Raw genomic sequence first — 55,375 nt, forward strand, 5'->3', positions numbered from 1 at the left:
CCTTAAATTCAAATATTTGCTCAGACCTTGTATTATAGCATGTTTCAAAATTTGGTGTAGGAAATAGAGTCATTCTAATTATAGACCTTCCTTTTATCACCAAGACGTGTAGGTCTGTCTGGGACTTATCTGATTTCTGCTCTGAGAAAAAGAGGAAAAAGGTGTAATTACCTCTAAGACACAAGAAAGACACGTGGCCCCCTTCCAGTGGTAAGCGAGAGCAGCACGGGCCATATCCTGTTGAGTCAAAGGCTCTGAGAGAAGCAAGTCTTCGCTTGGGAGACAAACCCTAAGAGATTCGGAGTTACAGAGAGCACTGAGCTGCTGGGGTGGGGGTGAGGGGTGGGCATTACCGAGGCACTTGCAGGGATGAGCGCTGAGAGCTGTGTGTGGGTGATGAATATGTTAGCGGCCTAGAATTTAAATTAAAAAGGAAGAAGCAAGCCTTCTCTCGCACTTTCTTGGGGGTAGAGCAGAACTCCGCAGGAAGCAGGCTGGCTGCTCTTTGGCACCGAGATGAAGCCTCAGGATTTGTGGTAAATTCGGCATCGGCATCTATACAAAATCCTCAGCGAGAATCTCAGCGGCATTTCGAGACTCGAGCCCCTCATAACATCAAGGTTCATTTGAAAGGAATTTACCAAAGTACAAGAAGTAAGAGGACTTGCTGGCAGAAAACACAGAAAACCCGGAGAAAGAGAGACCAGTAGAATCAAATGAATACTGAGTCTTAATGTCATCTCTGCTGGCCCCACCGTTGCCTGGGAAACCCCATAAATTTCTCTGCTTCCAAACAAAGTCTGTGTTTTGATGTTTGTCTCTCCAGACCACAACCCTCCTCCCCCCTTTCTTTCTGCCCCCACCTCAGTACCCGCATCCCATACACACACCCAGGATCTCCAGCGTAGATTACCACCTACCAACTTTTTGGGTTATCCCCTCTTCTGTAGATTACTACCAGTTTTGCTGGGCTTATCACTCGTCCTTTCCACTTCGGTATGAGGGTGATCTGGGATTTAGAGCACCAACAAGGCACCCCTCCTTCCAGGTATGAAAGAGGATTTACAGTTGGGCTCAGGGCCCCTTCAAAACCTCAGCACCATCTGTGTCCTGGCAGAGGGTGGGCCTAGGACCTGCTAGGCGACCCACCGGAGCGTCTGCGGAGCGATGGCTAGCCTGGGCAAGCCAACACTGCCATCTGGTGGCCCCTGGGAGAGTGATCGCCGCTGCAGAACGAGGGTGGGATGTCTTCTAGACCACAGCTAACTGCTCTTCCAACTCCACAAGCTTCCGGCGGACTGCGGCTCTCCAGAAGCAGCTCACTGCAGAAGAGGCAGGAGTTCAGGTCTGCTTGACGACAAAGTGGTATGAGAGCACACTGTAGATCACCTGTGCTTCCTTAGTCAGCCCCGTGAACATCAATCCACACCCCACATTGTGTTTTGAACATTTATTTCAGTGAAAGAGAGAGCGAGCAGGCAGAAGGTAAGGGCGAAGAGAGAGAGAGAGAGACTCTCAAGCAGACTCCCCACTTAGTGCAGAGCCTGATGTGGGGCTCCATCTCAGGACCCTGAGATCAGACCTGAGCCGAAACCAGGAGTCAGACGCTTAGCCAACTGCGCCACCCAGGCGCCCACTCCCTCTCCCCATGTTGTGTTTTTGAGCGGAGATTTTCCCATTATAGAAAAATTAGTTTTCAAAGATGACTCCAGGCTCCAAGAAGTCACTCGGACCCAAGAACCACCTGGACACTAATCTTGTACCGCATGGCGGAGGCCAGCACCTGCCTGTGAATCACCTTCAGGACGGAGACGGGTGATCACGGCCCAGGCAGGCAGGGCCTCCCTTCGTTGGACATACCCAGAACGCACCACCCCCGGAATGCACACACATGCTGTGAGCCCTTCCCTGTCCACGACAGAAAACAAGCCCCAGCATGTTAATAGACAAACCCTAGTGATCCTGCGGGTGGGACTCCCCTATCCTCTGTCCTGGTGGAAAATGAGCTGCCTCGCGGAATGCAGGCATGAGGTTCCTGTTCCTCCGACTCACCTGGCCTTCAGACGCCTGCAGCAGCCCAGATCACGCATGGAACAAGCTGCCACCTTCTTGGTAGAAGCAACAACATGGGAAGGAACCTGAATCTCCTTCCCAAGTTCAGGTGTGGCCTGATGCTGGGAACCCTGGAGGGGGCCTGGCAGGTGAGGGAGGGGAAGCAGCAGCCGTCTTGCTCCGGTGCCCACCTGGAGGGGGCATGGGCAGTGCCTTGGCTCCCAGTGCCTTCAGCTCCTGCCTGACTCACTCTAGCTTTCCCTTGTCCCTGTCCTGTCCCTGAGGTGGGCTATCTGGAGGTAGTGAGGGTGACCCAAGTGTGCTCATGGCCCTGATTCACCAGTTCCAGTGTTCCCGCATCCTCAACGTCACACCTGCTCTCCCTCTCCAACGGCCTGAACTGTGGGTTTTGGGCTCCAGCACCACACACAGACCAGGTCCAGCTCCTCTTAATCACAGCAGGCCAAACCCTATAATAAATCCCTTGCTGGGTGTCTCCTACAAGTTCTCTGATTGAACATCTGAAGAGTTAAGGGAGTTTTTTAAATCGTGTATACTTCATCTGGGTATTTGATTTAAAATATTTTTAGGGCCCAGCTCAGAGACTAGGATAATATATCTGGGGTGCACCCAGGAATTAGTTTTTAACCAGTTTTCTTCCAATACAAGAGACTCTACCAGTCGCACTCTGGAAGTCAGAAATGAAGGAATGCAGACCTCAAGTCAGAAAGCAAGCTAGTAAATGCTGTTGGCCATGAAGGGCACTTCTAGGTGTTAGGTACAGAAAGGCAGGGGAAGACACTGTCAGGGTAATAGCCAAGGCATTTTGGTAATAAGGACACTGTCATACGAACTGGTCCATATTCCTCTTAAGCAGGCTTGAATTGGTCCCATAGCCTGTTTTTTCTTTCTGCAATGCCAGCAGTAAACGTGGTTGTGTATGAACCCTGGAAGCCTGAGTGGCACCTGCTGGCACAACCCCACTGGGGAGTTCCACTGAGCAGGCTTCAAAGAAGTGCTTCTACCCTTTCTGATTATTAGAGAACGAACAAACACATACACGGCACTTCAATTCCATGTGTGTAAATCAAGTCACAGTCAACACTGAGTAAGCACTATTTTCCTACAATTTCTAATAGTATCAGATTCTCAATCCCTTTCATTCTGTGCCGTGGGCAGAAACGCAAATCTGGCCTATGAAGGGAAGTCAACATAATGGCAGCTTTTCACCAAAAACCGAAGGCTAACTAGAAATTTAAACTCTCATCTACCCAAGTGCTAAGGGGCTGCCTTTTTCAGGAGAGGAACTGTGGTTAAATGGTTTATAAAAGCCACCCAAATAATTCGAGTTAGCTCTGAAAGGACCCACATGCCACCATGTCCTCAACACAAGGCTGTATTGACTCCAGCCTACTGCAAACACAGGCCTTCAGTGAGACCGCACGCAAGGTCTAGAGAAACACTAGGTCACAAGAATTCCTACCTGAAGCTGAGAAAAAGACATGAAATTTGTAAAACCTCCCTAGCAATCTTTGGAGGTGGGGACCTTATAGAAAATTCTAGACACACAAATTTTTATTTTTTAAACAGTGGAGAGTTGAATCCCAAAATCAATGGAAACTCCTTTGAAACAAAAAGCATACCTAGTTTGTAAAATTGTAATGACTAGTCTTAGGTGAACCTGCCCAGATCACAGGGTGCCCAGATCCCTAGCTAAGTACTACTTTCAGGTGTCTGTGGGGACTTCTGAGTGAGATTAGCATAGAAGTGCTGCACTGAGTGAAGCAGGTTGCCCCGCCCTGTGTGGGCGTCATCTGATCTGCCCGGGGGACGTGAACAGAAAAGGTACAAGGGAAAATGTGCTCTCCACCCAACTGTTGAGCTGGGACAGAAGTCTTTTGTCCTTGGAGACAGGGCCTTCCTCACATAGCACCTCTCCTGGGTCATCAGCTTTCAGGTGACGCATCAATGGACTTCTCACCAAATTTTAAAATTGATGTATTTCTTAGTTTTGATAATTTTAATTAAATTAACAGGAGGCCAACAAGAAAACCCCACTGTTGTTAATACACCACAAAACCAATCACAACCCCTAGGTCATACCGTACCATTTGACTTGCTCAACACCAAGAAAATGGCTCCTACATTTTATGTAGTAGACATGAAAATGTATTTAATTGTCCTAAATGGACACTACTTTAGCTCTACCAAAGTTTAGGTCTCGGTTTTTTTTTTTTTTTTAAAGTAAGCTCCACATCCAGCATGGAGCCCAAAGCGGGGCTTGATCTCATGATCCTGAGATCAAGACCTGAGCTGAGATCAAGAGTCAGACACTTAACCGACTAGGTCACCCAGGTGCCCTCGGATTTAATATTCTTTTTTAAAGACCCTCTGGCCTCTTTTTTTTTTTAATTTATTTGACAGAGAGAGATCACAAGCAGACGGAGAGGCAGGCAGAGAGAGAGGGAAGCAGGCTTCTTGCTGAGCAGAGAGCCCGATGTGGGACTCGATCCCAGGACCCTGAGATCATGACCTGAGCCGAAGGCAGCGGCTTAACCCACTGAGCCACCCAGGCGCCCCGGATTTAATATTCTTAAAGTGTTTACAAAAATTCTTCCCGCTGATGTCTGGCTAACGCTGATTTGAAGGGCTATTTGCTTTTGTAATTTTCTTCTATTCTGGTTGATTTGAACACTTTCCTCCCACGCAGCCATTTCAGACTGCTTAGCAACTCCACGGGTCGGGAATTTTAAGACATTCCATTCACATTCATTAATAAAACTGAGATGGCTTTAAAGTTAAAAATGGTAATACTCCACCCTTTAAGGTAAGCTGGGTGCACTAAATTCCAAAAACCCTCTTCATAAGATGAGCTTGTCATCATGCAGTGAACAGCCAACCAAAAGAATCATTTTTTCCAGAAAAATTTCTTGCTCATAAATATAACAAAAAGGGGCTCCTGAGTGGCTCAGTGGGTTCAACTCAGGTCATGATCTCAGGGTCCTGGGATCCAGCCCCGCGTCAGACTCCCTGCTCAGCGGGGAGTCTGCTTCTCTCTTCCCATGCTTGTCCTCTATTTGTGTCTCTCTCAAATAAAACCTTTGGAAAAATAAATAGAAGGGAAAAAATGACATGACCTGTTTTTTTTTTTTCATCTTTCAAATACAAAAACAGGGGTGCCTGGCTGGATCAGTCAGTGGAGTGTGTAACTCCTGATCTTGGGGTCATGAGTTTGAGCCCCACGCTGGATGTAGAGCTTGTTAAAAAAAATTTAAAAATTAAAAAAGGATTAAAATACAAAAATAGCTCTGGAAGACAGAAAAATATGAGAAGCAGAGAAAGAAAGGAAGGGGTGCCTGAGTGGCTCAGTTGATAGATGACTGCCTTTGGCTCAGGTCATGATCCCAGGGTCCTGGGATTGAGCCCCATATGGGGCTCCCTGCTCAGCGGGGAGTCTGCTTCTCTCCTTTCCCCTTGCTCATGCTGTCACTCACTCGCTCTCTTTCAAATAAACAAAATCTTTGAAAAAGGAAATGAAAGGAAAAAAGAAATTCTACTTTCTAGATCTGTCCTGCTTAGAGACCACAAGTTATAACAAACCGATTACTTCAGCCTTTATTTTTTAATAAAGCACATTAGTCCAACAGTTCCAAGATACAAAATTAACCAGTTCTGAAGTGATAATGGTAACAGCACAGAAATCAATCCTTCCTCAGGGGAACGGTCTCCTCCCTGATGCCCTCCTTGGTCACAATGCAGATTCTGAGTGCATCCCCAGTGTACACATCCCTCTCGGCTGCAGAAATGAAGACATCTTTCACGAGCCGCATGGCTCTGTCCAAAGACAGTGGGACATGCTCCACGTTCTGCATGTTCTTGAAACCAACCTGGTGGGACAGGAAAGTTGGATGAGTCATCACATGACAGTACAAATGCCTTCATGTGTCTGAGGATTCGCAATGAACAGATCACACAAATCCAGTATGTCTCCTAGCTGAAAGGCAATGACACCTGACACTCATTCACTAAGACAGAGCTCCTGCTCCTGAGGAGCACACGCAGTCTAGAGAGGACATACGAAAGCAGAGCTGCAGGCCACAGTGTGCTCCCAGTAAGAAGGAAAAAGAGCCAGGAGAGCCCAAGCAGCCGTAACTAGGTCACCTGAAGGGAAAGGCTTTGGCAGAAGACACGCTTGAGTGGAGGAGTGTGAAGGGTGAGCCACAGTCAGAGGGGAGTAACGCTGCAGACCGAAGGCCTGGTGACGGGGCAGGCACACCACACTGGAGGTCCCGGTGTAAAGGAGAGTGGCAGGAGATGAGGCAGATAAGCAATATACACAAGTGGCTACACATCTGTAATATATTTCAGAAACACAAGGAAGGAAGCTCCGAGGCAAAAGGATGCTGGGAAATGCAGGCCTCAATTTAGGCAACAGTAGCAGAAAAGGGGTAAATTAAAAATGTACTTTGAAGTCAGAATACAAAATTAGGTGACAGAAAAATGGTAAATATGGGGAAAAAGATATATATTTTTAATCTTTTTTAAAAAATTAACATGTAATTTATTATTTGTCCCAGGGGTACAGGTCTGTGAATCATCAGGCTAACACATTTCACAGCGCTCACCATACCACGTACCCGCCCCAATGTCCATCCCCCAGCCACCCCATCCTTACCCCCAACTCCCCTCCAGCAACCCTCAGTTTGTTTCCTGAGATTAAGAGTCTCTTATGGTTTGTCTCCCTCCCAATCCCACTTTGTTTCACTTTTTCCTTCCCTATCCCCACAACCCCCTGCCCTGCCTCTCAAATTCCTCAGATCAGGGAGATCATACGATACTTGTCTTTCTCTGACTTATTTTGCTAAGCATAATACTCTCTAGTTCCCTCCACGTCGTCCCAAATGGTAAGATTTCATTTCTTTTGCTGGCTGCATAGTATTCCATTGTAGATACACCACCTCTTCTGTATCCGTTCATCTGCTGATGGACATCTGGGCTCCTTCCATAGTTTGGCTATTGTGGACGTTGTTGCTATAAACATTCGGGTGCACGTGCCCCTTCAGATCACTACGTTTGTATCTTTAGGGTAAATACCCAGCGGTGCGATTGCTGGGTCGTAGGGTAGCTCTAGTTTCAACTTTTTGAGGAACCTCCGTGCTGTTTTCCAGAGTGGCTGCCCCAACTTGTGTTCCCACCAACGGTGTAGGAGGGCTCCGGGGAGAAAGGTTATTTTCAAGATCTTCAGGTAAAGGTGCCAGAGAACTGAAAACATGGAGCAACCACTAACCACTGTAGACACCAGAGCCCGGACTTCATGAGAACACAGAAGATGCTACCGCCATGGGGCAGGAAGGGGCCACAAGACAGCCAGCCAAACAGAGACAGGAAGACTGGGGTAGGGAAAATCAGCCAAATAAATTCAGCAGGGACACACGAGAAAGCCCTGATGTCCTCACGCTCCCCCGCTGGCAAACAGGAGAACTCAGAGGAAAGCACTTTGTGTCAAGGTCACAAGCAACATGGACGTAGTCTCTTACCTGATTGTCAAGCAGAGGCTGGAGCATGGCACTGGCTGAGCCTCCAGCCTTGAACGAGTCTCTCTGGTAGGACCCTACGGGGTCAAAGCTATACACAGCTCCCTTCCCTGAAAGAATAAAACAATCTCTAGAGGGGTCCATCCTGACCACAATCCCAGATCACAGCAAGACTAACCCTAGTCGAAGTGGGACACAACTGGACTACGTACTAACTAAAATTCCAGCCAAATTCAGTAAGAAGTGTATGTGCCGTTATACCCCGGGGTCTGCCCACCTCTTCCCAGAATGTGTTCAGAGGCACACCTGCCCATGCCTGCCTCCTCATGGTGTTTTTGCCACCTGGAGCTCCCTGCTCTCATCAGGGGGACATCATGGATCGCCCAGTGGCTCCCAGTACATATGTGGTCTCACAGCCACACTGGTTAGTCACAGCTCCTGCTCTGAGTTCTGCACCAAGCTCCTCACAACAGTCCTGAAAAATGAACTAGTGCACTTCTAGCATAGACTTAAAATTCTTCTGCTGAATGTGAACAATCACAAAGAAAATTCACTGTGTGTTTTTACTTTTTATTTATTTCTAAAGTTTTTATTTATTTGACACAGAGAGAGAGAGAGAGAGAGAGTGTGAGAGAGCATAAGCAGGGGGAGTGGCAGGCAGAGGCAGAGGGAGAAGGAGACGCATGCTCCCGCTGAACAGGGATCCCAGGCTTGATCCCAGGACCCTGGGATCATGACCTGAGCTGAGGGAATCCACTTACTCGACGGAGCCACCCAGGCGCCCCTCACTGCGTTTTTAAACTCAGCAGTAAGCACACTCTTTAGCATCAACACTATAAAAAAAACTGATTCTAATAAAAGAAAAATTTCAGAAAAACACGAACACCACAGGGAAAAGTTTCTGTCTAAAACGTCGTCACTCTGCTCTGTACTACCGGAGCAGACCACTATTGCAAAAACAAAACAGAACAAAACAAACTACCAAACCAGAATCCAGATGTACACATTTTCTTTTCCTTTTTTTTGGATATTTTATTTACTGGAGAAAGAGAAGAGAGTGCATGCACATGAGCAGGGGGAGGGGCAGAGGGAGACGCAGACTCGCTGCTGAGCAGGGAGCCGCTGCGGATCACCACCCGGACTAAAGGCGGCAACTTCACTGACTGAGCCACCCAGGCACCCCTGAATGCACCCACTCTTCACAGCAGTTACAGAGCTCTACAAGGGGAAGAAATATGGGCCTCTCGGGCTCTCCTGAAGGGTGCATAAATTGCTATGCCTTTTGAAACAGCAATCTGGCAGTAGCACCCATTTACATGTAAAGGTCCACACCCTATGACCCAGTACCAATCTCACCTGTGGATCAGATCTGCCTACAGGAAGGCGTATTTTCACCAGCACAAACTGGAATGAAGAGGGAGATGGGACGGCCCCATGGCCCACAACCACAAGACGATGTGAAATGAGCTCTATAATGCCTATAACACAGTCCTGTGTTGTTTAAAAGCACAGGAGAAACATATACATATTTGTACAATCACACAAAAAGTACGGTGAGATAAACTGCAAACTGTAGTTGGTTATCTCTGTGGGACTGGAGGCAAGAAAGGAAGGGAATCATCTTGTAGGCTTTGGTACTGAATCTGTTACAAAGCACACGTGCCACTGTAATTTTTTAAAAAACAATTGTGTTTTGGGTGTGAGAAATCATGGGTCATTTACGAGGTAGACTTAAAATTGATGTATCTGATCTTGAAAACACATTATACCAGAACTTAAACACCTTAGTAATTAACCTGAGAAATGTGAGAGGAGGACGGTTGTCTTCCTACCCATGGACCTCTGCTCCCCTTAGCGGTGTGTGCGTTTTCGGCTGCAGAATTACTTACAACTCTCTGCTGAGAAGGCAGCGTCGGAGGTGCTGAGGTCGCCCAAAAGAAGCCGGGGGGCGTTTTTGCTGGGATCAAGTGTGGGACAAGATGGAGATCCCAGTGGCCAGTTCACTAACTTCAACACACGAGAAAGGGACAGCAAGTACAAAGCCAAAGAGTAACTTTCTGTCTCAGCAGGTCAACAGGCCACAAGTAAAACGAGGCCCAAGTTTTAACCAAAGGCAGAACCAATCTCAGAAAAAGCTGCACACAACACATTGAAGGAAAAGAAGGGTGGGATAAGTTGAAGACCAGAGCTTCAAAGACCTTCCCCCCGCCTTGACAAAGGCAAGCACACATTTGTAACATCAGAGCAGAATGGCATGAATCTTTACTATAAATAGGGTGGTTTTTCCTCACCATAATGCTCAATCTTAAAAAAAAAGCACAACAGCTTCAATGTAAAAATAAAGTCAAAACAAGTCCTAGAAAGAAATAAAGATAAACCCTAGATGGGAGCGTCCTAACAAGGTAGGACACTCAATGTCATAAAAAAAAAAAAAAAAAAAAAGACCAGGGGCGCCTGGGTGGCTCAGTGGGTTAAGCCTCTGCTTTCAGCTCAGGTCACGATCTCAGGGTCCTGGGGTCGAGCCCCGCATCGGGCTCTCTGCTCAGCAGGGAGCCTGCTTCCTCCTCTCTCTCTCTGCCTGCCTCTCTGCCTGCTTGTGGTCTCTGTCGAATAAATAAATAAAATCTTAAAAAACAAAACAAAACCAAACCAAACCTGGGAGGCATCCACTCATACATTACAGAGCTGACACAGTTAGATGGCATTCTTATAAATTTTTAAAAAGACTAACGTGCAGATAAGGAAATGAGCAAAGGTTTCAGCATATAGGTCGGTCTCCAAAGAAATGAAAAGGTCGATAAACACAAAAAATGCCCAACTTGAATATACAAAAGCTATATATAAATAAACCATAAACTATTACTTAACTGCGTAAAGATCTTTAAAATGGGGCGCCTGAGTGGCTCAGTTGTTGAGCATCTGCCTTTGGCTCAGGTCATGATCCCAGGGTCCCGGGACTGAGCCCCGCATCAGGTTCCCTGCTTGGCGGGAAGCCTGCTTCTCCCTTCCCACTCCCCCTGCTTGTGTTCCCTCTCTATGTCTCTGTCAAATAAGTAAACAAAATCTTAAAAAAAAAAAAAAAAGATCTTTAAAAGGTGTTAATTCTGATAGTGGTAAAGGACGCAAAAAAACCTCCTAGGTATTCACGCCCTAGCTACAAAGGCCTTTCTGAAGAACAAGCCAGGGATGGCATCAACATGACAAAAATATGTGTTCTCTGACCCAGCAACTGAACTTGCGGGAATTTTTCCGGGGAGGTGTACATCGTTAAGAAGTTTACAAAACTGTACGTACAAGAATGTTCGTTACGTTGTTTTTAGAAAGGAAACTGCAACAACGTAATGACCTTCCGAGGACTGCTAGGAGAATGCTGGTGGAGCTACGACCTATGTAAGTCAGTCACTGAGTCATCACGACCTTTACTCACTGGCATAAAACTGTCTCCGTGACAACACATCCCACATACAGACGCACGCACTACACACGGCACTCACACAGCGCACAAGCACGCGTGACTGCCAAGATCTCTGGAAGCACGCTCACCAGGAGTTAAGAGAACTCCTCTCAAAGTAGAAGGCTGGCGTGATTACTACTCTCATTCCTGTACCTTCTCGTACTATTCAAAACTTCGGCAGTACTACTGTTTTTGTTACAGAAAAACTGAAGCCATTTTTAACTGGGCCATGGGCGGGGGGTGATTTTTAAAGCAGGACAGCACAGAGGTCAGAGCAGATGGCTACTGAACTGGCCATCCTGAAAGGCAGTGGCTGGATCTAGTGTCCTAAGGACAACCACTGATCTCACTGTCCTAAGTTCAGCCGTTGACCCCAGTGTCTTGAAGGACAGCCATTGACCCACCTACCCTAAAAGTCTTGATTACTAGTCTCCTAGTCACATAAAATCCTCTAAAAAATGAGAATAAACATAAAGGATAATCAGGGCAGACCAGAGAAGATTTAAAAAGAGTTGGAGGGGAGCCTGGGTGGCTCAGTCATTAAGCATCTGCCTTTGGCTCAGGTCATGATCCCAGAGTCCTGGGATCAAGCCCCGTATCAGGCTCCCTGCTCAGCCAAAGGCCTGTTTCTCTCTTGCTATCTCTCTGTCAAATGAATAAATAAAATCTTAAAAAAAAAAAAAAAAAAAAAAAGACAGTTGGAAATGCCTGAGAATACCACCAAAACATCAAAGAACAGGGCTTTGAACTCAAAACAGATTCAAACCCAAACCTTAGCTTTGCCCTTCAGTAGATGTGAGAATTCCTAAACTGGTGTCTCTCTCTCTCTCAGTGAAACTCAAAGGATACTGTCTAAAATTCAATGGCAGCTATTATTGTTGCTAAAACCTGACTTTATTTGACATTCAAGTCAGACATAATTTAAGTGATAAAAAATGTCCAGCATGTTGGCTTTGGCAAGATAATCTGTGGCTAGACCATATCCATGCTTTACATTTTCTCTCAGTTTGCAATAAGGTTTGAAAGCCTCAAAATACACTGTGTCAACCTAATTCGTCTACATCTAAACCACAGTCGATAACACGACTAGCACGCTCCCAGAGGCCTCATTTGGGGGCAGCTACTAAGACAGAAAGAAAACAAAGGAAAAGCCCATGGAACGGAAGGGGCAGGAGTAAAAAGTGGATACAGGAGAGGAGAGGAGCCCAACTCCTTACCACCCAGAAATTTTCCCTCTCAGTAGATATATTTTAATATATTGTTATCAGGCAGACATTTCTATAACTTTTTTTTAAGGGACTACTGTAAGTGGTGGCACAGATCTGTCCTGAGAGATAGTGTCTGGTTAGTGTCTGGATAGTGTCTGGATAGTGTCTGAAGCAAATGAAAGTCAATCCAAATGAGACCCAGTGAAAACCATCAGGGTCCCTGCTCTGTAATAGAGCTTTGGATCAAAACCAGGATGGACAGGTCAAGTAACAAAGACGGATTTTCTTAGGCCCTCCAGAATGTCCTGAATACATTCAGATTACAGTGTTGGAAATACATACATTTCTTTTAAGGCACTGCTTTTTAAAAACTTAAAAGTCAAATACTTCTGGAATGTAGAATGATAATTAGGTCAAGCTTCTCCAAGTCTGTTTTCTCTCCATAAGATTCAAATGCTAATGATCTACTACTGAACTCATGGGAGATCTTCAGAAAATACTAGTCATTATCAGGGCTTCCGGATACAACTTGCAGATCATCTCTTTACTTTCCTTTTACCTTCAGTTTCTTATTGCTTTAATTAATAAAAATAAAACTGTTGGGCAAGATGGTGTTTATGGTTCTTCTCAACTCTTCATGGAAACACACATTATCTGAAACATGCCACCCCCACTCCATTTTCCAGAAAGAAGAATTCTACCGTCTTCATCCAGTCCCCCGATGATGTTGTACACGTAGTAGGGAAAGAAGCGTCTTGAATAGAGGATTGTGGACAGCATGGCAGCAACCGCCCCGGTCGTCATGGTCTTGTTGTTAGAATGCTTGTACATCTGCAAGTATTAACGAAAGTAACAGGCAAGGAGAGGCAGGTTATACTACAGACTACAACGGGCACCAATTTCTTCTGCGATCACACAGCAACACCAGCGTACCACGTGGGAGGGCTATAAAAATTTTTAAGGGAAAGAACGTTAAATCTGCCCTCGGCTGTTTTCCATGCCACCTGTATCTCAGGAATTGCTCATTCAAGAGCAAATGCACACACATGAGCCTTAAGTGGGGTGACCTGGGAGGAAGACTTAAGTCCAGCTCTCCTCTACCTCTGCCAGGGTCAGCAAACTAGAGCCTGTGGACCAAATCCAGCCCACCAACTGCTTCTGCAAAAACAGCTTTATTAGAACATAGTCTCATTCATTCATTACGTATATCTACCTCTGCCTGTGCACTGCGAAGCAGAGTAAATGGCCCATAGAGCTGAAAATAATTACTCTCAGGCCCTTTACAGGTCAAGTTTGCTGACCCTTGATCAGACCCAGATACAAGCCCTTCTCTTTGTAGAGTGGATACCTGTGAGAACAGAAGGTGTGAGGGCAGGACCCTTACTCTGGGAAGTGGTCTTGCTCCTTAAAGCATCTACGGTAGAGAAGACAAGTATCCAAAGCAAACCTTATTGTGATTTTGAATCCCAGATTTACTGCAGTCTTAGGGAATCCTAAATTATCCAATAGAGAAATTCTACAAAAATTACAAACATAGAATAAATTTAAGTTCACAAATTTCAGAGCCACAGAACGAGCATCTCTCAAGATTCACTTAAGAATACAGGCCAAGGGACACCTGGGTGGCTCAGTTGGTTAAGCAGCTGCCTTCGGCTCAGGTCATGATCCCAGCGTCCTGGGACAGAGTCCCACATCGGGCTCCTTGCTTGGCGGGGAGCCTGCTTCTCCCTCTGCCTCTGCCTGCCACTCTGTCTGCCTGTGCTCGCTCTCGCTTCTCTCTCTAGGACAAATAAATAAATAAATAAAAAATCTTAAAAAAAAAAAAAAAAAAAAAAGAATACAGGCCAAAATAATCAGTCAAAATACCAAAAAAAAAAAAAAAACTTCGTTTCAAAACCAAGCATCAACACTTTAATCACCATACCATTTATGTGATAACGTATGAAAGAAAAATGTCAAGGATTGTGTAATTATGTTGAATTCACTGTTCCTTGTTTATTTTATTTATTTTTAAAAAAGATTTATTTATTTGATAGAGAAAGACACAGGGATAGAGGGAACACAAGCAGGGGGAGTGGGAGAGGGAGAGGGAGAAGCAGGCCTCCCATCCAGCAGGGAGCCCGATGTGGGCTCGATCCCAGGACCCTGGGATCATGACCTGAGCCGAAGGCAGACACCCAATGACTGAGCCACCCAGGCGCCCCTCCTTGTTTATTTTAGTAACACAATAGTACTCTGCTAGTCATGTACTTTTGTACTTTGAGTTTCATTTACAAAATATGTACCAGGACTCATATAAACATGTCAATAAATGTACATCAGGGAAGCGTTCAATGTAAAGATTTCAAATACTACCAACAAATGGTTACTATTGAGTGAAATCATGTCTACACTCCAATGAGCGATTTCAAAATTATTCAGAAACAGGCTAAATTTATTACAAACTCCAGTACCTATGACATCATTCCTAAGTGCAGATGATCTTGTGTTACTCAAAACCAGGCAAAGACAGAACGTGACCACCTCTGCTAACTTCTTCACAGATCAGGTGTCCTTACCCACGACCTAAGAGTTGTGACGCGCACCCGACAGAAGTAAACCCTACTCCACCCTTGCACTTTTGCCAGTGAAGAGTACGTATTTATTAGTTACTCTCACAGATAAAACCCATTTTACTTATTTTCAGAGAAAAAGAGGGCATGCCCGTGCACACAGGGCGGAGGGGAGGGAGCAGTGCAGGGAGAGGAGAAACTTAAACAGATGCCATTCTGAGGGCACAGCCTGACATGGCGCTCCACCTCACTACTCCTAGATCATGACCTGAGCTGAAACCAAGAGTCAGACACTTAACCAACTGCACCACCCAGGCGCCCCTAAAATCCCATTTTAATACAGGCTACGTTACTCCGAGCCTACTCTCCTTGAAATTATTGGAAGTTACATACTGCTTAACATACACAGGGCTTAATAAAAACCCAGACGTGGGCACCTGGGTGGCTCAGTGGGTCAGGCCTCTGCCTTCGGCTCAGGTCATGGTCTCAGGGTCCTGGGATTGAGCCCCGCATCCGCTGTCTGCTTAGCGGGGAGCCTGCTTCCCCCTCCCCCTCTGCCTGCTTCTCACCTCTCTCTGTCAAATAAACAAATAAAATCTTAAAAAAAAAAATCGACATGCCTCTGCTTTTATTCAAAGTCAGTATTCCTTTGTGCCTCATGCCTACCCATCTCGCCCAAGAAACACGCAGGCAGTGACACTGTCAGCCCCTTCAGAATCTGCAGAACAGGTTAGAAAGGCTCATTCTCTCACTTCCTTCTCATACCACCCTTTCCTGCTGTTCCACTCCTACCCCTCAGGCATCAAAACTTCCCTAGTGGGCAGTCAACTGAAGCCTACCAAGGTGGTAGGTGATGACAGCTTGGGTTGTACCTCCTCATCCAAACACTCCTGCCTCGTCTATCCCTGTTCCTGCTCATGCATCCTGTCAACTGAGAACGAAATGCTGCAAAGAGGGAAAGCATGTCAGCTAATGGCATTCCAAACCAAGCACCTATCTGGAAGCTTGCCTCCTCCAGAGAACTTTTGTTTTTGAAGATTATCTTCAGAAGAAACCCTTCCCAGGCTACCTTGAAAAGGTAGAGAACCTTTATATTGCAGAGATTTTAACAAAGGGAATATTCTGCAGTTTCACATTATGCTACTCATGTGGCTATATTAACAATATCATTTCATTTTTAGAATGGGCTACATGTAGTTTCATCAGCTAACCTAGAGCTTCTCTAGCTATTCTCAATGACAGTCCTGCTGTACGCTTCCAACCGTGGAAGAATTGCCATTAACTTTCCATACCACAGACACGTAAGGAAGGCATCTACCTTTAGTCTTGCTTCAATAATCTTTGTCAGGGTAAGACAGTCTCCATGAAAACCGCTGCATCCAATGACTGTTTTGTCTGTTCTGTAAAAAGCACATTCAAGAAACTGAGCTGGTCAGATAACAAAGTAAAACGTACCTTGGGCAATTTTAAATTTAAAACTCCTATTCGCACTATTTACCAAATGGTAATGGGACTAGTTAGCCCTTTGTTGTTGTGGGGAGGGGGTCATCCCTTTATTCCCTACGCTATACTAATTACCCGCAGATCAAAGACTTATAGAAGAATGAAAGAATGAGTGGCCTACAGAAAACACAGGTGATACAATCTTGGGTTGGGAGCCACCTGTTTAAATATGATACAACCCAATGTCCACATAGAGAAGTTTCATAAATGTGACTACACAGCAAATTAAAAAAAATTTTTTTTAAGATTTATTTATTTGAGATAGAGAGAGAGAGAGAGAAAGAGAGAGAGAGAGAGAGAAAGCGCGCGTGCACGCACAAGCATGAGAAGGAGGGCAGAGGGAGAAGCAGACTCCCTGCCAAGCAGGGAGCCCCATGAGGGACTCGATCCCAGGACTCCAGGATCATGACCTGAGCTGAAGGCAGCTGCTCAACCAACTGAGCCACCCAGGTGCCCCACAAATTAAAATTTTTAAAAAGATTTACTTACTCGTTTGAGGGAGAGTGAGGGAGCGAGTGAGCAAGCAGAGGGAGGGACAGAGAGCGGGAGAAAGACTCCCTGGCAGACTCCCTACTGAGCCGTAAACCTGGCGCAGGGCCCCATCTCATGACTGCGAGATCATGACCTGAGCTAAAACCAAGAGTTGGACGCACAAGCCACTGAGCCACCTAGGCACCCCTCAGATTAAAACTTATACAGAGAAAAATGATGAAGAAAAAATAAAACCTATGGTAGATATGACCAAAGTCTAATTCTAACCTTAGTCTAAAGGCCTCTATCAACATCAAAAGTGTTGACACACTGCGCCATGGGATATAACGTGCGGTACGGTGACTGTAATTAGTAACACTGTACTGAATGTTGTAAAGTGGCTGGGAACAGATCTTAAAAAGTCTTCAACAAAAGGAAAAATTCCATAATTACATACGGTGACAGGTGTTCACTGACTCGTTGTGGTGATCACTCTGCAAAACACACCAGTGTGGAATCATTATGTTGTACACCAGAAACCGCTGTATATGTCCATTACATCTCAATTAAAAAAACAATGGGAAAACTGGTACAGTTACAAGAGTCACAGAGAAGGAAACACAAGTCACCATGAACTTATGAAGACCCTTCATGTTGTTCACAAATCCAAAGCTACACAGGAGATGATTTCAATCTATTAGCCTGGTTAATAATGCCTAATGCTGAGGAGGCTGTGGAAGATGGTACTCCTAACAAATAACTGGGTAAGAGTATATATTAATTTAACTTTTTAAAAGGGTCATTTGGCATATCCAGTAAAAATTTAGGTGAACATCAGTTTTATCCAGTAATTCCACTGCTAGAAATTCACCCTGTAAATATACCCATGCAAGTTTGCAAAGACTACTACAGGCTTATTTGGGAACGTACACATGCTACGTTAATGGCTCTGTAAACAGAACAAACAAAAAGCAACTTAAATGCCCACCACTGTGGAACTGATTAAATTCTGGAAGAGCCAAACAAATTCAACCAGGTCTCAAAGACTTCTGAATTTTAGTATCAATCTATACGGAAACCTGTATCAATATCATCAGGATAATTGCAGAAGTCACATGATAAACTCTTCCTTCCAGAAATTTATGGGTGATTCATACGAACCAGACCTGTCCAGCCAGGGGGACTGACAGCTCCGGGGGCATCACCAGCATTTCCTGACCTATCCCTACAACCAGTCTCACTGCACTGAGTTAAAGAGTTCCAGTGTCTTTAGCATCAAGATGGGTGAGTAATACCAATAGGGTAGGACAAAATCTTGGAGCTTTAAGATGCTTCTCCCAAATATTCAGGTGTACATTAAAGGGAGGAGAGTCTGCGTGCAAAGAATGAAGACTAAATGTAGACTCTCCAACAGGCGGGGAAGAGGCAAGTTTGGCTCTAAGTCAGCTCCAAAGGGCCTGGGATTAGGTGTACACAGGCAGCTTCAACTCTATGTATGGTTCAGTGCTGAAGATGGATGATGAGGACAGAGGACATTATTAACGTGCTATCTGTCTACATAGCTGTAGTATTTCATAAAAAGGAAAAAGAACAGGTATTCCCTTCATAAACACACACACTAAAGCAGAACATTACAAAGATAAGCAGAACCTTGCATGACAATGGTATTTGTAAAGTTACGTTCTTAAATTTTATCTGTGACATTTACTACTTTCAAATTATGAAACATCTTAGAAGAAGTGAGGTAGCATCCGTGAACTACGAATTAGAGAGGAGAAAGGGATATCGAAAGATAGAAGAAGAGTGGATGAAGAGGGGTGTCTGGGTGGCTCAGTCAGTTAAGCGTCTGCCTCCAGCTCAGGTCACGATCTCAGGGTCCTGGGATGGAGTCCTGTGTTGGGCTCCCTGCTCGGCAAGGAGCCCGCTTCTCCCTCTGCCCCCTGCGCACGTTCCTTCTCGTGCATGCGTGTTCTCTCTCAGTCTGAGAGAGGAAAAGACGAGTACGTGAAGAGGACTGGGAAGATGAAGGCAAACAGCTGTTCTTTAGGACAGGGTGTAGGTTGGGCCTGACCAGGAAAGAAGACAGAACCCTCTTCTTTACCTACTCGTAACACAGGGCCCCATCCAAAGGACGTGAACCCCATCAATCCATTCCTATTACAATTCAGGGTTAACAGGCTCTTGTGGACTAACTTAGGAACTAACCAGCATTTGTAACTGTTTCCAAAAATGTGAACTACAAACCAATGCCTATCAGTGCATATTCCATTTTCATGGTTTAGAAGAGATATAGCTAGCCCATTAAGACCGTGGCTCACAGATACAGCTGCTTAGACTCTGGCTAAATGTTCTGGGTAAAAAAAAAGTGGGAGATAAAAAAACATGCCCTGGGTTAACAGATAAAAGAATGCAAAGCTATGGGATAACGTAACTGTACAAAATGTGAACAGTAAGAGCCGCGTGACGGCGCACAGGTGTTCACCATAAAACTCTTTCACCTGTGTTGTGTGTTTGGAAATTTTCATGATAAAATGTTAAGGTCAGAATATTTCCTGCCAAAAAAAGAAAGAAAGAAAAAAAAGAATATTTCCTGCCAGTACAGCAAATATCACGAAGACTACACATTGAATTATTAGGAAGCGCTAATTTAGAAAGCAATTTTCTAACAAAAATGCAAACTAAGCTCCAAACACGCAATCTAAAATCTCATGAAATGAACGGTTTAGACGTGGAACCTCTTACAGCAGTACCTCACCACGAGGCACAGGGAAACGCATCCCCAGAAATATTTACTTACAATTTGTAACACTTGGGGCTATCCCGGGTGTGAATCGAATACCCTTCACTCAATCGAGTGTCAGAAGCGACAATCGAAAAATCTTCTCCAGCGATTGCCAATACAGTCCTGTGGGGTGGAGAGACACAAAAATTAATGAGTATTTGTGGATGATTAATAGCACCTCTCTCGAGAGGAGAGTTACCTGTAGCATATACTGGAATAAAACCCATGAGATTTGAGCAAGAGCAGGACTCAGATGAAAGGTGAAACCTCGAGGGAAAGGACCCCTTCCTAGGCGTCATCTGGGAAAGGAAAACTTAAGGACTCCCTGAAAAACACAAGCCTAGATCAGAGCAGAAGCCACTTAACAGAAGGTAACAGAAAAACCACTGGCTTACCCTAACATCATCAATACATACCGACAACAAAAACAACTGACCTTGTGCGAGATACGGATGTCACAAAACCGGACCCTAACCCTGCCCAGGGGATGAGGTACAGACAGCGGAACCACAACCAAAGCTCTCTGAGCTGAAAGACGGGCTCAATGGTTTTCATTTCTTCACACCCAAGCTCTTAGTAAACGGCATCGCTGGAAACGAATGAGCAAAAAACAAAGCTTCCTCTTACTGTTGTGTGATTTACGCTAAGTTTGCTGAGAAGGCCTGAAGGACGAACTCCCAAAGAAGTTTATCCAGTTCTAACTCGGTCTCTCCAGGCTGTGGCTTAGCTGCTTAACATGCCAAGGCCCCGTGTCCTCGCGTACGGATCAGAGATCGTAACAGCAACTACCTTATCAGGATCTGGCAAGAATTAAAGGAGTTAGTGACTGAAAAGCCCTTGTGCTTGTGCCTGAAGCGGAACGGGTCCTCCAGTGTTCGCTGTGCTTGTTGTGGCACAGGGAGGAGGAGGGAGAGTGTGACCCCTGAGGTCCCGAGCTCCGGAGTTCCTGGAGACCTGGCCTGGCCACTTCCTGGCCCTGTCCCAGCTCAGGCGGGCAGCAGCAGCTCCTGTGCTCGGGATGACTGCCGGGCGAAGGACACGGATCACAGCAGCGCCCGGCACAACGCTTCACAGAACACCAGCGTTGGGAAAACTCTGTCCATTCCTTTCACGCACCGAAGCTTACGGACAAAAGGACGCATTCCAGACCGCACGGACAATGAAGAAAGGGACCCAGGGAATGCTCCGAAAACGACACACAACTTACTAAGGGGCTGCTTGCTCCTGAGCTAGTGGAAACACGCAAGGCCGATGGGAAGGACACGCGTGTGCTTCAGAAAACCCTCAAGTTCTGCAAAGAGAACAGTCCCACATGCAGAGCCGAGCGGAGCTGTACGGAGGCGGCTCGGGACAGGAACAAGCGCTGTCCCAGGAGACGAGCGCAGCAGCACGGGACCCTACCAACCGGAAGAAGCGGGGATACGGGAAAAGCACACACTGTGCAAGCTTCTGGGACCGCCAAACCGTGACAGAGGTGGAAGAGCCCGTCGTGATGGCCGATGGCCAAGACTTTAAACCTGGGTAAGCAGGATGCCGGCGTTCGGTATGAGCGCAGACAAGGGGACTGAGGAATAACGAGCGTGATTTCGGTCTAGTGTCCTGAATCACGGCGACCGCGAAAACCGCGGGAGGACGGTTTCATCTAAGAAGCCCCAAAGGAAAAACAAGTGAACAAACGAGAAGCCCAAGAGGAGGGGCTCGTGCGGCTGAAGCGGAGACCCGTTCGGGAGTCATCCTCCCACGGCGAGAGGGGCCAGTAACGCGCTTAACGAGCTGCTCCGCAGCGACCGCGCGCAGCTCCCCGGAGAGCTACAGCGGGGACTGCGCACCGCGGCCCCGCAGCTTCTCTGCGGACTGGCCTGCGCGGGGAGCGCGGTGCGGCTGCAAGAGCTTCAGTGGCAGCAACAAGGCTGAGCGAGCGCCGCCCCGCGTCTCCGCAGCACAGCGACAGTCTGCGTTCAAGCCCGACCCCCGCCGGACACGACTGGCTCCCGGCCGTCGCCAAGAACCGGGTCCGCCCGCACCGGGTGGGAAGCTCCGGACGGCGCCTCGAGCCCCGCCTCCCGCCGGTCGCCCGCGCCCCCGCCCGCCGCGAAGGAAGCACCAGCGTGAGGCCGCCGGTGCAGACCGACAACTGGAGGGCGGCGCGCAGGACGGCGCGTCCTGAGGGGTCGCTCCGCTCCCTTTTCGCCCGAAGCAAGCGGACGCTCGGACACAGGCACCGAGCCTTTACTAAAACGCCGAGCGTGGTTCCGCTGACGACGCGCCCACGACCAGCGCGTCCCGACGCTGACCCACCGGCCCCAACGAGCACCGGCGGCCTCCCCGCGGCCTCGCCGTCCGGCCGGACCCCCGCTCAGACCGTGAGGGGAGCCTCGGTGTCCCGGCCGGGCCTCCACTTCTGTCTACGGCCTCGCTGCGACACGAGCGACCGGCCGGTAAGGCGAAGCACGCAAGGCCGCAGCCCCGCCCGCGGCGCACGGAGAGCGGGGCCGACGGGCCAGCGCGGGTGCCGCCAAGGCCGCCGACAGCCTGTGGCAGGGACGGGGGAAAGCGAGGCTCTCGGGCCGTTACCCTCCGTTGAAAGCGTAGGGCGAGAAGCGCAGCTGCACGGGGCCCGCGGTGCTGTGGGGCTCCATCGCCGGGTCTCGGCCGGGTCCCCAGCACCCTACGGCGGTCGACAGCATCGCACGGCGTGGGCGGCTCCGGGGCTCCGGCGGTGGCTTCCGCGGCGGCGGCTGCTGTCTCACGGCGAGATGGCGCCTGGCCGGAAGCCCCGTCACTTCCGGCTCCGGCGGCTCCCGCGGTCTCACGTCAAGAGGGCGCCCGGCCGGAAGTCTCGTCACTTCCGGCTCCGGCGGCGCTCCTTCCGGCCGCTCTATCTCGCGGCTGTCGTTGCTCCTGTGGAGAGCCAGGCGCCCCCTATTCCGAGGAGGCCGCCAGATTTCTTTTTTTCCCTAAGAAAGGTTTCCTTTCCCAAGAAAACATTGGAATTCACGCCTGATGGACAAAAATTTCAAAGTCTGACCATACAAGAAAATTGGCTGAACTGTGGAAGCTCGACTACTCTGTGGGCGTTGCCCGGCCCAGCTGCAGAAGCAAGCGGTCCCGGCGCGGGCTGGAGCCTCGGCAGAGCACGGGCGCGGGAGGGTGGGGGCGGCCCGGCTCCCGCGGCTCGGAGCGGCCGGGGTGTGTCCCCGCCCCGAAAGCCGGCTGACAGCCGGGCGGGAGGGAGTCTTCCGCGCTTGCGCAGCGGGACGCGCGTCCCGTTTCGGCGCGCCGCGAGGCCGGGCTGTGGGGGCGGGGCCGGGGGCGGGGCTCGGAACCCGGACTCCCCGAGAGTCCGCGCGCGGGCCTGTGCGCTGCCCTCTGCGGTGTCCCCCTGCGCGACCGTGGACCGGCCCTTGAAGACGCGGGCGAGCAGGCGGTTGGCTCGTGCGGGACGGCTCCGCGGACATGCGCGCAGCCCGGGGCCGCGGAAGGGTTTCGGGGAGTTTCCGGGGGAGTTTCGCAGGTTTCTCGGTGAGCGGTCGTTCCGGACGGAAGATTTAGCGGGTTCTGTGCGGGACGCGGCGCGCACTCTTCCCCGGGGGGAGCTCCCGGCCCGCTGGCGTGCGGGGCTCACACGGGGTCTGCGCGTGTTGGTCCGCGTTCCGCGGGGGCAGCCGGCGCCGCAGAGAACGGGAGGAGGAGAACGGCGGGTGCGCGGGATGCCCTGGCCCGCGGGCGACAAGCGCCGGAGTCCGCGTGAGGACCGTCTGGGCACCGCGCGTTCGGTTTTAGAGCGAGCGGGGCGCCTCACGTCCGGAAGCAGGAGCCGGAGCCCTGCAGCGCGATGCCGTGGGAGCCGGCGGCGTCGAGTCTGCGCGAACCAGGACCTGTCGGGACCGCGGCCCAGTCCTTACCGATGAGCGACCCCGAACTCCCAGAGTCCGCGGGCCGGCGGAAACCTTGCAGCTGGCGCTGGGACGGGAGCCTGCCTTCTCCCCGGTGGCGGGGAGTGAGTCTCTTACTTCTTTCCGGTCAAAGCGCATCCCTTTGCCGCCTTTTCTTCTTTTTTTTCTTTCCAGCGAGGCTCCGCACCGGATGTGGGGCTTGAATGCGCAACCCTGAGACTGAAAGCTGTGCGCGCTACGCTGCAGAGCCCGCCGAGGGCTCCTGGGTCCTGGCTGTCCAAGCCGGGGGCGGCCAGACCTGGGGTTTGGTAACGATTTGCTGAGCCAGCCGGGAGCCGATGCCCCTGTGGCGTCCAGATTCCCCCGGGGAGTCCCAGGGCGGAGCAGCTTGGCCTTGGCGGTGTGCCAGGGCTTCCTTGGTAGTTGCCTGGGCTAGGAACCTGGAGGACCGCAGGGAGCTGCTCAGGCTCGCTGGTCTCGGGCAGGGTGTCTGAGGGATCTGCCCCACAGCCGAGGACACTATTTCTGTCTCAGGCAGACTCCTTGCTGATTCCCCAGTGACACTAGCCGCCAGGTTCGTTTTTTGTTTTGAGTGGAAAGGAAGGAGCACGTGAGGAAGCGGACAGACTGCTGGACCAGGTAAGTCCATTGGAATGCGTGCCCATGCGAGCTTCTCCGCTGGGAAGCATTGTCCATGCTTTCTCCCTTTGGAAAGGCATGGCTTTCGGGAGAAACTAAAAGGGACTTGAATAACAGTCAATTTATTAGGAATTTGGAACAGATCTGCGTTGGTGTGGGTTGGGGGATGGTTGCGTTGTGTTATGTCAACTTTGTGTATAATGGGAAATTCCATCTCTATCCCACTAAAGAGCCCCCTGGGCTGAATTCTGAGTAAGCGAAAGGAATATAGCCAGGAAACTAGGACTATGAAAAAGATGACCTTTGACTGTAACACAGTTTGGCCAGTGTACCAGTTAGAGATGTAAGGTGACCACTAAATGGCCACTTTGGATTCCTTCCTCCCATTCAGGTGCCTCCCAATAAGGGATCTTGGTTTGGTTCAGTCGGTGAAACTCCAACTTTGGGGAGGAACCAGAAACGAAGCATTCAGTTTAATTGGTGAAGCCAACTTCTAGAGAGGGACCAATGCTGGCAGGGACTCTGGGCTTCATTTAGTCATAGTCCTGTTCTGTGTTCTTTCTGAACTTTTGCCCAGGAAGATGGGGAATATTACTTCTGTTCCCAAAGAAGGTCCACGAAGTTGTGTGTGTATATATATATATATATATATATATATATATATAATTATTATTTCTTAAAGACTTTATGCATTTATATGAGAGTGTGTGCGCGCGCGTGCGGACACACACACACACACAAGCAGGGGGAGGGGCAGAGGGACAGGGTGAAATAGACTCCCTGCTGAGCAGAACGCTAGATCCCAGGACCCTAATATCCTGACCTGAGCCCAGGGCAACCATTTATTTTTTTTTATTTTAAACTATTTTTTAAAGATTTTATTTATTTATATGACAGATCACAAGCAGGCAGAAAGGCAGGCAGAGAGGGGGAAGCAGGCTCCCTGCTGAGCAAAGAGCAGGATGTGGGGCTCCTCCATTCCCCGACCCTGAGGTCATGACCTGAGCCAAAGGCAGAGGCTTAACCCACTGAGCCACCCAGGCGCCCCGAGGCAGCCATTTAACCTTTAACCGACTAAGCAACCCAGGCGTCCCGTGAGGACATGTTTTAAATAAATGATGCAGCGAGCTGAAAATCAACCAAAGGAAAAAAACCTGTTTTGCAGAGAGACCCAGAGACAGGGGTGGGTGGGGAATGTTACTCTAAGCTTTGAATCTGCTCCCAGCCTTTCTGGTGGCGCCCTTGCACCTCTGCCTCCACCTCCTGCTCCTTCTGTTTCTGCACCACCGGGGGCTCCGCTCACACAGCTTCTCCACCTGCCGCACCACTGGCTTCTGAAGCTCCTCTTCCTCCCCTCATTATCAAGGAGCACAAAGCACCCCAAGATGCTGGGCCCCTCCTTAACGATGTTCAGGATAAAGCGCCTCCCAGATTAACGTGAAGGGACCCAGGGGCTCCCTGGGCTTGAATTGCTAACCTCAGACCCCCACAGGTGCCCCAGGTAAAAAGTGACAGTGGGGAACAAGTCGATGGTCTTTTAGTGGATGCAACTGTGACATGTCCAGTATTAAAGCTAATTCAGTGCTGTTGGTTTAATTAAAATAAATATGTTTTTAGAGTTACCTGCATGGAATACGATACATTAGCTTTTATTCTACCTGAATTTATTAATTAAAATCATTTTGTATCTGCTGCATTGTCAACAAAAATGACTTAAAATGATGGTTGATTTTGTGTCTCATAAAGTTTTCATAATTGTTATGAACCAGTAGGTTGAATAGATAAAAAGGCATATAGCTTTCAAAATTTTTGGTAACCTTGAACTTTTGCTAAGTTAAATGATAAATTGGGCTGAACTCATTGGATATGTAATTCTTTTCTAAATAAGATAATATACTAAAACGTTATTCGATGAACAGGCTTATCTGCTTCTGGCTTCTTAATACAGAGAAACTAAAGATACTTGGGTTTGCTAATAAACACAGTTTATACTTAATTGAAAGATTGTGCTATAATACACATGTTTTTAGAAGTTATGAAATGTTTTATAAATTTGCCCCTGCAGAATCCCGGTGTACAGTTCACAATTGGTTACTACTTAATTGTCACTGGAGACTAAGGTTTCTAAGAGTTAAAATTCTACTAACTGTAGTGAAGACTGATGGAAATAAGGAAAGCAACTCTGTATGTCGGAAAGAGCTGTGTAAGAACGGTATAACAAATGAGAATGGGGGGAGGGGCGCCTGGGTGGCTCAGTCAGTTAAACACATGCTCTCGGCTCAGGTCATGATCCCAGGGTCCTGGAACCAAGTCCCACATCGGGCTCCCTGCCCAGTGGGGAGCCTGCTTCTCCCTCTCCCTGCTGCTTCCCCTACTTGTGCTCTCTCTCTCGCTGTCAAATAAATAAATAAAATCTTAAAAAAAAAAAAAAAAGGTAAAGTGGCAATTTCCCTGATTTCTCTTAAAAAAAAAAGAAAAAGAAAAAGAAATGAGAATGGGGTGCCTGGGTGGCTCAGTCATTAAGCATTCAGCTCAGGTCATGATCCCAGGGTCCTGAGCATCTCTCACACCCTGCTCCGGGAGTCTGCTTGTCCCTCATCCTGCTCATGCTAGCTCCCTCTCTCTCAAATACATAAATAAATAAATCTTAAAAAAGAGAAAAGAGAATACATTTTTGTTGAGGTAAAAGAAAGTAATTTTGTCCTAAAATGAGACTGGTTATTTAGAAAAAAGGCTTGGGACAAAATCTGAATGAAAAAGTTGTAGAAGGTTTGTGAAGGAAAATTTTTCAAATGGGAAAAAAATAATTTTATGTGTGCTCAAAACTAAGATGGAAATGAATGGATTTTTTTTTTTTTAAAGATTTTTATTTATTTGACAGATCACAAGTAGGCAGAGAGGCAGGCAGAGAGAGAGAGAGAGAGAGACAGGAGGAAGCAGGCTCCCCACCGAGCAGAGAGCCCGACTCGGGGCTCGATCCCAGGACCCCAGGATCGTGACCTGAGCAGAAGTCAGAGGCTTAACCCACTGAGCCACCCAGGTGCCCCGGAAATGAATGGATTTTAAAAGTATACTTGTATAAGACTGAAATTCTGTTTTTCTTTCTATTAAAAAGACAAAGTTTTCTGGAATTATTGGTCAGTTTTTTTTTTTTTTTGGTTAAGATTTTTATTGATTTATTTGACAGACATCACAAATAGGCAGAGGGGGGGAAGCACCCCTGTTGGTCAGTTCTTGATAAAATACTTTTTTATACTTGATATGATACTTTCTTGATAAGAAAGTATAAACAAAGTTTTTTTTCTTTGTGCAGAAAACCAAAGTTTCTATGTTTTGCCTTTATCAGGTCTTTGATTACTTAGAACTAAAACTTCTCGAATATTAAACGAGCTAAGTTTTGCTAACTATATAACCTTCTGTAGACTCTCTTATTGCCACCTTGGTTAAATAGTTAATTAAATATTAAGCGTTATAGGGGCGCCTGGGTGGCTCAGAGGGTTAAAGCCACTGCTTTCGGCTCAGGTCATGATCCCAGGGTCCTGGGATCAAGCCCCATATCAGGCGCTCTGCTCAGCAGGGAGCCTGCTTCTCTTCCTCTCTCTCTGCCTGCCTCTCTGCCTACTTGTGATCTCTGTGTGTCAGATAAGTAATAAAATCTTAAAAAAAAAACTTAAAATATTAAGTGTTATAATAATGGTCCTATTTAGGCACGTGTTTTAGAACTTTGAGGGTTTTTTTTATTTATTTAATTTAAATTTATTATTTTTTTAACTTTGAGGTTTTTTTTAAAACAAACTTCCCTAGATTCAATTTCTAAATGAAGTCTTTTTGACTAATTAAGCTTTTTTATTTGGTATGTTAAGTTACTGATAAGCCTGGTTTGAAACATTGCTAGTTCTCTAATGTTTGCTCTTCCAAATTTAAGGAGATTTTCTCTTAGGATATCTGTGACTTATGGAAATATGATAACATATTCCTTTGTGAACAAATTTAATCATTTGACTTTTCTCCCTACCCGAACCCTCGTGAATTCATAAGTATTCTTTCTTTCATGACAATTAAAATTGTTTGCATAAATTTGGCAAATCTGTTCTTTTTATAACAGGACACCATTGGAAATATTCATTATACTACCAAGGCTTTGACTGGAATGCCATATTGGAGAGAGACATACATAGAATCAGATTTGACTAGGCAGCTTTAAGGAACTAAGGTTGACTTTACAGAGTCAATAAAGTTCCTTGGAGATGTCAGTGGAATGTCTTGCATAGGAAGTCCCCAGCAGCCTTACCAGGTGAGTCAAGAATGTCACTTCCTGGCAGGTACTGGAAACTTTAGAATATTTGGGGGACCTCAAGAAGAGGAATTCACCCAAATCTACAGGTATTACAGGCAAATCTGACACAAGTATTTGGCTTGGCTTCTGGCCTCAAGACACTATTAGAAGTTCAATCTGGGGCGCTTGGGTGGCTCACTCAGTTAAGCTTCTGCCTTTGGCTCAGGTCATGATCTCAGGATCCTGGGATCGAGCCCACATCCGGCTCCCTGCTCACCAGGGAGTCTGCTTCTCCCTCACTCTCCCTCTGTGCTCTGTCAAATAAAAATCTTAAAAAAATAAAGTTCAATCTAGAGAATCCTTATGAACAGTTCTAGCAAAGCAAGTTTTAAAGAATTTATGCAGTCAATCACTATTCTTGCTGAGCTTATGTAAATAATTAGGCCAAGGTTGTTAAAATTGGACTTGTTTTTCAAATGATCTAGTCTCAATTTGTCTATCTTTAGAAATGAGGGCGACTTTAGGAAGAAAAATTATGTTTCAATAACACACCTTCGTGGATGTTAAGTTCTGTCCTGATTATCTTTGAGTGTTTGTTTGCCTATGCTAGACAGTTTGAGTTAAACTTCAGAGAAATTGTCACAGTAGCTGACGTATAGACACTCCTCATGCTTGTTTCTCTGTGGGGATGATAAGACCACATGGGCATATGATTACTTGAACAGCGGGACAGTGGGATGGATTCCCCAACAGTCGTAAAACTCAACTATCACCTTGACCAGTTCTCTGTGGTTGGGATGGCAAAACTGCTCCTTCAAAGCTGGAGCATACCCCATTCCATGGGGTTAACTATGGACTTGTGGAGACAGTGCATGGCCTAACTTTCCTTATGATAGGATTGGATGATGCACTTGGGGATACCCTTATTTCCTGGAACAAGTCCCCTCCCACTTGCCATTGATTCCTCCGAATTAAGGCATTGTTAAGGCTAGACTTCCAGCAAAGAAGGCTTCTTGATTCCTTTATCCCCTTAGCTCTGTCCCAGGAGCTGTCTCTAGGGAATTAAAATTCCAAGTAGAGGCTTTAGCCAAGCATACAGTGCCACCGCTTGGCGATCCTGTCACTCACAAATTCAGAAGGTGGCTCTCTAAAACCAAATGGTTCTTAAAGATGCTGACTGCAGCTCAAGGAGGACCTGTGCCCTAACCCTAACCCGAATTACTCAAAAAATGTAGCTGACGTCACGAAAGAGTTAAACACATCACCACCATAGATGCTCCAGCTCTAGATCCTTTTAGCAATTGGCTAAATTTAACTCCTCCTAAACGGAAATATACCCTATATTGCTGTATTTCTTGTTCTCCTTGTCTTTGGTTGTTTGAATTTTCGCAACTGTCAAGCAGGAGCTCTCTGTATTCATACTAGCTTGGAGATGCCCTCAGAGTCTCCCTCAGTAGAAATGCCAGAAACAGGACCCCACCCCCCACTCAGTAAAAGTCTTTACTCCAAGATCCTTATGTGGTCCCCAATTGGGAGGAAGTAGCTCCAGAAGAGGACCTTCTCCTTTAATCCCAGATATGGAATGAAGAAACTGAAAGTGGGGAGTTGAAGGCTCCACTGCCAGCCCAGCCACACTAGTACCCTTTGAGCTCCAGCAAGCACCCTTAGCCCCTGTGAGTAATCTTTATCTGTACACCATGCATTCTTTTTTTTAACGATTTTATTTATTTATTTGAGAGAGTGAGAACAGGGATCAGGACAGGGGGGGAAGCGGACTCCCCACTAAGCAGGGGACCGATGCCCACCTCGTCCCAGGACCCTGGGATCGCAACCCCGGTGGAAGACAGACGCTTAACCCACCGAGCCACGCAGGCGCCCCGCCTGCACAAACCAGACAGTGCGGAGCCATTCCCCTTGCACAGCTTCGGAGCACGGCGATAACGTGGCTGGCTGGTACCGTCGTTCTCCGCCTGGCCAAGAAAAGCGAGGGGCCGCTGCCCTCCCGTTACTGATCAACGGCCCTAAACTCCTTTAAACATGCCCGAGCCAGGCCTGACGCTGGAGCGGGCCTTCGGACAGGGCGCCGCCTTCTTCCCAGAAAGCCGGGGTCGCTCTCCGGTCAGAGCGCCTCTCCCTCCGCGGCAAGTGTGGAAAGCGCGCGCGGGACGGCTCCGCAGACCCGGCCGGGACTCATCCGCACGCCCGGCGGCTTCCGGCCCCTCCCCGGGCCCCGGCGGGAGCCTCCCAGGCCGGCCGGCTTGCGCAGTCCCGCCCGCGTGGCGCACTCGGCGGGCGGCTGCTGGTCGTCCGCCCCCCGACTGGGGCAGAGAGCGACGCCGCTGCACCGTGTCTGAAGGCCGCGTTTGAGAACCGCGATCTTGCCCCTCCGCAGCCAGCGCCAACCCGCGGACGGCCCGCTCGGGCGGCCCCGGTCCGGAACTGCGGGGGGCCCCGCCCGCCGCTCATTTCCTTTCCGCGGAGGGCCGGGGCCGCGGCGGAAGTGCCCCTGCGCCCGCACTGCCCATGGCCGCCGCCCCAGTGTGCGCCGCCTGCGGAGGCCGAGGCTGGAACTGGCGGAAGTGACATCATCAGCGCGCGCCAGAAGTCCGGCAGGGTCGGGAAGGGTCGCCGTGGCGGGCGCCTGGGCCGCCCGCGGCTCAGTTTCGTTTCCGCGGGCCTGCGGCGGTCTCTGCGGGGACTCAGGTAACGGCCGCTTTAGCTTCTCCTCTGCCCGGGGGATTCGCGCAGAGGCGACCGTGCAGCGAGCCCCCAGGGCGGGGGCGGGGGAGACGCTGAGCGGGCGCGCAGGCCGCGGGGGGAGGGGGACGTTCCTCCGGCTCGTGCCGCCGCCGCTCCAGCCTCTACCGGCCGCCCGCCCGCCCGGCCCGCTGCCTCGGTTCCCTTAGCGGCTGTGCCTCGGAGGCGGCGTCCGTTGTTGGAGCGCCGGGCCCCGGGAGGCCCGGACCGAGCAGCGCCGCACAGCCTGCGGCTGGAGGCGTCTCTGCGTCGTGCCGGAGGGCGGGTGGAGCCCAGCCGGTGCGCGCCTGCTCGGCCGCCCGCAGGAGTGCTGCGGCCCTCGGGCGCCGGAGAGCCCGAGTGGAGGCAGCTGCCCCGGCCTTAGCAGGCCTAGCGGTGCGGGCCCCCGGCGGCGCGGTTCCCGAATCCGGACGTGTCGCCGGGCGCCTGGCGCGGAAGAGCGCGCCCGACCGAGGTGCGCCGACGCCGGGAGGCTCGAGGCTTCCCCGTTGGTGATTGTTCGCTGCGTCAGCCTGCGGGATAGGAGCGCGTCCCGCACGCGGCTGCGTGTTTGAGAGAGAAGTGGGCGCTGCGGGGGCCGCCGCAAGCGGGAACGGAGGACCGCGCGCGCGTGCTCCGGCGGGAAAGGCGTGCGGTCGGCGCGGCGAGCGCCGGGCTCCCGGCAGCCCGAACGCCGCGCCCCAGCCCAGCGGCGCCCCAGCCCGCGCCGCGGGTTCCCGGCGCGGAGGGTCGCAATGCCGGGCCGGGTCTGGGGCCTCGGCGTCTGGGGACGTCTCTTGTCGTGCGTCTGGTCTCGGGTCTCGGGTCTCGGCCGTAGCGGGGACCGCCCCCACGGAGCGTCGCCTGCGGTCAGTTTTGTCTGCCCAGACTGGCCCGCGCCCGCGGCGAAGGGCACCTTTTCACGCGCACGTGCGAGCCTTGGCACCGCTCTTGCCGCTGGGACCGGGAGTCGCGCTCCGAGCCCGCGCGGCGCGCCGACGCCGGCGGTGCGGGTCCTGAGCTTGTGTCTCTCGGGCCGCGCGCTCTTGAGTCCTGTCGTCTTGCGATGGATCTTTGGCCTGAAATTCTGGTGTGTGAGTTTCTGCTCAGCTGCCCGCCGGACGCAGTGACGCGGTCCGAGCTTTGCGAAAACGCCCAGTTTCAGAGCACCGGGCGGCGTGTCTGGGTCTGCGTGGCGGGCGCGCGCTGCCTCTGGGTGACGCGCTGTCCGCAGGCGGGTGGCTGGCTGCGCGCCGTGGGACCCTCTGTTGCGGGAATGGCCGTCTGGGCGCGAGTCTTTCCTGCCTCCAGACTGAGCTCTGATGCTGATGACCGTACCCTTATCGTGCTCTTACTTGTAGCACTTCTGTTGTAGGACCACAGTTTTTAAAATATAATTTTCTTATATCTGATATTTTCTGAAGTGGGTGTTCCCTTTTTTCTTCTCTCTCTCTCTCTCTCTCTTTTTTTTTTTTTTTTTTTTTTTTTTGGTTTTTTTCAGTGATGGGTATGCAGGATATATAGTCTTTGGGTCTTTTGTCCTCAGAGTGATTGTCTGATTCTCTCATTCATTCAAGAAATATCTGAGTGCTCGGTTTGTACCAATACATGCTTGATGTGTCTTTGATATGTAACATGTAGCTTTGAGACCAGCAAGTTTTATATGTGATAATATCTTATTAGATAATAATGTTTAAACTGAAATAATAATAGCTAACATTTATCCTGTGCTTACTATGTGATAACTAGATGCTGCTTTAAAAAAAAAAAATATTTTACTTATTGACAGAGATCACATATAGGCAGAGGGGTGGGGGGAAGCAGGCTCCCCGCTGAGCAGAGAGCCCCATGCAGGGCTGCATCCCAGGACCCTGAGATCATGACCTGAGCTGAAGGCAGAGGCTTAACCCTCTGAGCCACCAGGCGCCCCTGGGTGGTGCTCCTGATGTGTTCATCAGCCAGTCCTGTTTGATGCTATCAGTTCTCATAGCAAGTTAAGGATCCAACTGAGCTAAACTCAACAGAAGGTAGTCGCTTGGTTTTTTTGTCTAAAAGAAATAAAAAATGTGCAGCTAGTAAAGAGACGACGAGTTAAGGAAAACTAGGTAGAGCACAGTTTGTATTTACGGGTTTTGAAGAGCTCAAGTTACTATGTGTATAAAAACACGTTTTATTTATTTTTGGGTCTGCACAGCTTCTATTACAGTGGTCTGTTAAATTAGTAGATCAATAAACGGTCAAAATGTATTGGATCCAATTCAGTATTTATTGAACTTAACACCCAAGACATTGTGGAGAATATATAATGTCTAATAGCACTGCTACAGGGCTCAGTAAATATTTCTATTCAGAGATGACCGTTTGCTTAGGAATTGGTTTTCTTTGGATATCTTTCCCCCAAAGATTTTTAACATTGATTATGACACCTTAATTTTGAACATTCTTAAGTATTTAAATATGTAATAAAACAATTTTTGTTCTATTGATAGTTCTACATACCATCACAATAAACAGAGAAAAAATAACATTTCAGCATTATAAGGTTAGAAAAAATATTCCAAACTAGCTTCATTGTTTTTTTTCTAGTTTTTGTGTGATTGGGAAACTGGTTTATAAAACTGTACAGCCTGCCTGTATTCTTCCATTAAACTTTGAACTTTTTTCAAAGCAGATTACTGTTTCTTGATGTACATGAAGATAATGCAAGCAGTTGAGGAAGTTGCTAAGAAGCGAGTATTGGGGATGCTCTAGGAATAAGACTGAATGCCGAGGCGAGTTCCACTCCAAAGGTTCTTGATTTACCCAGAAGAAGGTGAACATCATGGATCAGAACAGCAGCCTGCCGCCTTATGCTCAGGGCCTGGCCTCCCCTCAGGTAATGCAGCCGGAGGGGGAGAGTAGATGGGGTAGAATCTGCATTATTAGAGCCGCTGTAAAAAGGAAGGAAGGAATTTAACCATTTATTGTTGAAAATGGATTTATATGGTTTTATGTTTCTCTTCTTTTCTTGAGAAGTTCTATTAGGCTTTGAGTAGGCATGACAATATTTAATTTTGGGAGTTAAAATATATATCTGTCTATAAATCTTAATCTTTCCGTAAACATTTATGAAATGTTGATTATCGGGTCTTTGATTTTGAAAGTAACTCTCACCAGGTTATATTCTGGTTTTATCTTTCTCTTTTATGCTTAAGTTTCCAAATAACATATCTACTATTTTTTTTTTTTAAGATTTTATTTATTTGTTTGAGAGAGAGAGGTGTGGGGAGGGAGAGGAAGAGAATCTCTAGCAGGCTCTGCACTGAGCCCAGAGCCTATGCTGGGCTCCATCCCAGACCCTGAGATCATGACCTGAGCTAAAACCAAGAGGTGACTGCTTAACTGACTGAGCTCACACCCAGGTGCCCCAAAAGGCTACATTTTTTGAAAAGTAGATACGTTATTTGTGGATGCCTGGGTGGCTCAGTTATGTGTCTGACTCTTGGTTTCTGCTCAGGTCATGATCTCATGGGTTGTGGGATGGAGCCCTATATTGGACTCTGGGCTTGGTGTGGAGTCTGCTTGGGATCTGCGGTCCCTCTTCCTCTACTCCTCCTACTTGTGCTTTCTAATAAATAAAAAAAATCTAAAAAAAAAATAGTCTATAAGTCAGAGAAAGACAACTACCCTATGATCTCACTCATATGTGGAATTTAAGAAACAAAACAGAGGGTCATAGGGGAAGGGAAGGAAAAATAAAATAAGGTGAAATCAGAGAGGGAGACAAGCCAAGAGATTCTTAACTCTAGGAAACACAGGGTTGCTAGAGGGGAGGTGGGTGGGGGTATTAAGGAGGGCATGTGATGTCATGAGCACTGTGTGTTGTGTGCAACTGATGAATCCCTAAACTCTGCCTCCAGAACTAATAATACACTGTATGTTAATTCACTGAATTTAAATAAGAGATTTTTAAACAAAAAATTAACCTTAGATATGATTTTCATAAAACGAAAACGTCTATTTTAAGTGTTTTGATAATTGTGTATGCAAAATACACATCTGATCTGCTGATCCACAGCTAAAGAGAGTTTTGCCTAGAATTTCATACAAATGGAATCGTATCAGGATGCGCTTTTGTGTGTGTCTGTTTTCTTTGCCCAATATAATGTCCGTATGTCTGCAGATTCCTTTTCATTGCCAAGTAGTACTCGGTTGCGTGGACGTACCACCTTTTGTGTACCCGCTCTCCGGTTGCTGACACTCGGGGGGCTTCTAGGTCAGGCTTTTATGAATAAAGTTGCTGTACACATTTGTGAACAGGCTTTGTGTGTACAGTTTCTGTCTCTCTGGGGTCAACACTTGGGAGTGGGATTGCTGGGTCATATGGTAAGTGTATGTGTCACTTTACAAGAAAGCGTCAGACCATGTTCTAGTTCCACCAGCAGCGTGTGAGAGTCCTGGTCGTTCCACATCCTCACTGACCCCTGAGGCCTTAACTTTTCACCATTCTGGTGGTTGCCTGGTAGTATGTTTTCGTGATTTCAGTTTGCATTTTCTTGATGGCTAACAGTCTTGAGCATCTTGTCAAGTGCTTATTGGCCCATTACATGCCTTCATTGGTAGAATGTCCTCCTCATCTTTTGCCCATTTGTTTATTGGATTGTTTGTCTATCTTTTATTGAAGTGTAATTGCTCTTCATGTGTTGTGGGTATGGGTTCTTTCTCAGGGGTAGGTACTGTAGATGTTTTCCCTCAGTCTGTGGTGTGGCTTACTTGTTAATTTTCTTAGTGATGTCTTTCAGAGAGGAGAAGCTATTACTTTTTTTTCTGAAGTCCATTTGCGTGTATGTCTGTGGTCCATTGTGTGTTCATTTGTATATGTGATGTAAAGAGGCAGATCTTTAAAAAACCTTAGTCTTTTCAAAGTAACGGAACCTGAATATTTTCTTGCCAGTATTTTCTAGACCTAAGTGTTAGATGCAGCAGAATAATGTCTATACTGTTAGGGCTGCAGTACACGGTTGATCCTCCTCTCACATTCTTCCTTCCACTATGTTGGTTAAACAGTTCAACGTAAATATCTTAGACAGTTTTGGTTTGTACTTTGCCAGAAAAGTGGTAGAAGTGGGAAAGGGTTAGGCTGTCTTTGGATCTCGCACCCATGTGAGAATCTAATGAAGACTCTGGGTCCCTTCATGCCAAAATATTGGGTATAGTTTTAAGAGGTCCATGAAGTCACCACAAGCTCTGCAGGTCCTGTGGGCTCCATGGGTTTCGGTGTCTGGTTAGTGCATTGGACTGGATTTAGGAGAACGTAGCTGTGATTGTGGCTTCTTCCACTAGGGAGATCTGTGGTCTCAGGAAAGTCATTTAGCTTTGTCTCCTGGTGTCCGTTTTCTTTTCCTTAATGTGGGAAGAACAGCATCTGTTTCCCCTTTCCCAGAGTTAACAAATGTAAGTGTCCGCAGAAGTTAAACGTTTGGAAAAATAAATTGCTATTGTTCTGATAGACTTATTGGATTTTCTCGATTTAAACTTTTTTGGAGAGCAAATGACCCACCTTTTTGTAGAGTATTCTGATAATTGTCATTATTGTTGTTAACACTTCAGTGTTTTCTTTGTGTCTGTCATTGTGTTGAATTAGTTAAGAGGCATCTCTAGGGTAAGCACGTAATAATCATCCAAACTTGGACAGATCCCTTGGAAGTGAACGGGGAACTAGCCAGGCAGTATACTAGGGTAACAGTTTAAACACAGATGGGGAGTCACTCTAGTTGTTTCCTTTATTCTCTCTAACGGTGTTAGAACATTATTATTCTGTGGCAATGCCTGAAGGGCTAAGCATCAGGTTTTCACATGTAGTAAGTCGCAGGGTTGGATTTCACACCTGGGTATGATCCCAAATACTAAGCTTTTACCTACTGTGTTATGGTGAAGAGGAAAGTGATACGTATAAGAACAGCAAATGCCTTTTTATTAAGGCATCATAACCCCATTGATACTCGAAGGCATCTGGCCTCGTACATCTCCCCTCCTCCTCTACTGCACAAGTGCCGGAAACACCCAATCCCAACTGGCCTGACTGTACTGTTCTCCTGACTTTCCGCAGGGTGCCATGACTCCTGGAATCCCTATCTTCAGTCCGATGATGCCTTATGGCACAGGACTGACTCCACAGCCTATCCAGAACACCAACAGCCTTTCCCTCTTGGAGGAGCAGCAGAGGCAGCAGCAGCAGCAGCAGGCCCAGCAGCAGCAGCAGCAGCAGGCCCAGCAGCAGGCCCAACAGCAGCAGCAGCAGCAGGCAGTGGCCGCGGTTCAGCAGTCCACCTCCCAGCAGGCCGCCCAGGGGGCCTCGGGCCAGACACCACAGCTCTTCCACTCACAGACTCTTACCACTGCACCCTTGCCGGGCACCACTCCACTGTATCCCTCCCCCATGACCCCCATGACCCCCATTACCCCTGCCACACCAGCCTCTGAGAGCTCGGGGATCGTGCCGCAGCTGCAGTGAGTACTTTTTGTTGTGTCTTCTCCCTTACCTAGAAGGCTCCCTTGACTGGGTGCTGCTGTTCCTTGTTTTCAGGTGGATTAGTTTGTTGAAGGATGTCCTGCCAGTGGTAATCATAGGCTAACATTTGCTCTCTCTCACGTGAGAAAGGGATGCTAAGCTGCCTTCGTGAGTCAGTCCCTTCAGTAAAGGACTCGCATAACATCTTCAGACATTTGGTAGCTTGTGTTCATAATTTTGGGCCAAATACAGAAACAGAAGCTACCCAATTGTTACAGACCTTTCCCTGCGGCTGATCTGGTGAATCAAGCCTTGTGTCGTGTCCTTCCCTTGTCAAGTTTTCAGTTTCTGGGAAGGGAAGATGAGTTACTTCGTTTTTGTTAGTTCATGGTGATCCTTGTTTGTCTTCATTAGTTATTATGAGGGCTGCATATAACTCTTTGGAAAGCCGTGTCCTTTCCACGAGCTGAGGATGTCTTTTCTTGTCCTGAATGGACTTTTCTACATAAATGAAATGGGTTCTCTATGTAACCGAATTGGGTGTGGGGTAGGTGGGAGTAGGAAAAAAAATTATGAAAAACATATAAATATTCTCATGTATCTGTCAATGAGAAGTATATAGCTTTTGCTTTTGGGAAACTTACTGCCGAACTGAAGGGTCATTTGCAATAACTACGTTATCTAGTTTTCTTGTAAGCCATCTCTGGTCATTTTTAGAACTAAGTAATGTTTACTTATGGGTCCTGTTATCCAGATCTTGCCTCAGGTGTTTGACCTGACATAGTTTTAAAAATCAGACACTTTGCATTTTACTGATTTAGAGAGATAATCACTTATGAATTCACCTTTGTCTACACCACTCCCTGTTGTCTTGCATACTTGTTTGGGTCTTGTGGGCATTTAAGTTTGCACCTCTTGTTTAAATCAAATTATAACTAGTTGTGATGGGGGTATTTGTTTCTTGCCGGCACCTTAAACTTTCTGATACTCTACAGAGCATCTAGTCAGCCACATTACTGAGTTTCCTTATCAGCTAAGAGCCCTTCTGGGTGGGAATTCAATAGCTTCTAAATCTTAGAGGCTTATGAAGAATTGGGGTAAATAATTAATGAAAAGAATATGTTTTTAAGGGGAGCCTGGCTGGCTCAGTTGGAAGAACATGTGACTCTTGATCTCAGGGTTGTGAGTTTGAGCCCGTGTGGGTATAGAGATTATTTAAATAAATGAACTCAGAGAAGAAAAGAAAGGAAAGGATTCTGAGGGGGTGGTAAAGCAGGAGAAAAGCCCTGGACCACGTGGCTTTGGGGGTTGTTGCAGACACTTAAAGAAGAACTGACACCAACCCTTCCCAAACTTCTCCAAAAAAATTGAGGAGGGAGTGCCTCCTAACTCATTCAGTGAATCCAGCACTGTGCTGACACCAAAGCCAAAGACACTGTAAAAAAAAAATATCTACAGACGAGTATCTCCATGATCATTGATGGAGAAGTCCTCAACAAAATGCTAGGAAACATCATTAAGCAGCGTATTATATACACCATGAGCAAGTGGGATTTTTATTCTTAGAATGCAAGGGTGGGTCAGCATACAAAAATCAACCAGTGTGATACTCCAGAACAATGCAATGAAGAAAAGTGATCATCTCAGTTGATGCAGAAAAAGAACGGACAAAATTCAACATCCTTTCATGATAAGAACAGTCAACAAAATAGGAAAAGATGGAAACTATCTTCACTTAGTAAAATCCATATGTAAAAAGTCACAGCAAGCCTAATACTCAGTGTTGAAAGACTTAATGCTTTTCTTGTAAGATCAGGAATAAGGCACTTATATTCAGCAGATTACTGGAAGTTCTAGTCGGAGCAGTCCTAAGAAATGCAAGGCATCCAGAGTATTAGGAAGGAGTAAAGTTATCTTTTTGCAGATGTTATGATCTTACACAGAAAATCATAAATATTCCACAAAAAAGTATTCGATATAATAAGTGAATTTATTGAGAAAAGTGGCAAGATACAGAGTTAACACTCAAGAGTCAGCTGCATTTCTGTACACAGTGAGCAATATAAAAAGGAAATTAATCAATTCCATGAACAACATGATCAAAAAGAAGAAAATACTCAGGGATTAGGTTAACCAAGGATGTGAAAGACCTATGATGAGAACTATAAAACATTGCTGAATTAAGCCCTGAATAAGTGGGAAGACATCTCATGTTCATAGATTGGAAGATTTTATATTGTCAAAAGCTTAATATTACCCAAAATAATCTATGTATTCAAGTGCTGTCCCTATCAAAATCCCAATGATATTTTTTGCAGAAATAGAAAAACTCAGGCTGAAATTCATATGGAATCCCAAGGGACCCTGAATAACCAAAACAATGCTGAAAAAGAAGAACAGCCTGGAACGCTGACACTTCCTGATTTCCGAACTTACCACAAAGTTACAGTGATCAAAACAGCATGGTATTGGCATAGACACAGACATTTAGACCAATGCAGTAGAACAGAGAACCCAGAAATAACCCTTGCATATATGGTCAAATGGTTTTTGTCAAGGGTGCCAAGACTGTTCAATAGAGAAGATAGTCTTTGCAACAAATGGTGCTGGGACAACTGGATATCCACATGCACAAGAATGAAGTTGGGCCCTTAACTAACACCACATTCAAAAACTAACTCGAAATGGCCTTTCTGGTGGCAACCTCCCCATAAGAACATGCCTGTCATGACGGACCTCCTTTACTCGACCCCAGAAGAGGAGAAGAGGAAGTACAAGAAGAAGTGCCTGGTGCAGAGCCCCAGCTCCTACTTCATGGACATGAAGTACCTGGGATGCTACAGAATCACCGCTGTCTTTAGTCACCCGTAAATGGTAGCTTTGTGTGTCAGCTGCTCCACTGTCCTCTGTCAGCCCACAGGAGGAAAAGCCTTCCTTTAGGCGGAAGCAGCTCTAAAAGCACCATGAATCAAGATGACAGGATTTTGGATATAAAAAACAAAAAAACTAAAAGTAGATCAGACTTCAGTGTAAGACTCAGAACAATAAAACTCTGAAGAAAACGTAGGACAAAGGCTTCATGACATTGGATTTGGCAGTATTTTCTTGGATGTGACTCCAAAGGCAGAGATAACAACAGAAAAAAATAGATAAATTGGACTGCATGAAAATTTTGAACACTTGTGTATCAAAAGACAGTGTTCACAGTGTAAAAATGCAAACCACAAGGTGGGAGAAAATGCTTGCAAATTTTGTATCTGATAAATGATTATTATCCAGATATTTAGAGAACTAAAAACCCAACAACAAAAAAACTTAGAGCCTGATTGCAAAATGGGCAAAGGACTGGAATAAACATTTCTCCAAAGAAAATACGTGAATGGCCAATAAGCACATGAAAGGGTGCTCCAGGTCGCTAAACGTTGTTTATGTAAATGCAGATCAAAACTGCAGTGAGATACCACCTCCTACCCATTAGGATGGCTACTGTCAAAAACAACATAGCAAGTGTTGGGGATATGGAGAAGTTTGACCCTTATGCACTGCTGTTGGTTAAAAAAAAAGAAAAAATAAGAATACGTGTAGCAGTTGTATGACTTAATTTGTGGTAGATGCCCCACTACCTGCTTGATTCCGTTTGTAAGGAGAGAAATGTCAAAGGTAGGTGTGCAAAAAAGTTGATTGGAAGGAAACAGATGATGTAGAAATGAAAACATTCATTGGATTGATCATTCTAATTGCTCTTAACAATTGTGTATTAAGGTACCCAGCTGTCCTCTTATCCAACCAAATTGTGAGCCATCAGGTTTTCAGAGGATTGCATTTTGACAGGACAGGAAAAGAATCAAAAGCAGCAATGAGCTAGAAACAACTGGAGGTGCATTTGCCCTCGGGAATCAGTATTCACGGGATGGTGATGCTCCTCCTCAGCGCATGATGGTTTAAGGGCAATTAGTTTCATTCAAAGGGCTTATCAGGGCTTCATTCAGAAGGCTAAGGCATGGCTCTAGGGAGAGATGAGCGCAAATCCTGACTTACCTGGCACAAGGTAACTGCCCCATTTAAGCCTCTGCGTCTTCCTCTGAAAATGTGAATATTAATAGTTACTACTTGCTAGTGCATTGTAAGTATTAAGTGGGTAACTATGTAAGATGCTGACCGTGGTGTGTGGTAAACACTTAATAAATGTCAACAATTTAAAGAAATACACCTAATATAATTAAATTTGTTCTAGTAAAAGAATCAGATTTCTAGATAATTATCTAACATCTGAACCTGTAAAAGTTAAATAAATGATCATGTTTTCTTTTCAAATTTCTTGCAGAAATATTGTATCCACCGTGAATCTTGGCTGTAAGCTTGACCTAAAGACCATTGCACTTCGTGCCCGAAATGCTGAATATAATCCCAAGGTCAGAGCGATTTTAATGTATTTTAAACTGTAATAATACAGGAATTTACTGTTAAAGGTCCCTAGTCCAAAATGTTTGTGTTATGCCTACGTTTGTTGGTACCAACAAAATGAGGAATTAAAGCAAAATGCGTATTTTTTTTAAATTTTTTTATTGAAGAGCCACCGTGTGAGAGACCCTAGAGTAATAGCAGTCTACATGTTAAACTACTAAAATTTGTTTACACGTTATGATGGGGATCCCGTGACATTAAAGAACAAAATATGTAGTGTGATTGCATTTATGTTTTGAGATCTGTGTAGAATGGAATGATAGGCTTTCTGGAATCTACTTCAAAATAATCCAGTTGGAGAATTGGGGAAGGGCATTTGGATGAAACAGGGTTGGCCAGAAGTTAATAGTTTTCAGAATTGGATGGTAAGTACAAGGGAGTTTATTATATTTTTCTAAATTTGTATAACTTTTAAACTTTTATAGTAAAAAGATTGTGGGATAACATACCTATAAGATTTTTGTTGTTAAGGTAGCAGCCTGAGTACATGGTAAGACTCTGCATTAGTAGATAAGCTGTTTTTTTGTTTTTTGTTATTTTAAATAGTACAGGGGTGCCTGGGTGGCTCAGTGGGTTAAAGCCTCTGCCTTCGGCTCAGGTCATGATCTCAGGGTCCTCGGATCGAGCCCCGCATCGGGCTCTCTGCTCAGCAGGGAGCCTGCTTCCCCCTCTCTCTCTGCCTGCCTCTCTGCCTACTTGTGATCTCTTGTCTGTCAAATAAATAAATAAAATCTTAAAAAAAAAAAAATAGTACCTATTTGCATTCACAGACGAGTGGACATTCTTTGAGGACCAGAGCAGACAGGTGAGGTGTTTGAATGTGGAAGATGATCAGATTGAAGGCTTCTGGGACAGGGCCCAGCAGAAGACAGTTCCCCCAAAGTTGAGAACATCTATTCTTAGCATGCTATTTACTCTCTTACCTGGGGAGCTGGTATTAAATTTATTTTGTCAAACAAAGAGTAAGGTTTTATATAAGAAAAAGAAAAGCAGGCAGAAAGAAAAACTTGAGAATTTAACTGAATTATATGTGACTGGCTGGCTGTGTAATGTGTGTCATTGTCTGGTTTGTGTCCCTCATTTTTGCCAGGTGAGCACCATTTCCTTTACTGATGTCTCCCATGTTCCCGCTTTGGTTAAATTCCCAGTCTGGGTTGCCCGTGAGGCTTTTACTCTTTGTCTCATGTGGCATTATTTGAACGTCACCTTGAAAAGAGTGGCCAAGTGGCAGCCTTCGAGCACCTGGATACTTGACAGTGGAAGAGTAGTAAAGGATAAGAAGCATCTTAAGTCTCCTAAGAAATAAATGGATTTCACTTCATATATCCAGGTTTTGTTTTGTTTTAGTTTTAGTTTTCTGATGCCTAACCAAAGAATTAACTCCCAAGAATCAGTTGGGTCAGTTTTAGGAGTGAAGTCTTTTTATCTCAAGTGATTGATTGTTCTGCGTCCCCCCTGCCCACCCCCAATATTTATCCACTTACTAGCAATTGTACCAGTACTATGTGGCTGGCCAGTAAATAGTTGAGGACAGTGTCATTAGCTGGCTCTGTTTTAGCCCATGAATTTGTGATTGTTGGGGGAGTGGTTTCATGTGTTTTTTGAGCCACAATCCAGGAACTCCTGTCTTTTCAGGAACTCCGCAGTCAGGGTAGAAATCTCATACACAAAGTGAAATCATGTTCTCATACCGTTTTGGAAATAGCACAGAATGATGAAAACCAAGGGGAAGAAGTGAGAGAAAGAAAAGGCAGTAAATACACAAAGTCTGTTGTGCTGTCCTTGATTCAGAGAAGTCTTGGGAGGAAGCTGTATTTTCGGGAGTCATCACTTTCTGGAGGCCTTTGAGTAGATTTGAGGTTAGTGTTCAGGCAGAACCCACGGCCATTTGGATTCTGAGTACGTGCAAGCTGGGGCAGGTGTCCATGCTTCTAATCCTGATGCTTGAGAAGTGTTTCAGGGAGGAGAGCCTGAAATGCTTTCATCTAGGCAGTTTGAAGCCGACTTCCCCTGATGTCTCTTTCGTGTCTCCGTCTGCTCCCTGTATGTCATGTAGAGATATGTGCGGTGAGGTTTCCTCTGGAAGTGTAGCTGACCCAGAGCGGGTACATGACACTGTATATGACATTGGTTTGACCAGTAGAGGTTTCCCGTGCTATCCAGAAGTTTGCATTAAGTCACTTTGCTTTTATGAAAGATGTACCCTAGTACCTGTTTTTGCTAACAGAAAGACATCTGAGGAGAATTTTTGTTTTACAAAACGGTAATTGTTTCCTCACTTTACTCCATTTCAGCTTACAAAAGGCTTCACAGGAATACTCCACTTTCCAGTAGCAGAGGAGGCCTGTGCTTGACAAGACCAACAGAGAAAATCAGTGGACCGTTAGTGGGGGCCAGGCCAGTTTTCCTAGGTCTTTCAGGAACAGCGTCATAGGATGAGAACTTGGGGGGATTTTGAGGTGTAACTCACCTTGTCATTAGGGCTGAAACTTTAGGCCAAAGGAAATAAAACTTTTTGGAAATGTGGACTGTTTTAGCCTTGGCCTTTTAACAAAGGAAAGCTTCAGTCAGTGGGAGAACTACGTACACACTATGATTAAGCGTATCTGAAGTTTTGGGTTTGGCTACTAGATCACATCTAAGTGAGAGTTCAGAGTTTTGCCCGCTATAACAGTTTTTCTTGGCTTGTGAAGTATCCTTGTGAACTTCTCAAGTTAAGAATCCTCACCAATATGTTTGTAAAGTTTGAATCAATGTACATATTTGTCTCTGTCTTCTTGGTGGCTTTTTGTTTGTATGCATACATGTGTGTGCTACGTGCCTAAGTATCAAAATTTGAAGGTGATTTTGAGTGGAACCAAGCCATTTTGAGATATTTAAATAAAACAGAGAAATACAATGACTAAGTTTCTGCCTCCCTTCTCAACTTGAAAATCTGTATATTATTGTGTTGTCAGTGGTGGCTAACCCTCATACGAACTGCTGTTTGATGAGTTAGCGACGCCTGTTTCCCCAGAGTGCGGTGCACTCTTAAAACTGCTATTTCCTTCAGAAGTCTGGTTTTTCTAATAAGTCACTAATGTATGTTTAATGTTTTAATTGGAGATATCCAGAGAAGATAGAAAACTCTTATTTTGCTCATGACATAAACCTAGATCTTAGTAACTATTAATATTTACTCATGAACCTCTAGTAAGACAATTATTTTAGTGGAAAGAGCTGTTGTAACTGTATTTTATAATAATATTTAGGAGTTAAACTATATCAGTATAAAGTATGCCTTGATTATGTTAAATATATGAATCATTACTGAATGACTAATTTTAGGGTGTATCCCCAGAGCAAAACAGTCAGAATGAGGCAGGTTTAGATATATTTTGATAGTTTATGAAAATAGTTTAATTTTCTTTTTTAAGGGAAGGGAAGTAAGTAGCTGGGTTTAGAGTCGAGCATTGTTTCACAGTTACATAGGAAGCAGACAAAGCAATACAGAAGTGTAGGGGAATGTTTGTCAGTGATAGCGGATAGCTAAGTTGGATGAGCTGTGGGTTGAGAAAAATGTTAAGTAATGATCTTGGAGCAAGTGTCTAAATCTCTAAAATATAACCTGGCCTTTTATATACAAGTGAGGAAGATGCAGCCTAGGTAGAAAGGTCCAAAATAAAAATTGCTGTCACAACTGGCTAAGAACAAAAATGGCTCATTTAACTGTTGAGACTTTGGTCAGCTTGGTTGAGCTAATTAAAATATGGAGAACATCAAATATGGCTAGTTGCTTCAGAGCCCCTTTTTATGTATGAGAATAAACCTTTATGGTTACCTAATGGCCATTTAGGAAACCACAAAGATACTTGGATCCAAGAAGAAGAAGAAAAAGTTCTTCTTCTTCTTTTTTTTTTTTTAATACTTAGAGTAAGAATCTAAGGAGAAAAAGGAAAAGTCAGAACTGTTTAACTTTTTTCATCATTTAAACCGTTTTACCTTTTACTTTGAAATGTAATATCAGCATATTAAGTAAAATACATAATGTTGAATTTGTGATATTAAAAACTGTAACAATTTCCTTAGTAAGAAGGTACAATATATACTTATTACCTGTTGTGTCTGGTATAGTCTTTACCATTTATATTAGTTACTACTTTTAGCCAAAGCAATCAAGTGTTGTTGCTTACAGATGCAAGGAAAATTAGAAGGTAGATGACCAAGAAATGTCTTGCTGTCTCTCCATCAGAGCACGATATATATTTGTTCTATAATTGTTTAAAATGGTAAACATGTATATCAGCATTGTCCTTCCACCAAGAAAGTGAATGGTTATTATATCGAATATTAAAAAGAAAGTAAATACCATAAAAACTTTATTGACCAGTGTTTTTATCTTTATCTTAAGAAATTATCTAAGTATTAAAATTTTTTTAAGTATTTGTCCAAGATCCCAGGGTAACTAACATCTGGAAGTAACTGTTTATCCATCGTGGCAAGCCTGTATCATGTGTAGCATTAGAATAATTAATCTTTTATCATTTTATTTACTTTGAATATGTAATTTTACAGTTTTATAGTCTCCAGTGAATTGATACTGTTCGATCAAGAAAACCAGTAGAGGGAATTTAAGAAGTGCTAAATAATGAGGCTTTTCCTGGGACTTGTATAAACTAGAATATAGTGTTTTTGCATGATGGTGAAATCTGAGGGAGGACCACAGGTTTTTTTTGTTTTTTTTTTTAAGATTTTATTTATTTATTTGGCAGAGAGAGATCACAAGTAGGCAGAGAGGCAGGCAGAGAGAGAGAGAGAGAGGGGAGGAAGCAGGCTCCCTGCTGAGCAGAGAGCGGGACTCGATCCCAGGACCCTGAGATCATGACCTGAGCCAAAGGCAGAGGCTTAACCCACTGAGCCACCCAGGCGCCCCAGGGGACCACAGTTTTAAACTAAAATTGCTAAAGCCGTCTAATTTGTTGAAGAGTCATCTTGATTAGAAATGAATTTTTCTTTACCAGATATTAAAATTTTTAGTTATTTGAAAGCTATTTTTTGCTTTTTATCATGTAAGCTAGTATTGTAGGCCATTAATTCAATCCATGGCTGAAGTATGTTCCCCTTGAGTTATAATGTTAGGAATAAAAACATTGTTAAAACTTAAAAAGTAGAAATAAAGATAAAAACTTTGATTTTTTTCTTATTTTGGAATTTTGTAAGTGTTAATACTTTAATACTGTTTCAAAAGCCAGTTGGAAACAGAAGGTCATTTCAGTACATCTTGGTATGTTTGTAATCTGATTTTACTCCCACTCTGGAGGTAGAGAAGGTTTATCAGTCTACCTGCCCAAAAAAATCATTAATAAAACAGAGAAGTTACAATTCTAGAGGCTAGCAAATACAAGGTAGGAAGAAGTACTGGTATTTATTAAGGATGTAATAAAGTAAAATGTTTTGCAAATATTATTTCTTTTCTTTAATTGGGGGTGTAGAGCGAGAGGGAGAGAACAGTTCGCAGGCAGGCTCCACGCCCAGCCCGAAGCCCCACTTGGGGCTCTGTCCCACAACCCCCCTGAGATTACTACCTGAGCTGAAACTAAGAGCTGGTTGCTTTACTGCCTGCGTCACAGGCACCCCACAAATGCTACTTCTTGTTGGGATGTCTGTGAAAGAATGCGCAGACCTTGGCTCGCCTTACTTAGCAGTCACCGTTCATTCTGTTCCCCGTGCAAAAAGCATGCGTGATGCTGTGAGGGAAGCCTTTGTGGGAACACGTGTCAGACCTTACGAGAACTCCGTATGTGACTCTGTATGTGTATTTGTCATTGTTCTTCTAAGGGAAATCAGCAGTTGGGCGTGACCTCATTGACGGTTGTCTCTGACCCTTTTAGCGATTTGCTGCTGTAATCATGAGAATAAGAGAGCCCCGAACCACTGCACTGATATTCAGTTCTGGGAAGATGGTGTGCACAGGAGCCAAGAGGTAGGGTTAAGGAGTTCCTTCTCCTGGTCATATGTTATCGTGATTATCCAGTTGCATTTTATGTATATTTGATAAAATGTAACATCCAAGCTATGACTAAGGATTCCTGTACGTGAAAAATTTTATGTATAGCACAGATTCATCCCCAAGTGAAAAAAAAAATGGGTCAGGAACCACAAAATCTCAGAGCTGATGGTGTGAGGGAGTCCAGATGGGCTGGGTCCTGGCAGCGGGACAGCCCCTTGTGCGTTGGCCACAGAGCCCTGCTGCCCCTTGTTACAGGCCGTTGGCCTCAGGAGGGTGGGGTTGTGCGGGTCCTAACGAGTGTCCCCTTTCCGGACAAGCGTTGTTGCCTGTGCTCTTCACCTGTCCGGAGTGATCCTGTCTGGGAAGGTTAATGCTTCGGGCCTTGACTCTAAGCCTTATGGAGCAGACGCCGTGTAACCGGTGGAAGGCAGTGGTTGGGGGAGGAGTACATACATCAGCTTCGTAAAGCTTGAGCAAATGAAGTAAACTAAACTTCTGAAGTAAAAGATAATTCCTGTGCCTTGGAGTTGTCCACACGCAGAGGGGACTGTGGATGCCTTTGCTTATTTGGTGAAGGGAAGGCTGCTGCTGCGGATGTTGTGGTTCCTGGTCTCTGAGTTTTTTCAGAAGCCAAGATGCGGGTCTATCCCTGGCTTTCACGGAAGTCTTCAATTAGGAGACTTGTTTCCCCTGGATGGAGCTTCGAAAACTTCTGGTTTATCAGTCAATTTTAGGCAGTTTTTCTTTCCCAGACATGCTTTTCATGTGCACTGTTCAGCCTTCTTTATCCCTTTGCTACATGCTGAATAGTGTGTGTCTAGTTTATTTTAGTGAAATCAGAAACTGCAAATTTATTTTCCTCAAGGAAAAAAAAAGCATTGCATATATGCGTGCTGAATTTTTGTCATTCCTGTGACCCCTGCACTTGAGGGTCTTTTGCTCATGATGGTGTTACTGCTTTTATTTTGCTTTTCTTACGTAAGCTCTCTATTACTAAGCCGTAGTTTTATCCAACTGAGTAGTAAGAATGGATAATGAGAGGTTTGACATAAAAGAGGATAGAATTAGTGTATGCAGTTGTCACGTACAAATCGCATCAGAGATGAGGATTTCCTGTCAGAATGAAGTTGTTAATTTTCATCTCAGGGTTGTGGGGTAAAATATAGGAATATTAATGATAGTGGTGGAGATGTGATGCTCTACTTTTATAAAACCTGGGCGTATCAGTAATTTGGTGTAAGCCTGCAATTTTCTGTCAAGGACATAGGAGTACTTTATAATAAAATAGTTAATGTCTTCTGTTATTTTCTCTTATTGGGGGAGGGTGCCATTTTTCACTTTTTTAAAAAATAAGCTTTTCTAGTTTGGACTTTTTATAAGTTACTTATGTAAGTAAGTATTTTTTGTGGCTTTGACTAGGACTATCTCACTTTTTCCTTTCCCTAGTGAAGAACAGTCCAGACTAGCAGCGAGGAAATATGCCAGAGTTGTACAGAAGTTAGGTTTTCCAGCCAAGTTCTTGGACTTCAAGATTCAGAACATGGTGGGGAGCTGTGACGTGAAGTTCCCGATAAGGCTAGAAGGCCTCGTGCTGACCCACCAGCAGTTTAGCAGGTGAGCCTGGAATGTACTGCCTGTGGCAACAGTTCGTTCGTAATCTGTGTAAACACTGTTCATGGTAAAACGTGCAGAACAGACAGTACGTGAGCGCAAATGATGTAGTGACAAATGTATTTAATGTTGAGGTTTTTTCCTTATGTCTTGGAAAACGTGTTGTTCTCACTATTCTCCTGCTTCCTGTTTCACTTATTAACATCTATTATTCTCCTTGACTGGGATGAAATTGATTCCCTGTTATTTTATTGCTCAATCAGTGCATTTTAAATGCATTAATTAAATCTGTAACCTCTTCTGTCAATTTTTATCCCCATTTTTTTTTGTTTCTTCTGCTGAACATTATATGAGCTCTACCAGCAAAGTGTACCCTTGAGTGAAGTGAATATTCTGTCCTCTTATTTCCTGCCACTTACAAGGCCGCTGCCCGCCTTTCCAGCCTCTCTGCTCCCTGCCCCTCTTGGACAGACGCTTTTGTTTATCAGTTTTATACCTGGCACCCTCTTGTTGTACTTCCCACCTAGGAAACCTCTCACATTTCAGATGTCCTCCCAAGTATGCCTTCCTCAGGGAAGCCTGTTCTGCATGTCCACTAGGTTAATCACACATGTTATAACTGGTTCAGGCTGTCTGAACTGGGAAAATGAGGCTGCTGGGGTTCGAATCCGACATGCCACTCATGACCCTTGGTAAGGTAGACTCTGCAGAGCATAAAACTGAAGGTCTCATTTTCACTTACGTCAGAAAATCCAGACTCGTTAGAGATAGGTCTGCAAGTGCTGATGACAGATCGCCCTTATTGCCCTTAAGTTCTCTCTCCTTTGGGTTCACCTCCCAGTGAGTTTGTGGCTTAGTCAGTATTTTCCCTGTGCTGGTCCTCATTTTGCCCTAAAGCACGGACAGCTTTTAATTTCTAAACTGTTTTTTGCCATTTTCCTCCTAGTTACGAGCCAGAGTTATTTCCTGGTTTAATCTACAGAATGATCAAACCCAGAATTGTTCTTCTTATTTTTGTTTCTGGAAAAGTTGTATTAACAGGTAAGTTGTAACAGAAAGTAGTGTCTGAAGGTTTGAAAGAATTTCAAGAACAGCATTTTCTCAGTGCTGAGAAGTTTCACAGACTGGGGACAGGTGGCTACCAAGTGGTACAGACGATGCCTTTGCCCCTTTGTTCTCCTCCATCCTAACAGTCTGATGAGAAACCTATCCGCCAGGGCAAGGGAGAGCAGGGGAAGTAGACCACAGCAAGGCCTATCGTGGGGAGAGCAGGGAAGGTAGCCGTTACATCGGTTAAGAGATGACATTTTAAGTTGGAAACCCTCCAGGAGAACTTTGAGATTCATCAGCAGTGCCATTTGGAGACCACAGGCGAAGGTTCAGAAGAGTTTGCTTGAAGGCAGCAAATGGGAGAATAAGGCTTGGTCATTCCTTCTGCACGCTTGGGTCACAAGCTGCTCAGGTCACGTGCTGATGCAGGGACTGACACTGGTCACATGTGAACTGCTGAAGGAAGCTGCAGCCATCCAGGGCACAGTTTTTAACAGTTTTAAAAATCCATTTTAGGGAAACAGTACTCTAAAAACAAACAGCTTTGTGACAAGGGATTCCCTCATTAACGTTTTAGTGTCTGTGTCTAACTGGTAATGGAGAGAATTGGGCTTGTGGTTTTAAAGTAATTTTACCTCTTTAACATGTTAAGAAAAGCTTTTTCCGACTCTCTTCTCCACCTTGTCTTCATAGGTGCTAAAGTCAGAGCGGAAATTTATGAAGCATTTGAAAATATCTACCCTATTCTAAAGGGTTTCAGGAAGACGACATAATGGCTGTTATGTACTCTTGCCTCTGCACCCACTTGTTTTTAAAACAAACCCGTTTTGGTACATGGAAATGGTGGTGTTGCGGACGGCCCCGATTTGGTAAGATGGTGTTCTGTGGGTTGCAGCACCCCGTGAAGCTCTCCAGCACGCGTTCCTGGCGGGGTTGCCGAGAAGCGGTCTCCCTTCTGCAGAGAGAACGCCGCAGCGTTATGTAAGTTGCTCGTACTGTGCTGCTGTTGGGCAGCGCTGCCCGTTTATTTATATGTAGATTTTAACACCCGCCGCTGTCAGCAAGTTGGTTTGAGGCACAAAACTTCGAGTGTTAGAGCCACCACTTCTGCGATTGATTGGACTTTTTCTTTTGTTTAATTTCCTCCCCATAAACCACAGTTTTTATATTTCTACCAGAAAAGTAAAAATCTTTTTTAAAAGTGTTGTTTTTCTAATTCGTGACTCCTAGGGGTTATTTTTGTGCCAGACACATTCCGCCTTCTCAGTATTGCAGGCCAGAGGAGCTGCGTTAGTGAGCGCGGACGGCTGCGCGCATCTCCCTTCCTTCAGAGTACTCTGTACAATAAATGCTGTTTATAAGAGTGTTCGATTGATGTCATAAATGATACCTTGTAAGATTCGTGTGATCATACTGTTCAAGTTGTATTTTAGATATAATTGCCTGAAACCATTTCAGTGTGTGCGTGCTTGTTTCGATGAACATTTCATGGTGTGTCCAGTGATCATGGATGAGCGACCTGAAAATTTAAGATTGCTCACGAAACATGGGTTTATTATGTTCCATATATCGAGCACCTCCTGTTTCCCCGATACATTCATTGCCTGTAATTCTCACAAAACCTGTAATTTGGTTTTGCCCTCTTTCTCAGGTGAGCAAACGCTGGCCTCGGCTGTGGTATTTGCCCCTCGGCCAGAGTCCTTCAGTATGAAAGCTGGGCTGTGTGTACAGCCTGCTGAGGTGTTTGTTTTTCTCATGAATATTACCTGGAAATTTGTAAGTTCTTGGGTTTTATTGTTTGGGTTAATTTGTCAGAGTGTACTTTCAAGCAGTTAGAGGCATGCAGTCAGAAGGGAGGACTTTGCTTCTCTCCCTTTTGCTTATTTAGTTCCCCAGGGATCTCCCAAGCCCCCTTCTGTGCAGATTCTTTTCTTTTGGTCCCGTGTTTAGATCATACTAAAGCATTTGTTGTTTTATAGCTTTGCTGTTTTTCATTCAGTATGTCGTGGAGTCTGATAGCATCACAGACGTACGACACCCTCGCCTACGTACCTTTACGTATTTACCTGTTTCCTTCCTTATGGGCAGTGTTGGAGCATCATAAACAGTGCGGTAGGGAGCACCCTTGCATGCCTGTTTGTGGTTCAGAGCAGACATTTCTGTAGTGAACATGCCTAGGAGAGGAGCCACTGCCGTCCATCAATCCAATATCCTCTCCTTCCATGCAAGAAAGATTTTTCCACATAATAGGTCTTCTCTTAGGTTCTTTAGTCAAGTTTTGTAATTTTTTCTTTTCTTTTTTTTTTTAAAGATTTTATTTATTTATTTGACAGAGAGGTCACAAGCAGGCAGAGAGGCAGGCAGAGAGAGAGGAGGAAGCAGGCTCCCCGCTGAGCAGAGAGCCCGATGCGGGGCTCGATCCCAGGACCCTGAGATCATGACCTGAGCCGAAGGCAGCGGCTTAACCCACTGAGCCACCCAGGCGCCCGCAGTTTTGTAATTTTTTCATAGAGGGCTTCTATATTTCATAAAAGTAATTCCTAAGTATTCTCTGGCCCTGTTATTAATGTAATTTTTTATTACTTTTCAATTCCTGTTGACATATTTATCTTATTCCCAATCACTTTACTGGATTCTGAAGCTTTTCCCTGTGAAACAGCACACACAGACCTAACAGAACAAGTATTTAGCATAGCGTATTTCTCAGTAGACATCCCTCTAGCCACCCCTCAGAACCTTGCCCGTGTCCCAGGGGCCCCTCCTGTTCCAGTCCAGCCCCAACCCCCCCCCACCAATAACCATTAATCTTGAGTTTTATAGTCATTACCTAAATTACTATGAGATGATCTTCCATTTAAAAAGAAATGGATGCTTTTCTGTCTGTTTTACTTCTTATAGTCCCATTCCCTATCTTTTCCTTTATTTTTTTTTAAGATTTTATTTATTTATTTGACAGAGATCACAAGTAGGCAGAGAGGCAGGCAGAGAGAGGAGGAAGCAGGCTCCCCGCCGAGCAGAGAGCCCGATGTGGGGCTTGATCCCAGGACCCCGGGATCATGACCTGAGCCGAAGGCAGCGGCTTAACCCACTGAGCCACCCAGGTGCCCCTCCATATCTTTTCCTTAAAATGTACAGCCAAATTTACAGCTGGTAGTTTCTTACAGTAGGTGTTTTGCTATTTTCAAACACATGGTGTAGTTCAGCGTATTCCTGTGTTCGATTTCCTGCAGATGAGCGGCTACATCCAGAGGCTTGGTCCCTCTGTAAAGACTATGTCAGTGGTGTGCTCTGTTGTTAGGAATCCAGTGCCCGGTTGTCTGTCTTCTCATTGATCTGTGAATTTGTTAGTGGGTTGCAAATGATGAAATTCTACTTATTTTCTCGTCGTTCATGGCATACTTTTTATAAAGTGATACATTTCATACAGCAGGATGAATGATTGCTTCTTTCCCTTTGAAAGTTTTTGAGGTAAAATACCTGAGTTCATATTGATGTGTCCAATTCAAATTCAGGACTACGGAAGTTTCATTTAATCACACGTTTTTTACACTGAGAATCCTTAACTTTTTAAAGAGCATGGACAGAAGAGTTAGGGAATCCCACGGGCACTTACTTCACCTTACATTACGCATGCAGTCGTCTCAGATCAAACCGCCGCCAAGGTGATCATCAGAAGCACTTACACATACTTATTTTGCTGTGATCTCTGAATTGTCGGGGATGACAAGACCAGCATTCAGTATCTGAACTGAAAGGACAGGTCAGTGTATCGCTCTCTTGGTACGGGTGAGCAGCTGGGTCAGGCAGCATCTGAGCCAAACAGAAGTTTTGGGGGACAGTGGAATATGTGGATCAGCGATAGTGAAGGACATCCTTCACAGGAACTTACCGGGTGAGATGCGATCGTTTTAGTGTTTTTCAATGCATCTTGACATTTCTAGAAGTAACTGAATTGCTCGGTGTTTTTATGTAAATTTTTGTTTTAGGTTATTTTTTTTTGTGTTATTTTGCATATGATGGCCATCCTTTAACATGGATGCTAGCTGGCACTGTGACTTTTTCTTTGTTGATTTGGACTAGTCTGTAAGCAGAAAGACCCTGTGAACCCTCACCCTAATTGCCAGAACGTGGTAGGGGTACACACCTCAAGAACAGCTTGGCTGGTTATTGCCAACATGCCTGTGAGAATGTCCACAGTCATCTAGTGAGGTCTCCAGACAGACCCTAATGGATTTTGTTCGAGTCCTTGGCAGTCAGGGCACTATTCTGCTTTGGAAAACTCACTATAGTTCGCAGTGCGAAGCCCCCCCACTAGCCCAGTTTTCCAGAAGCCACTGAGCTTCCCACCAAGTGTTGATTCTCGCCACCAGTTGATGACAACTTGTAATGTGTCCTCCAGTAGCCACCGGCTCTGTCACTGTATATGGGATTCTCAGACTTTGCTCTCCCAGCTTGAAAACTTGACACCATCCTCCCTCTTTACAGCCCCGTAACAAATCTCCCCGTCATAAGTCGATACTTCGGTTTCTCACATGGAGTGATTTCCCTGTATTTCACACACACGTTTACGAACTGTATGTATAAAGGTACACAAAGGACGTGGACTAATAGACCAGGACTTCTCGTACAAAAGCGTAGTGACATTAACTAATGGTGACATTTAACAAA

At 45.7% G+C, this 55,375-nt stretch overlaps 3 protein-coding genes across 4 annotated transcripts; 2 read left to right on the forward strand and 1 right to left on the reverse strand.

The window, feature by feature from the left end:
* Positions 1-5,653: 5,653 nt before the first annotated feature.
* On the reverse strand, positions 5,654-22,271 carry PSMB1 (proteasome 20S subunit beta 1). The gene is made up of 6 exons (XM_047734868.1): positions 22,131-22,271; positions 19,572-19,679; positions 16,119-16,200; positions 12,950-13,079; positions 7,590-7,696; positions 5,654-5,939 (listed from the first exon to the last, which is right to left on the reverse strand). The coding sequence occupies exons 1-6, from the start codon at positions 22,241-22,243 to the stop codon at positions 5,754-5,756; spliced, it is 726 nt and encodes a 241-aa protein (XP_047590824.1). The 5' UTR covers positions 22,244-22,271; the 3' UTR covers positions 5,654-5,753.
* Positions 20,869-24,773, forward strand: LOC125101703 (serine/arginine repetitive matrix protein 1-like). Its single transcript, XM_047732036.1, has 3 exons — positions 20,869-21,077; positions 21,497-21,611; positions 21,707-24,773. Exons 1-3 carry the CDS (start codon positions 20,869-20,871, stop codon positions 23,465-23,467), a joined length of 2,085 nt encoding a protein of 694 aa, XP_047587992.1. The 3' UTR covers positions 23,468-24,773.
* A 6,159-nt stretch (positions 24,774-30,932) lies between these two features.
* On the forward strand, positions 30,933-51,802 carry TBP (TATA-box binding protein). 2 transcript variants are annotated; one of them, XM_047734867.1, is made up of 8 exons: positions 30,933-31,070; positions 33,772-33,978; positions 37,192-37,592; positions 41,918-42,005; positions 47,928-48,019; positions 49,493-49,660; positions 50,604-50,698; positions 51,401-51,802. In XM_047734867.1, exons 2-8 carry the CDS (start codon positions 33,925-33,927, stop codon positions 51,478-51,480), a joined length of 978 nt encoding a protein of 325 aa, XP_047590823.1. In that variant the 5' UTR covers positions 30,933-31,070; positions 33,772-33,924; the 3' UTR covers positions 51,481-51,802. The 2 variants fall into 2 exon arrangements, with proteins under 2 accessions (XP_047590823.1, XP_047590822.1); XM_047734866.1 differs by having other exon boundaries at positions 30,939-31,070; positions 33,775-33,978.
* Positions 51,803-55,375: the final 3,573 nt, after the last annotated feature.

This window comes from Lutra lutra, chromosome 6 (assembly GCF_902655055.1).
Source record: "Lutra lutra chromosome 6, mLutLut1.2, whole genome shotgun sequence".
NCBI lineage: Eukaryota > Metazoa > Chordata > Mammalia > Carnivora > Mustelidae > Lutra > Lutra lutra.

Excerpts from the sequence above, each read along its gene's own strand:
- LOC125101703 (XM_047732036.1), top strand. The coding sequence starts at position 20,869 with ATGCAGAGCCGAGCGGAGCTGTACGGAGGCGGCTCGGGACAGGAACAA. Across the intron at positions 21,078-21,496 it reads GGCCAAGACTTTAAACCTGG|CACAGCGACAGTCTGCGTTC; the intron begins GTAAGCAGGATG and ends GCGTCTCCGCAG. Across the intron at positions 21,612-21,706 it reads CTCCGGACGGCGCCTCGAGC|AGGACGGCGCGTCCTGAGGG; the intron begins CCCGCCTCCCGC and ends AGGGCGGCGCGC.
- TBP (XM_047734867.1), top strand. The coding sequence starts at position 33,925 with ATGGATCAGAACAGCAGCCTGCCGCCTTATGCTCAGGGCCTGGCCTCC. Across the intron at positions 42,006-47,927 it reads ATGCTGAATATAATCCCAAG|CGATTTGCTGCTGTAATCAT; the intron begins GTCAGAGCGATT and ends TGACCCTTTTAG. Across the intron at positions 50,699-51,400 it reads TGGAAAAGTTGTATTAACAG|GTGCTAAAGTCAGAGCGGAA; the intron begins GTAAGTTGTAAC and ends TTGTCTTCATAG.
- PSMB1 (XM_047734868.1), bottom strand. The coding sequence starts at position 22,243 with ATGCTGTCGACCGCCGTAGGGTGCTGGGGACCCGGCCGAGACCCGGCG. Across the intron at positions 13,080-16,118 it reads TTATTGAAGCAAGACTAAAG|ATGTACAAGCATTCTAACAA; the intron begins GTAGATGCCTTC and ends TAATACTTGCAG. Across the intron at positions 7,697-12,949 it reads CGGGGGACTGGATGAAGACG|GGAAGGGAGCTGTGTATAGC; the intron begins GTAGAATTCTTC and ends TTATTCTTTCAG.